Consider the following 72,089-nt stretch of genomic DNA (forward strand, 5'->3'; position numbering starts at 1 on the left):
TTGGAGGGTTTTTTCCATTTTTCAGAACATTGAATGTTGAAATTGATAGTGTAATTAAAAACCAGAACTCGCTAAACAAAAATCAAGCCTTCTTACAGCTATGTAAATGGGGAAAATAAAAACATTTGGTTCTTTGAAGAAGGGAAGGAAAAAACAAAATCTCAAAAGGGAAAAAAATTGAACATTCTTTAAGGCTTAAAAGAGTCTATCAGTGTATGAAGTGTTAATGGTAATGCTCGATTACAGAAAAGTATACAAATTAGCTCAGCAGCAGAGTGATAAAAACAAGTACCACCTAGGAGAGGTAGCTACCCCAATGATGACAATGATGATTTATTCCTTGACTTACAGGGAAAATAACTGCATCTCGTAGATAGTGCTGGCAAAATGGTTTATACCATGTCACAGACAAACTTTACATCTTTAAATGTATTATAAGAATAAATACATAAAATGTAACATCAATCATATCATAAACTGTCTACATGAAATTAACCATTAAAACAATGTTGAAAACTTGTCACTTCCATTATATAATACTGAGACTTTTATGTATGACACCATTGAATGTTTCGAAGAAATATTCCTTGCAAGATGTTCCAGGAATTTGTCAGCAAACAAGAACACTCCGGGTTACCTGTATTTCGCTTCCATATTCTGCCTTATTGTTTATTTATTGTTACAACTACAGAGAAATTTTAAAGAGAGAATCCCACTGTCAAACCAAGCAGTATCTACAGGACACATGCTCGATAACTACAGAGTGAATTTTTAATCCTGCTTCTTAGGCTGGGAACAGAGGGGATCAAACAGTGAGGATTCAGTAATTCCACAGTGTTTCTTTTTGTGTTATAGCCTTGAAGCTAAAGTTAACATGCTCTTCAAACTCCCTACTTCTTTCAGACAAAAAATTATTTTGAATTTAAATGCTAATTCCCAAAGTCATGTTACCATCTATTTTTCAAATGTAACGTTGTAGTAGTGAATATAATTTAAAATTATTAATAGTTTCTATGGTTTGAGGTTTTAATATATGCACATACAATATTGAACTGTTCTTTTTAAAGATATGCAAATATTGTACTAAAAAGTTTTCTTTAATTTAGTCTTACACACCATCTCTATGGTAGTGCTGGTTCCTTCTTTGAATAACCACATTTAACCTCCTTAGAAAAATTCCCCCATACACAAACAAGGAGTGATCTGTGCACTATGTGTGTGTAGGGTAAGCATCAGGGCTGCTATGCTAAAGGCATACCCATCAAGTGTATGTGTGGTTGGTTTATGTAACTGTACCAGAGTTATGTGAGTATGCTGATGTCACAGAATAGTGGCCATGAATGTATTTTCACTTAAGCTATCAGATGGTAGAATAGGTGACTTTAATGGGCTGGATGATGGAATCACTGTGCCATGGACCATTGAAAACCTCGAGAGGCTTAACTAGGTGCCTCTCCAAATCCGAACGGCTGATAATACCATGATTGAGGATGGACTAAGGAGATGGACCAGGTGCTACTCCAGGGCTGACCTTGGGAAGATGGCATCTGAACCCCTAGAGACAGTTGGCTGGATGGCCCGAAGAAAGAGATGCAGGCAGGCACTGAGGTAACACTGAACCATGGATACAAACAGGACCTGCTGACTTAGAGATGAGCTCAATCAGGTGTGAACTAGACTGACTGAAGAGCAGTAGAGGACTGTCAGGTGCAGACTGGACTGGATGATGAACAGAAGAGCACTGGCAGGAGTGGACTGGACTTGCTAATGAATAGAAGTGTTGGCATTGCTGATAGACAGGCAAGGATACAGAGACACAAGCACTGGGAACTGAGAGCTAACAAGAGAGTTTTAGAAAACAAACTTACAACATTGCAATCTCATTAATTTTTTGGACTCTTGGCTTAATAGAACTAGTGTCATAGCTCAAGACCCTATACAGGCTCAGAGGCAATGTGATTAGGTGATTCTCCTCTACACACAAAAGCCTGCTTTCATCTAGGGAATATTCAGCATATAGTATAATTGCACAGAGCCATCACAAATTATGCACTTATGGCACCCTAATGCCAGTGTAATAATGCCTTGCATGTGGAGCTTCTATCTGTAAATATTCACTGTTATTGCTCAGATAATGATATTGTATAGTGGATCAACTAATTAGTGATGAGTTCGGGTTCACCATCTGTGGCTGGACTATTGAAAAAGTCCTGTTTGGGACATGAACTTGAATCTGGACACCAAACCCTATATAAGTCAATGGAGACTCAAACTTCATGTTAGGACGGCGGAACACGCTTAAAAAAATATAAATAAACGTGTTCGCCGCCCGGGGTCCACCGTGCGGCAGATGTGAAAACCCGCTGCTAAAAGGTAGAGCACTCCGGCGGTAATGTGCACAGGGTTTAACTACACCTAATGCACTAAAGCAGGCTCTGTTAAAATCACAGAGCTGCACTCATATGGCATACAATATCTGCTGAGCCTGTTCAAAGTCACAGACTACAGCGGAGCAAAACACGGTAATAACAGTCACAGGAGTAGCCTTAAACGTCAGGACTACTCCGTCTAGACCTACCGTGATATAGCTCTGCTGCAACCGCAGCGCGGCGTAAACTGAGCCGCCAGAAAAGCACCGAAAGCACGCTGGCGCTATGCAGGGCGCAGGCTGCTGCAACTGGAGAGGCTTGTGTGCGCTGGCGCTAGCGCTGCTGGAGCTGACTCCCACACACTCACACAAACGTAATATCAGAGGGTAGGGGTTTCATAATGAGTCAGTCACCAGTCCAAGCATCCGTCACCATACACACAGCAGCAGTATGAAAATACTAGCGCATGGCATAGCGGCCATGCGCACTTTTTATAGCGTACGAGACCTGCCGGAAATCTCCAGAGCCCCGAGCATAACCAACCAAATCAGGAGCAGGACCTGAGCACCTGACTCCTGAACTCCAATGAGAGCTAGTCCCGTGAGCATGCTCAGAAGCAGGGAAAAAGGACAGCTTCAGGAGACAAATGTGAGAATCTGGGTTGCTGCATAAGCATAGAATGACCCAGATTCCTAACATTACCCCCCCTCCTAGGGCCCCCTCCTCCCTGAACCCTCCGATCCACCAGCCTGTGCCTGACAGCAGCACAGGTCTCAGACTCGTCAAAAAGCGAGCCTGATCTCCCGGTAGGTGAAACCGAAAACCGGGAGATGCGGACAGTATCGGGGGAGGCCAGGTCGCCAGGTCTCAAGAGGGACACCCGGGAGACAATGGGAGCGGGAGTTTTAGGAGAAGGCCGCCGTGTATCGGCGGGTGTAGCCACTCTCCGTTCGGGAAGACTATCCCGAGCACATAGGGTGCATGCCCGAATAAATTTTTTTACATCCCGAGCCCTGTGCGGCCACCAATACGAGCCGGCCAGTGATTTCGTGGTCTGCATATAGCCACGATGGCCGTCCGCATTGGGTGCGTGTGCCCACGCGAGAACTTTAGGCCGCTGGCGAGGAGGGACAAAAGTCTCGCCTATAGATTCGCAATCAGACCATTGCGGGGCGCTGTCTTCCTGAGAAGCAGCAGGCAGATGGTGACAACCGCATATGGTCTCCTGTGCCGGACATGTCTCCAAAATGGCGCGAGACACCTCCATGGGCTCGGGGGGTAGAACCTCTGGCTCGGGCTGATCCAAAGGCTCAAAAAATTTGGGAGCCGGAGTACCTCTATGCTTGGTGTGAGCACGCTCCAAACCAGGCTCCGAAAAACGGAGGTCAATACGGGAGGAGATGGATATTAGCTCCTCCAGAGTGGTGGGGATCTCTCTAGTGGAGAGAGCATCCTTTACGTGCTCAGCTAGACCTCTCCAAAAGACTGGGATGAGTGCCTTGTCAGACCACTCTAACTCAGACACCAGTGTCCGAAAACGGACGGCGTATTGACTCACTGAGAGTGATCCCTGAGACAAGGCAAGTAATTGGAGTGAGGTATCGTGGGTAACCCGCGGACCAAGAAACACCTGCTTGATAGCGGTAAGCAGATTAGCCGCGGTCCAAACATCCGGGTCACCACACTCCCAAAGTGGCGTTGCCCATTCCAACGCCTTGCCCGACAGTAGGGATATAATAAAGGCCACCTTGGCCCGTTCTGTAGGGAATTGCGCAGCCAGCAGCTCCAGATGGATTGAGCACTGGCTGATAAAACCCCTACAGGAGGCGCCATCCCCAGAATATTTCTCAGGTAACGGGAGGCGGGTAACTGTCGGCGCAAGGGCGGACATGGACATACGTCCCACTGCGTCCGTAAGTGCCTGGACAGCAGCATCCGTGGCCTGCGAAGCTGCGAGGGCCCTCTCAAGGGTGGTCAAGCGAGCCTCGAGCTGTCGCACGCATTGCACGAGTTGCTGCTGATCTGCCATTTAGCCAGACCCTGGCGCTAGTATTATGTTAGGACAGCGGAACATGCTTAAAAAAATATAAATAAACGTGTTCGCCGCCCGGGGTCCACCGTGCGGCAGATGTGAAAACCCGCTGCTAAAAGGCAGAGCACTCCGGCGGTAATGTGCACAGGGTTTAACTACACCTAATGCACTAAAGCAGGCTCTGTTAAAATCACAGAGCTGCACTCATATGGCATACAATATCTGCTGAGCCTGTTCAAAGTCACAGACTACAGCGGAGCAAAACACGGTAATAACAGTCACAGGAGTAGCCTTAAACGTCAGGACTACTCCGTCTAGACCTACCGTGATATAGCTCAGCTGCAACCGCAGCACGGCGTAAACTGAGCCACCAGAAAAGCACCGAAAGCACGCTGGCGCTATGCAGGGCGCAGGCTGCTGCAACTGGAGAGGCTTGTGCGTGCTGGCGCTAGCGCTGCTGGAGCTGACTCCCACACACTCACACAAACGTAATATCAGAGGGTAGGGGTTTCATATTGAGTCAGTCACCAGTCCAAGCATCCGTCACCATACACACAGCAGCAGTATGAAAATACTAGCGCATGGCATAGCGGCCATGCGCACTTTTTATAGCGTACGGGACCTGCCGGAAATCTCCAGAGCCCCGAGCATAACCAACCAAATCAGGAGCAGGACCTGAGCACCTGACTCCTGAACTCCAATGAGAGCTAGTCCCGTGAGCATGCTCAGAAGCAGGGAAAAAGGACAGCTTCAGGAGACAAATGTGAGAATCTGGGTTGCTGCATAAGCATAGAATGACCCAGATTCCTAACACTTCAGTCGCGTAAAATCGTTGTAAAATGGTCAGAGTAAGGGATAGAGGGCTACATAAGTAAGAAAAATGTGGATGGGGAAATGACTTAAAGGGGTTCTGCTACCATAGCAATCATGGTAAAATAGGAAGTAAATAAATAACATTAAAGGGAATCTGTCACCCTATTTTTTGCCTATCAGCTATCGGCACCGACATCAGGGGATTATCTACTGCATTCTGTAATGCTGTAAATAAGCCCCTGATGTAACCTGAAAGATAAGAAAAAAAGAGTTAGATTATACTCATCCTGGTGTCCCGTCCGGCGCCTCCCATCTAACGGTGATGTCCTCAACAGGGCAGAGCAGTGCGCCTGCGCAGGAGCCATGACAGGCTGCAAAGAAGAAGATGTCACCGTTAGAAGAAGGGAGGCGCCGGACCGCAACACCCATCTGACCAAGTCCGGACCGCCCCTGGAAGTCACTTAGAGCGGTATAACACAGCGCTTACTGCATGACCAGAAGAGCTGTGTTATACCGCTCTAAGGGACTTCCGCCCACTTATATATAAAAACCTGAGCAATATATCTAGACAACACCCCCCCTGAAGAAGCAACTAAGTGAAATGCGCGTTGGGGTCTCTCTGCCCACACTGTAGCCCGGTTGGTTTCCAATATATATGCACTGTTTGACATAATCACTATTATGGCCAGCATATATGTTGTTTTGAACTGCTGAGTCACTGTATTTTATCTGTAAACTTTGCTGCTAGTTTGCATATCTCTAGATATATTTTTCGGCAGGTCCGTTTTTTTGGTTCTCCTTTATTGCACTATTACACTTCATATTCGTTATTTAATCTTTTTTGAGAGATATTTGCTTACTTACAAGTGTGTATATATATACAGTTGTGGCCAAAAGTATTGACACCCCTGCAATTCTGTCAGATAATACTCAGTTTCTTCCTGAAAATGATTGCAAACACAAATTCTTTGGTATTATTATCTTCATTTAATTTGTCTTAAATGAAAAAAACACAAAAGAGAATGAAGCAAAAAGCAAAACATTGATCATTTCACACAAAACTCCAAAAATGGGCCAGACAAAAGTATTGGCACCCTCAGCCTAATACTTGGTTGCACACCTTTAGCCAAAATAACTGCGACCAACCGCTTCCGGTAACCATCAATGAGTTTCTTACAATGCTCTGCTGGAATTTTAGACAAAGGTCCCTGATATTTGAAGGGTGCCTTCTCCAAACTGCCATTTTTAGATCTCTCCACAGGTGTTCTATGGGATTCAGGTCTGGACTCATTGCTGGCCACCTTAGAAGTCCCAGTGCTTTCTCTCCAACCATTTTCTAGTGCTTTTTGAAGTGTGTTTTGGGTCTTTGTCCTGCTGGAAGACCCATGACCTCTGAGGGAGACCCAGCTTTCTCACACTGGGCCCTACATTATGCTGCACAATTTGTTGGTAGTTTTCAGACTTCATAATGCCATGCACACGGTCAAGCAATCCAGTGCCAGAGGCAGCAAAGCAACCCCAAAACATCAGGGAACCTCCGCCATGTTTGACTGTAGGGACCCGTTTTTTTCTTTGAATGCCTCTTTTTTTCTCCTGTAAACTCTATGCTGATGCCTTTGCCCAAAAAGCTCTACTTTTTTCTCATCTGACCAGAGAACAGTCTTCCAAAACGTTTTAGGCTTTTTCAGGTAAGTTTTGTCAAACTCCAGCCTGGCTTTTTTATGTCTCGGGGTAAGAAGTGGGGTCTTCCTGGGTCTCCTACCATACAGTCCCTTTTCATTTAGACACCGACGGATAGTACAGGTTGACACTGTTGTAACCTCAGACTGCAGGGCAGCTTGAACTTGTTTGGATGTTAGTCGAGGTTCTTTATCCAACATCAGCACAATCTTGCATTGAAATCTCTTGTCAATTTTTCTTTTCCGTCCACATCTAGGGAGGTTAGCCACAGTGCCATGGGCTTTAAACTTCTTGATGACACTGCGCACGGTAGACACAGGAGCATTCAGGTCTTTGGAGATGGACTTGTAGCCTTGAGATTGCTCATGCTTCCTCAAAATTTGGTTTCTCAAGTCCTCAGACAGTTCTTTGGTCTTCTTCCTTTTCTCCATGCTCAATGTGGTACACACAAGGACACAGGACAAAGGTTGAGTCAACTTTAATCCATGTCAACTGGCTGTAAGTGTGATTTAGTTATTGCCAACACCTGTTAGGTGCCACAAGTAAGTTACAGGTGCTGTTAATTACACAAATTAGAGAAGCATCACATGATTTTTCGAACAGTGTCAATACTTTTGTCCACCCTCTTTTTTTTTTTTTTGTGGAATTATATCCAATTTGGCTTTACGACAATTCTTTTTGTGTTTTTTCATTTAAGACAAATTAAATGAAGATAATAATACCAAAGAATTTGTGTTTGCAATCATTTTCAGGAAGAAACTGAGTATTATCTGACAGAATTGCAGGGGTGTCAATACTTTTGGCCACAACTGTATATATATATATATATACACACATATATACTTTATGTAGGTCCTTTTTGACCACATTCACTACTCATACACATATATTTAAATATATCACTGTCCCCGATGGGGCTCACAATCTAAATTGTCTGTGATAGCCCACTTGTTGGACTGTGCTACACCATGTGATCTGATTACTGCATGGAATTATAAGGAAGCCTATGGGCCTGTGCCTGATGCAATCAACCCGCTCACTAAGCGTTTAGCATGTGTAAAATGGTACCTGACTTTTTTATTTTTGATTATTTTCATGAATGAAAGTGCTGATTGCTTGATTTTACTAATTCAATGCACCACTGATCAGTTGATTCATTTTCAATATTAACCACAGTAAACCATGTAGCTAATGTTATGAACATTGTTGCAAATCTTGAGAACATTTCTAGTTCTGCTTGATTTTCCAGCCGTCCAGGACCTTCGTGACATGAGTCAGCATGTGATACCGCCGACTCCGCTGGTTATTGGTTACGGCAGGGACCAGAATACTGTTAGCAGACACCGGGAGCACGCTAGATTCCCCACCTCTGCGTTCAGGCTGGAGGTGCACTAACAAGTGGCTGTCACCGGCCGGGTCAACCCTTGTATTATACAAAATATATATTTTTTTGGCTCACACGCTGTTGGTTACAGCGCCTATCTTCTATCATCATACCGCTTATAGAAGGAGAACCTCCACTGCAGCATCGTTACAGGTACTACTACTTTTTTACCATTAAGCCTGTTGTATGACTATTGGATTTTAACATTGTGCTTCTTAATCATTACCCACTGAATGACTATTAGATTGGAACACTACGATTAGCGCTCTGAGGATCTGAAAAAACTTTTATGTAGTTTTTATTCTCATTTATGTGGGACAGAAAATCAGTCCATATGGATTTTTAAACTATTGTTTATGCATCTACCCCATTTTTTCATAGAAATATTTTTTGCGCATGCTTTTCATACTGTGATTTACTTTATTTTTTGACACTCCGTGACAAGTGTCTATGTGATTGCTTTGCACATAAGTGCCACTGTAATTTACTTAGTTTAATTCTCAGATTCCCACGGTTTGTATGGCAGAGTCATTTACCATCTCCAGAGTCACCAGTCATCATTCTCTGGAGTATAACGTAAGCTCTTATGGTTATCAGTGATGGATTTCTCTCTCGCAGTCGTTAAGTGTAAGCTTTTATGGTCAGTAAGGTCTTATCTCTCTCTTACCTGTAAAGTGTACAAAGTGTATGTTCTTATTGTCTTTAGGATCCTTTGGCTTTCTCCTGTTAAGTGTAACTATTAAGGTGAGCGGAGTTCTCTCTCTCTCTCTCTAAACTCATCCAAGTGTTGTTTACAAGCAACTACAAGCTATACAGATTTTAGATTTGTGCAAATGTATCAATTAATTTATCATTCATATTTTGGGGAGAAGAAAATTCATTAGAAGTTGGCAAATTCAAATTTCAAAATATCTGCTCATCACTAATACGAAGCCAAAAAATATTTGAAAGATAGTACTATGTTTGAATATATTAATGCAGTGACAAGGTCAACTTGAAATTTCATCATTAAAGTTACATGAGCATAACAAAATTTAAACTAGTAAAACATAAATTATGTAATGTAAAATTAAACAGGTTAGATTGACAGCTTTTCTTTTCAGAGACTTTTACTGTCTTACAATATCATCAATTAGGAATGTGAGGAAAGATGTGTAACAAAGTATTAAAGTCTGTCAACTTGACAAGTTATTCACAGGAACTTAGTGCTGATGTTACAGATACATGGTGTAACAGAGATATTGCAGGTGATATAGAAGAATAAAAAGAGAATGTTTTTGTCACAATTATGTTTTACACACATAAGAGAACTTACCAGAGTCACTCATCCAAAACCTATTTCAAACCAATAATGACCATTCACCATAAAAGTATGGTGCTTAGTTCTGGGCTTTAAGACTATTGTGAGTTTACTAAGTGGGATCAAAACTTTTGAAATTTAACAGGAGGTGGTCAAATGTCTGGCTATCAGATGAACCCAGGGTAGTAGACAGAAGCTGTTTTATTTTTCCATATACCTAGCGCTTAATGAACACTTTGTAGTGTACTGAAGTATTAGTACAGTAAAACCTGTCAATCAAATAATTGGCCGTTTCTTTTGGCATTGCAGAGCTGTTAGTTCCTGGCAGGCAAGATCAGCTCTCCCAATGACTTGTGTAAAACCAGTGGGCTCTTTTCCCATGGAATTATTTTTCCTTGGAAATATGGATTCTCTATTTATAGTTAAGAAGAGAATATCATTAACCCCTTAACAACCGCCGACACGCCTTTTAACGGCGGTAATTAAGGTACTTAAACCACAGCGCCATGAATTCACGGTGCTGTGGAGTAAGTAAATAGCGCCCCCCAGTGTCGGATTTTCTCCAGGGTCTCGGCTGCAGGGGGTAGCCGAGACCCCAGAGAACATGAATCGGGTTGGTTTTTACAGACCCCGCTTTTGCAATCGCCGTTATTAACCCTATAACGGCGATTGCAAAAAAAAGCTGCAATTTTGCATTTAGTTTCTCTTTCCTCTGATGTGATCGCACATCAGAGGAGAGAGAAAGAGGGTCCCTGATCCCCTCCGGTACCTCTCCGTGGTCCAGGGTCCCCTCCCGATGGTCCTGCGTCCCGCCGACGTCCTCTGGTGGGCGCCGCCATCTTGGATCTGGGGAAAATGGCGGGCGCATGCACAGTGCGCCCGCCGGGAATCTGCAGGCTCCGGCTGGCAGATTACATTCATTCATTTTTATCACTATGATAATCCATCATAGGGATCAAAATAAAAAAATAGTGAATAACTCCTCGTTTATCACCCCCTTAGGCTAGTTTCACACTTGCTTTTTTTTGCAGCGCGTTTTTCCCGCAAAAAAACGCATTGAAAAAACGCATACATAAGCATACAACTGCTGCGTTTTTTTCAAGCATTTTTATGAGCATGCATGAAAAAAACGCAGCGTTTTTATGCGTTTGTATGCGTTTTTAGTGCGTTTTTACCGCGTTTGCGTTTTTTTCCAACATTTTTAGGTGGCCCCTCACACTACCCAAACCATGACTTTACTAACCCTAACCCTGACCCTAACCCTAACCCTAACCCTGACCCTAACCCTAACCCTAACCCTGACCCTAACCCTTAACCAAATCATACTTAACCCTAACCCAAACCCTAAACCCTAACTAACCCTAACCCTAACCCTGACCCTAACCCTAACCCTAACCCTGACTCTAACCCTAACCCTAACCCTAACCCTAACCCTGACCCTAACCCTAACCCTAACCCTGACCCTAACCCTTAACAAAACCATACTTAACCCTAACCCTGACCCTAACCCTAACCCTAACCCTAACCCTGACCCTAACCCTAACCCTGACCCTAACCCTTAACAAAACCATACTTAACCCTAACCCTGACCCTAACCCTAACCCTAACCCTAACCCTGACCCTAACCCTTAACCAAACCATACTTAACCCTAATCCTGACCCTAACCCTGACCCTAACCCTAACCCTAACCCTAACCCTGACCCTAACCCTAACCCTAACCCTGACCCTAACCCTTAACAAAACCATACTTAACCCTAATCCTGACCCTAACCCTGACCCTAACCCTTAACCAAACCATACTTAACCCTAACCCTGACCCAAACCCCAACCCTAACCCTGACCCTGACCATAACCCTAACCCTAAACCCCCTTAACTAACCCTAACTCTAACCAAAACCCCTAAATTCCATGGTTAAAAAAAAAACCGCATATGCAAAAAAACGCATACATGAGCATGCCAGTGCGCACATATGCGCATCCATAGGCTATAATGGCCATTTTTAGCGCAAAACATGCGCATATGTGCGCATGCGCTTTTTTGCAGGGCCAAAAAATGCAACATGCTGCGTCTGGAAAATACCAACGCACACCCCAAAAAAACGCAGCGCATGAAAATCGCATACATGCGCTTACCAGCGCGCAGGTATGCGCACCCATGTTAAATATAGGGGAAAAAACGCATGCGCAGGTATGCGTTTTTTTCCAGCGCTAAAAAACGCAAATGTGAAACCAGCCTTAGTTAGGCAAACATAATGAAATAAAGAAAATATATTTTTTTTCATTTTTCCGCTAGGGCTAGGGTTAGGGTTAGGGTTAGGGCCAATTAGGATTAGGGATTAGGGTTAAGGCTGGGATTAGGGTTAGGGGTGTGTTGGGGTTAGGGTTGGAGCAATAATTGAGGGGTTTCCACTATTTATCAACATTGAGGGTCTAAAAATTGGGGGCTAAAAAATCACTTTTTCGATAATAAAAAAGACTTTATTTTCACGGCTCTAAGTTATAAACTTCTGTGAAGCACTTGGGGATTCAAAGTGCTCACCACACATCTAGAAAAGCTCCTTGGGGGGTCTAGTTTCCAAAATGGGGTCACTTGTCGGGGGTTTTCACTGTTTAGGTGCATCAGGGGCTCTGCAAACGCAACATGACGCCCACAGACCATTCCATCAAAGTCTGCATTCCAAAATGGCACTCCTTCCCTTCCGAGCTCCCCCATTAGCCCAAACAGTGGTTCCCCCCCACATATGAGGTATCAGCGTACTCAGGACAAATAGCACAACAACATTCGTGGTCCAATTTCTCCTGTTGCCCTTAGAAAAGTAAAAAATATAGGGCTAAAAAACCATTTTGAGGAAAAAAAATGATTTTTTATTTTCACGGGTCTGCATTATAAACTTCTGTGAAGCACATGTAGATAAGCTCCTTGGGGGATCCAGTTTCCAAAATGGGGTCACTTGTGGGGGGGTTTCCACTGTTTAGGTACATCAGGGGCTCTGCAAGCGCAATATGATGCCCGCAGACCATTCCATCAAAGTCTGCATTCCAAAATGGCACTCCTTCCCTTCCGAGCTCTCCCATGCACCCAAACAGTGGTCCCCTCCACTTATGGGGTATCAGCGTACTCAGGTCAAATTGGACAACAACTTTTGTGGTCGAATTTCTCCTGTTACCCTTAGGAAAATAAAAAATAGCGGGATAAAAAAATAATTTTTGAGGAAAAAAATGATTTTTAATTTTCACGGCTTTACGTTTATAAACTTCTGTGAAGCACTTTGGGGGTTCAAAGTGCTCACCACATATCTAGATAAGCTCCTTTGGGGGTCTAGTTCCCAAAATGAGATCACTTGTGGGGGGTTTATACTGTTTAGTCACATGAGGGGCTCTGCAAACGCAATATGACACCCGCAGACCATTCCATCCAATTCTGCATTCCAAAATGGCACTCCTTCCCTTCCAAGCTCTCCCATGCACCCAAACAGTGGTTCCCCCCACATATGGAGTATCAGCGTACTCAGGACAAATTGCACAAAAACTCTTGTGGTCCAATTTCTCCTGTTAGCCTTGTGAAAATAAAAAATAGCAGGCTAAAAAATAATTTTTGAGTAAAAAAAATTATTTTAATTTTCATGGCTCTACGTTATAAACTTCTGTGAAGCACTTGAAGGTTCAAAATGCTCACCATACATCTAGATAAGTTCTTTAAGGGGTCTAGTTTCCAAAATAGGGTCTCTTGTTGGGGGTTTCCACTGTTTAGGAACATCAGGGGCTCTCCAAACGCAACATGGCATCCGATCTCAATTCCAGCCAATTCTGCGTTGAAAAAATCAATCGGGCTCCTTCCCTTGCGAGATCTGCCATGCGCTGAAAAAAGTGGTTTACCCCTACATATGAGGTATCAGCATATTCAGGAGAAATTGCACAACAAATTTTGTGGTTCAATTTCTGTCTTAACATTTGTGGAAATAAAAAAAATTGGTTCTGAATTAAATTTTTTGCAAAAAAAAGTTAAATGTTAACTTTTTCCTTCCACATTGCTTTAGTTCCTGTGAAGCACGTAAAATGTTAATAAACTTCTTGAATGTGGCTTTAAGCACCTTGAGGGGTCTAGTTTTTAGAACGGTGTCACTTTTGGGTATTTTCTGTCATGTACATCCCTCAAAATGACATTAAATATGATGTGGTCCCTAAAAAAATGGTTTTGTAAAAATGAGAAATCGCTAATGAACCCTCTTGCCAGATTCTCTCTGATATATTGTGACATGGCCTCTGTTTCCAGGAGAGACAGGGGGTACACTCACCCCCAGGGAGGCTCAACACCAGGCAAGAGGTCAATAGGACAGTCATATTGACGATGAGGTGGAAGAGTCTCTGCCGCTTTCTTGGAGAACATGTCTGCGTACTGCTGATAGTGCTTAGGGAGTGTGGAATGGTCTGTGGGGACCTCAGTGGAGGCAACCTGTACGCATTCCCTCAGACATCTACCCTCACAAGACTTACTCCACCCTAGAATTATCCCAGAGAACCACTCTATATGAGGAGAGTGGCAACACAACCAGGGAACCCCTAAGAGAACCTGATCGATATACTCAAGCATAATAAGGAGAGATAATGTCTCGTGGTGGAACTGAGACAATGAGACCCTTAGTGGAGCAGTTTGATGGATGATCTGTGAGGGTAGTGTAGAGCCGTTCACCACTCTGATGGTAACAGGATGAGGTAGCAAAACCAAGGGGATTGCGTGCCGTTGAGTAAAGGCTGAGGACATAAAATTACCCTCCGCTCCGGAGTACAAGCAAACCTTTACCACCAGAGTGAAGGGACCAAACTCTAGCATCCCCTTGAGGACAGCTTGGAGGAGAAAGTTCCGGAGTCTAGCAGACATCCTCCAATTACCACTAGACACAGGCATTTCCTGACCGCTGTGGGCACCTGTTAGCCAGGTGACCAGGCTGTCGACATTGGAAACAGACTAGGGGGTGCGCACTGAGCAGGACTTGGAGCCTGTGCGAGACACCTACATGGCCTAAGGAGGCTCGAACTCCTGATCGGAGGGTTCCAGAAGTTTAGAGAAGGATGGGGCAAACCTAAACTAAACCTTGGTTTGGACTGGGAGCGCGCCAACTCTCGCTCCATGAAACGGAGGTCAATGCGGGTGGAGATGGTGATGAGCTCCTCCAGAGTAACAGGAACCTCCCTGGTGGCCAGAGCGTCCTTGACATGTTCTGCCAAACCTCTCCAGAACACTGGTATAAGCACCTTGTCTGGCCATTCCAGCTCGGAGGCCAGTGTCCGGAACCGGACGGCATAATGGCTGACTGTGGAGGGACCCTGCGCCAATGTCAACAAACGGAGAACTGTATCGTGTGTGACCTGTGGCCCCAGAAAGACCTGTTTTAGGGAGACCAGAAACTGGGAGGCTCTCTGAACCACAGGGTCACCATGATCCTACAGTGGAGTGACCCACCCCACAGCCATGCCTGACAGGAGGGAGATAATGAATCCCACCTTAGCCCGCTCTGAGGGGAATCGTGTAGCCAGCAGCTCAAGCTGAATAGAGCACCGGCTCACGAAACCCCTACAGCAGGCACTATCTCCCGAGAATTTTTCGGACAGTGGGAGACGGGACAACATCGGGGCAGGGATGGACATGGAGGCGCATGTGACTGCCTCTGCGGCTGCCTGAACAGCAACTGCAGTAACATCTGCAGCTGAGGTTGACCGCTCAAGAGCTGCCAACCTGCCTTCCAGCTGCTGGATATATCTCTGTAGACACTGATGGTCCGTCATTGCTAGCCAGACCCTGGCGTTATTGTTAGGGTTGGTGGATCGCACCAAATATGAATTATGAAAAGGTGCGATCACAACCCGGGGTCCACCGTGCAGAGATGCTATACTGCTGCTATACAACAACAGACAGCGAGTAGTAAAATGCTTGCTTGACACCGGCGGGTAACCACTGACCCGATGTGATAGGAAATGGGCTCTGCTACTGCACAGAGTCCACAGAAACCAATGCCAAAGCCTGTTAAATCTCACAGGCTACAGCTAGAGGAGCGCTAGCGTGAGGTCACAGGACACTGCTTCTGATACACGAGAAGCGTGCCCCTCTAGACCCACTAGCGCCTGGAATCGCTACTGCGGAGCCAGGGAAAATTCCCCCTGGAACGCTGTGCCCTGCTAAATATCACAGGGTGCAGCAAGCATTAGCCTACCACTCTGACCGTGTACCACATCTGCACTTGCGGTCGCCACTAACCAGCCTGAGCTTAGTGCTGGAAAGCAGACTGTGCACGGCGCCATATAGATGGACGCTGCAACATATGCGGTACTGTGATGCCTGTGCTGACTGGTGCCCACTGGCCCTGACGGATGAGTGAGCTGAGTGCACTGAGGCGCTAGGCAGTACCAGTACAAAGTGCTGGCTCTAACCTCTAAACCCTACTAACATGTTAATCAAAGGGAAGGGGTTTCATAATGAGTCATTCAATTGTCTCATACAACCATCATCACACACACCACTATAAACATAAAAACTAATGTCTATCATAGTGCATGGTGGGGCAGCCATGCGAGACTTTTATAGCCACGGCCTTCCGGGACCTTCCTGATGATCCAATCAGAGCAGAAGCAGGACCTGAGCATGTCACCTCCGATCTCCAATGAGAGATCATCCCACAGGCATGCTCAGTGGACCGAATGGAGGACTTAGTCCCTGGAGTTGTTCACTGCTGACCAGCATGTGTTGCTATAGCTGGACCAGAGGTTGCAGCAGCAACCAAACCCACAATGCTTGTCTGAGCAGAGCGCCGGGATCGACGAATCTGCTGAGCAGCCTCCTCTGCGGCCGTAGAGGAATGGGAGACTGCCAAAGGCAAGGCTTGGGATTCCTGCTGTGCAGCGACAGGAACCTAACATGTTTAGTGGCTGCAAAGGAGGCGCCAAAGCTGCAGTGCAGGACATCCAAATATAGCAAGGCAAGTACACAAATACTCGCAATGTAACGGGTAGTGTTGAGCATTCCGATACTGCAATATCGGGTATCGGCCGATATTCGCAGTATCGGAGTTCCGATACTGAGTTCCGATACTTTTAGGATATCGAATACCGGAATCGGAAGTTCCCATAATGCAATGAGCCAGTTTGATTTTATTCAGCCAATGAGGAATCCTAAGAAGTGTGGGCACATCCTGTTATGCATGTTAGGCATGTTAACTAATGGCATGGCTGTGATTGTCTGCTGAAATGATGTCATGATGCACTATAAAAGCCGCCGCCGCAGCCATTTGGGTTCACTCTGCTGTGAATTTACTTAGGGACAGGACGCTGCTGTTCTGACTCTGAGGGACAGTTTGAGCTAGTGATTTGCTTTATTGTGCTATACCCAGCAACCGTTGTGTGAGAAGCTTTCTTTTGCCTTGCAGCGCTGTTCATGGCTGTCTGTGAGGTCTCTGTGTGTGAGTGCAGCTCATGCTCTAGTGTGTTCTGCAGCCACCTCCGGTTGTAGTCCACTCAGCGTGCCTCACTGCCTCATACATTGTCCATTTTTGCATTAGTGCAGCTCATTTTCCTGATTTCTCCTATTAATGTGGTTCCATCTGTATCCAGTTAGATTGCTTGAAAACACTATATAGGAGTAAATAGAGGAGCTTTTCTGCAGCCTTGCAGCGCTGTTCACGGCTGTCTGTGAGGTCTCTGTGTGTGAGTGCAGCTCACACTGTAGTGTGTTCTGCAGCCACCTCCAGTTGTAGTCCGCTCAGTGTGCATCACTGCCTCATACATTGTCCTTTTTTGCATTAGTGCTGCTCATTTTTCCAGATTTCTCCTATTAGTGTGGTTCCATCCGTATCCAGCTAGATTGCTTGAAAACACTATATAGGAGTAGATAGAGGAGCTTTTCTGCAGCCTTGCAGCGCTGTTCACAGCTGTCTGCGAGGTCTCTTTGTGTGAGTGCAGCTCACGCTGTAGTGTGTTCTGCAGCCTCCTCTGGTTGTAGTCCGCTCAGCGTGCGTCACTGTCTCATACATTGTCCTTTTTTGCATTAGTGCAGCTCATTTTTCCTGATTTCTCCTATTAGTGTGGTTCCATCCGTATCCAGCTAGATTGCTTGAAAAAACTATATAGGAGTAGACAGAGGAGCTTTTCTTCAGTCTTGCAGCGCTGATCACGGCTGTCTGCGAGGTCTCTGTGTGTGAGTGCAGCTCACGCTATAGTGTATTCTGCAGCCACCTCCGGTTGTAGTCCACTCAGCGTGCCTCACTGCCTTATACAATGTCCTTTTTTGCATTAGTGCAGCTCATTTTTCCTGATTTCTCTTATTATTGTGGTTCCATCCGTATCCAGCTAGATTGCTTGAAAACAATATATAGGAGTAGATAGAGGAGCTTTTCTGTAGCCTTGCAGCGCTGTTCACGGCTGTCTGCGAGGTCTCTGTGTGTGAGTGCAGCTCACGCTGTAGTGTGTTCTGCAGCCACCTCCAGTTGTAGTCCGCTCAGCGTACGTCACTGCCTCATACATTGTCCTTTTTTGCATTAGTGCTGCTCATTTTTCTAGATTTCTCCTATTAGTGTGGTTCCATCCGTATCCAGCTAGAATATTTGTAAACACTATTTAGGAGTAGATAGAGGAGCATTTCTGCTGGCTTGTGCCCTGCAGCCCCAGCCAGATTAGTATTAGCCTATTTTTTGGAGCCTCATCTATTGCATTGTAGGTTACCTTCCTGCATTGTAATAGCTACAAAAAGTTTGTGATACTTTCGGTTTTACATCTTTGGGCACATCCAGTGTCTTTTTGTGAAAAAAAAAGTTAATAAAGTTCACCAAACACTCCATTTTACAGTTGTGTAGGCTACATTAGCTGATATTAAGTCTAGTCCACACTTTATAAAATTAGTGTTTCTTATATCTGTTAGCAGCTGTTCAGGAATAAGCACACTAAGCCCTTAGTACTTTTCTGCCTATCTTTATCAGTCTACCAAGATGAAGAAGGCAGGGAGTAAGGCACGTGGTCGTGGGCGTGGAGTTTCTGCAGGGAGAGGACATGGGGATTCTGTGCCTGCTGCGGGCATCAGTGACTCAACATCCCCCCAGTTTTCCCAGGGAACAGTCCTTTATGCGCAGCTTTGTAGGAGCTCGCCGTACCCCACTGCTGCGGGACGAACAAATTGAAGCCGTTGTCGGGTGGATGGTAGCTAATGCATCGACTTCAATTAGTTCCAGATCCTCTCAGGTCCAGAGCACTGAAGAGCACCCATCTGTCTCTTCACCACCTGCCAAACTGCCCAGGCAGTCAGAGAGCCCTGGACAGGAACCATCTCTACTTCTGTTCTCTGAATCTGTTGGCTTGGAAAGAGGGAGCCAGCCAAGCAGCATTTGAGAATTTGAAGAAGAGGGAGTATGCAGTGATGCTCAACAGCTTTGTCTCTCTGAATCTGAAGAGGCGGGTGGGCAAGTGCCTATGGTCAGCACACCTCAGTACGCATCTGATGATGAGACTCAGGTGCCACTTACTGGTGCGTACTGTGCTGGCGAGACTACCCAGTAGAAGCAGTCATTTGAAGAGGGTAGTGTAGATGATGAGGTCCTTGACCCATCATGGCGTGAGGTACAGGAAGGTGGTGGGAGCAGCTCTGAGGAAGAGATTCCCCGAACGGCCAAAAAAGGAGGGAGAGAGAGGGGGCAGACTCGGTTGCCTGTAGCCTCCACTTCGGCACCCATTAGGAGCATGCCTCTTCCAAAACCCAAAACGGGCGCTCCCAAGACTTGCAGTGCCTGGTCCTTTTTTGACACAGTTGCAGATGACATTTGCTTTGTCAAATGCAAGCTATGTAATCAGAAAGTCAAAAGAGGGAAAACTGTCAGCAACCTCAATACCACAAATATGTGGAAACATGTGCGGACCAAGCACGTGGTGGAGTTACAAAGACACACTGAAGACGTAGGCCATCCTACAGCACCACCTACCACCTCTTCAGCTCGTGTTGTAGCCTCTACCTCCAGCTCACACACAGCTGGTTCGGCTTCCTCACAGGATCACCATGGAGGAACCTCTGGCACTGTTGTACAGAGACCCAGTGTCATTCCACCCACAGCACCACGTTCCCTGTCATCTTCACACTCCCAGGCCACTCTACAGCCATCGGTAGCACAGGCATGGGAGAAAAGGCAGCCATACTCGGCAAACCATCCCAGAGCACAGGCTCTGAATGCTGGCATTGCAAAACTACTGTCCCTTGAAATGCTCTCATTCAGGCTGGTGGAGACTGACACCTTCCGTAACTTCATGACATTGGCATTCCCACAATACAATGTGCCCAGCATCTTTTATTTCAGCAGGCAAGCCGTCCCTGCCCTGCAAAAGCATGTGAAGGGAAAAATTAAACATGCGCTGCTAAATGCCATCAATAGCAAGGTCCACCTGACCACCAATGCGTGAACCAGTAACCATGGACAGGGACGATATCTTTCCCTCACTGCCCATTGGGTAAATGTTGTGGAGCCGGATACAGATCTTGAGAGTTGCACTGCACGTGTTCTGCCAACTCCAAGGATTGCAGGAATCCAGACTGTACACATTGATTCCTCCTAATACTCCAGTTCCTCTGAATCAGCGCTGCAGGAGCCGTCACAGTCTACCTCCACATGGACCCATGAACGCTTACCTGTAATGACCGATATGAGCACAGCCGTGGCCAAACGTCAACAGTCCATATTGAATTTAATTTCTTTGGGGAATCAAAGCCACACAACGCAGGAGCTCTGGAATGCCATCAAGCAGGAGAGCGACGTGTGGTTTGTGCCAGCGAATCTCCAGCCAGGCATGGTAGTGTGTGACAATGGCCGAAATCTGGTTGCAGCTCTGGGCCTAGGCAACCTCACTCACATCCCATGTCTGGCACATGTGCTCAACTTGGTCATGCAGAGTTTTTTGAGGGACTATCCAGATCTTGATACACTGCTGCTGCAACTTTTTTTTTCATGTGTACCTTCTGCTGCCTATCTGAGTTCCAGTACCATTAGCTGGTTCTTTGGAAGTCAATCTTGAATATGTCCCCCTGGGTTCCAGTAACGTCAGCTTTTTCCAGGCAGAGCCTTTGGCTTAGGTGCCTCCTTCTCGGTATCCAAGTTCTACCAATGTCTGCTGGTCCTTGGTAGTGTTTTCTGGCACAGGTACCTCCTGCTTAGTAACCGGGTTCCAGTACCATCAGCTGGTCCTCGGTAGTTCCATTGGCTCTTTTACCTTCTGCTACCCATCCAGGCTCCAGTACAGTCAGCTGGTTCTCAGCAGTTCCTCAGCCTTCTTGTACCTTCTGCTACATTTCCAAGTTCAAGCTTTTTGAAATGGTTTTTGGTAATCATTCTGGATCTCCCTGACGACGACCCTAAAGACGACGACCCTGAAGACCACCCCGAAGAAGACGACGACCCCGAAAACGACGACCCTGGAGACGACGACCCTGAAGACCACCCCGAAGAAGACAACGACCCCGAAAATGACGACCCTGGAGACGACGACACTGAAGACCACTCCAAAGAAGACGACAACCCTGAAGACCACCCCGAAGAAGACTAAGAAGATGACCCTGAAGAAGATGACTAAAAGGACAAAGAACAAGAAGACAACCACCAAGATACAGAAGAACAAGAGACAGAAGACCAAGAAGCAGAAGAACAAGAAGCTGCAGAACAAAAAGCAGAATAACATTAAGCATAAGACTAAAAATCAGAGCAAAAGATATTATCTAAATTATAAGCAGAAGAAGACTAAGCAGTGTTTGGGGGTGAGTCCGTTCCTCCTCGTAGTGCTCCTGGAAAATACCTCCTGCTGCAGGCAAAACTGAACGCGGACAAATCCTGCTGTAAATCTTTTGAGACAGGCAAAATGGAAGGTGTAATCTTCAAACTTTTATACATAACAACTACAGGAATGCCTGTCACAAATAAGAATATGATGAAGAAGAAGAATAGGAAGAAGATGAAGAAGTAGAATATGAAGAAGAATAACAGTTGAATAAGAAGAATGTGAAGAATGTAAAAAAAAGAATAATAGGAAGAAGGTGAAGAAGAAGAAGATGAATAAGGTGAAGAAGAAGTTGATGAAAAAGATGCTGCTGCTGAGGATGATGAAGGAGAAAGTGTGGGAGAAGTATAAAAGAAGGTGAAGAGCATTGAAGTAGTGAAACATAAATATCTGACAAAATATAAAAAAGTTTAACATAGTCAATATCTTTGTAACTCCGAACGTCTTAAAAAAAATTAATTCCTACTATTCTATTTGATTGGGCTAAACCTCCATGCCTTTAATGTCTCCTCCATCTCCCCCAATACATTCTACATTATTCTTAGTTTTTTTCCTTCACGTAGAATTAACCTACAAGGAAAGTTAGGGTTTATTTTCATTCCGATATTTGTGTCCCATTGACTTGCATTGGTTTCCTGTATCGGAATCGGCGATATCCGATATTTTTGGGGTATCGGTCCGATCCAATCCGATCCGATATTTCCCGATATCGGAAGGTATCGCTCAACACTAGTAACGGGTAACAAAATAAATCTTGCCAAATCAGACAAGGTGATTTTCTGGATTTGTTTTCTCATTCTGACTCTAATAGTTGTGGTCTACCTATGATGTCAATTACAGGCCTCTCTCATCTTTTTAAGTGAGAGAACTTACACAATTGGTGGCTGACTAAATACTTTTTTCCCACTGTAGTGTGACAGCTAATATGGGGACCATTACATAGTGTGGCAGCTAATGTGGGGACTGTTATAGTGTGCCAGCTAATGTGGGGGCCATTATATAGCGTGAACGCTAATGTGGGGGCCATTATATAGTGTGGCAGCTAATTAGCGGGCCATAAAATAGTGTGGCAACTAATGTGGGGGTCCTTATAAAGTGTAGTATGTGATGCATTGACCCCTGTTACAGCTAGGGGGTGCTGTATGGGCTCCCCAGGACATGTACGCAGGCGATTCTTTTATTGTGATGGGGAAACAGTGAGAGTCTAGGTTGTAAATGGCCGATATGTATCACAAGGGTGGGTGGCCCTGTGATGGAAGCCTGGGCATGTTTGATCAGCAGATATACTGTTGATGGTTGTTTGCTTTACGTTGAGAGGCTTCCAGGTGACTTGGAGAGATGGGTGGGTCCAGTCACCTACATACCCACCCAAGGGCGTGTGTCTGAAAATGTAAGATAAATCCTGTGGGTATGTGGCTGTGTGCAAAAGGACCTGAAGTGAGGTCATGACCATGTGATCCATACCACAAAAGTGGGTGTGGTTACGTACCATATAATGTGACTGAGGTCTTGTCACAGGGGGAGAGTGCATAGACCTGATTGGTTCATGTGGAAGGTCCAGGAAGGCCTACATGTTGGAAGGTGTGCTACCTCCCTGTAGAGCGCGTGGTAGGCTTTGGACCTGGTGGCCGGTGTTTTGGGAGATCCTAGGAATAGCATTGGATCCCTGAAAAGCACCCGGACAGGCCATGTGTGTTTGCAGAGTCTCTGAAGGCACTGTATTTGGGGGAGCTACCTTCCATCTGAGGATCTGGACTGTCGGTAGTGCACTTGACCAATGGATGGTGATCCCAGTTTGACAGCTTCCCCAGGAACCAGGACTGACAGAAGTTCAGTCTGTGGAGCAGGAGCTCCTGTAAGGTAACTCCACAGACTGTTGGTGCTTGGGATGTTCTGTGGATGTTACTGAACTGTTCAGCATGTGGTCTCTCACGGCAACTGGACGAAGTGAGAAGTCTGGTGTGTGTAGAGTCTGCAAAATAATGTCGTGCATTATGAAGGGCTCTGGACTATGAGTTAGGTGTGTGATGTGCAATATGGCCTATAGTGTGGTTTATGCTGAGTAAAAATAAGCCGTTTGGACTGTTTTATGTGAAAAACCCGTGCCAGACCATGTTAATCCGCTGCCAAGTGAGTGTCCCCCAACACAAACTGTAAGCGCTGTCTTACATATGGTGCTAGACTGCAGGAAACGGTCCAGGAGGCATGTGTGAGGTGTCTGCTGTGGCTTGGTAGGATCAGGAAGCTTTTTTTCCAAGACAGTTTGTTGTGGCTCGGCGGGGTCATGAAGGTGACAAGCGTATGGCTGTGGCTCGGTAGGGTTACAAAGGTTGCCGTGGATCAGCGGGTCCACGAAGATGGCACAGCAGAAGCGTGCAGGGCCTTGAGGTGGCAGGTGCTACAGTTGCGATGCAGCAAGAGGTTCTGCAGCAGCAGAAACTGCAGTGACACCGGCAGCGGCTTGTGAGTCCAGAAAGACATAAGGGACTGTGTGAACTCGGACCTGAGACTGCCGTGGGGGAGTCCACGGAGTGTACCCCAGAGAGGAGTGGTGTCCCTAAACGGAGGTGTCCCAAAAAAAAGGGGGGCTGTGACCCAAAGACCCAAACGGCGATGGGTGTTCTAAAAGAGGTGGAGTCCCAAAACGGGGAGGTATCCCAAAGGGGAGTAGTTGTCCAAAAAGGGGTGCATTCCTTGGCAATGGTAGTTACCCAAAAGGGGTGGAGCATCCCGAAGTTAAAGGGGTGGTGCACACAGACTTTTGCCAGGGAAAAGTGTTCTATGTGTGTCCAGTCTGCTATATAAACTACCCACCCGGCAAGAGGCTATGCAGATGTGCCCTGCAGATGATCATGAAGAAAATGTGTGGACTGGTCGATCCTGAGAGCTCGGTGATTTTAGTGAGGGTGGCGCTTCAGGGATTTGTAATACCCAATAGGAAGGTCGGAGTCACTTGCGTTCATGGGAGCACTAAGGACTATCGAGTCACCAGGGTGATCCTTGAAACAGTCTGGGACAGTACAGGACAGGATGTCACTATAGTCCGAATTTATGTTGTCCGGTAATCATAGGCCAGGACTCTAAGCTGTTCTCAGACATGTGAATGAAGGGAATTCTGCTACAGCAGGAGAATGGAGGACTCATCCTGATGAAGCTGCGTACATAAAGGCAGTAACACATCTCAACATTGATGGGTCAGACGTCTGGGTGACCAGAGGGAAGGGTGCATCTGCCCAACTTACTGACCTGATGTGTACCACAGTGGGACTAATAGTGATGTGGTAATTGAAAAGAGTGGAGCTGACACACGAACAGAGAGAAACTTAAGGGTTCACCATACTGTGGGGTATGACACAGACTCCGGGGGTGACTGTGATGTGTTATTGCCATTAGCAACCACTAGGGCGGAGGACAATGTTTGACAGACCGAAGCTCGGACCCAGGGAAATAATATTTCTCCACAAGGTGAATACAGGATGATGCTGGTAGTCATACCAGAATGGGTGACCCTTGAGGATGGGGAAGCTCCGGGAGTGGGGTCCAAAAAAATGGGGACCACTGCTTACAGGTTGACCGATCGGGTGGGGGTGACTTCCATTCAGATGGTGATGACAGTGGAAAGGAGTGCAGTAAGACTGACTTAGGTCTAAATGACAAGTCTTCCTCCCATTGCCGGAGGGGTAAAGGCCGGAAAGGGGCTGAACAAACAGCTAAAATAGCAGGTGGAGAACAGTTCCCAGACAAAGTAGAAGGGCTGCAGGAGAAGATGTCCAATTTGATCCCTATCACCCGACAACAAGAGGGTCAAATTGACAAACTGACCTAGGAAATATGCACGTGGAAAGAGCGAGTTGACAGTTTCCGCCAGGTAGAAGCACACATACGAAACTTGGAGAGAGGGCGCGAAGAGATCTGTCAACAGCTGGTGAAGGAATATTTGAAGGTAGCGAGTATGGAAGCTGCCAACTCCGTGCAGTTGGAGCGGCTGTGCCACCTGGAGTCCGAGCTCGCGACATACAAAACTCGGTTTGGAGAGAAGGAAGCACAGGAGTTCCAGGACCTCGCTAAAAAGTTGTCTTGTGAGAAGCAAAAGTCAGCCGATTTTCAGGCTGAACTAAAGACAATTAAAGAGCTTATCAAACAAGAAAAGGCCCTGAAACAGATGGCTGAGCACAGAGTGGATGAGCTGGAGAAGGAAGTCTCTGAGTTCAGAGGTCGTCTGACAACGTGGCAGTGTGAATAAGGCCTAAAGAGAAGACATGGAAGTGCTCAGAGAAGCAGTAAGAGGTCTTCTGCAGGAGGAGAAGTTGATGCTTGAAGACTTACAGCAGCCATGCCTGAGTGATAACAAGGTGGAGCTGCCAATGCCCATCTTAGCAGGGGGTCTTCAAGAGCGCAAAACTCAGGAAGATTTTGAGCTAAGAGCTAAACAAGACAGTCACCCAGTCATGGCAGAGGTCTTGAAGGAAGTGTCCGAGGTAAACTGAGAGCCATCTGTCCATGAAGAGAGTGAGGCTTTGCTCTTCAAGTGTGTGATGGAGGTGCCCGAAGATATGTATTTTCTGGCCATAATCTAACTGGGTGTGTACATAGAAAGTCAGTGGACAGGGGCAATTGCTCTACTGCAAAGTTATTCATTATGGCATGGGAAAGAAGATGTCACCCCAAGAGAACCCATTAAAAGCATTTGCTTGGAAAATGACCTGGACATCAGTTTCCATTGGCACAACGTAAAAGTGAGAAGTGTAGTGATGACATATTACAATTTTTCATCAATATTTTTAACCTTTATCAAGGCAGGTTGCTGCATTGTGTAAGTGCATTAATTTTCTAATGTGTTGGTAAATACGGCTGCCTTTGTTTTTGCATTTAACAAAAAATTTTAAAAAAATATTGGCTAAAGCATTGCATGTCATATTGTACATGCTCAATCATTGCCTTTTGCTTCAGGGCAAGATATGATTAAAAAAATAGATGTACTATATAGTAATACATCCCAATTATCTTATGCCTGAAGTGTTAGCATCATCAGGCCTTTTAGAAGAAACAATGTTCACTTCTGATCACACTGTTCTATCAAGATATGCTTGACAGGCTTAGAGAAAACTATGGGTGTATCTTTATTGTTTTTTTTCTGCATTTTTTATTTTTAGAAGCTTGAAAAGAATATGCCAAGTGTAAACATAGCTTAAAACTTCCCAATAATAACCAAAGAATTAAATCAATTAGGCCGGGATCACACATGCGAGAAACTCGGATGAGTCTCGCATCTTAATAGCCGGCACTGCCGCTGGCACTTGGGAGCGTAACGTGCGGCTGCATAGAAATGAGATGTGAGACTCATCCGAGTTTCTCGCATGTGTGATCCTGGCCCTAAGGTCATAATTGTGATGTTCTTTTATCGAGTGTACACCTGGAAAACTTACGACATGCATGCTAAACATATTCATAGAGACAACACAAAGAAAAGGCATAAGCTAACATATGGCATTAACGTGAAAAGTCTACATATGATGAAAGTCTTGAACATGAAAGTCTCTTGTGTGTGGAATGCTACAGTGTGGCATCCACCAAAGTATTAAACAGGAGTATTTTTCCAGATATATAAAGTACATGGAGTGAAAAATAAGATGTGAACATTTCCTAATAATGCAAATTTGAGTTCACTGTGAATACGATTTTGGAGGGAAAAGAGAAGAAGTAATTATAGGCTTAGTTTTTATGGTTTCTACACGATAAAAGGTTATCGTTCACAGAAAACCCTTTTTTAACAGAAATTGTCCTAAAGTTCAAAGAAGGGACATCCAAGCACAAAGAGAACAAGTGTAAGCGATCTCGTCCTCCATTTGTTATGTTAGTATCTATTTAGGCATGGTTGTGCATAATTGTTATGTGCATGTTTTACTGACTGGTTATTTCTAAATCTCAAGTTTAACTTTTGGTTTTTAAAAATGAATAAGATACCATATATATATATATATATATATATATATATATATATATATATATATATACCTATGTAGTCTCTTCTAGGCATCACATCCAAAATTTCTGTTCATTTTGGTAATAAAGGCTTTGATAAGTTCTTCTTCACTTTTCCATGTAGTTATTACTAAAAAGATTTTCACAAAAATTCAAGGCAAGATATTTGCTATGTCCTGTTATTAGGGATTTGCTGTTGTGTTCACATAATATTCGGTAACTATTTCATATTAGACAATTTATTAGTACAGATTCTTTCTTCATTCAAAAAATAATAAACCCTTCAGTATTATTACACTGTGCTAGTATATTCTTTTACATTGCTTTTTTTTCCATTAGGGATTTAGAAGATATAATTTGGTGAGGATGATTCAGTACCTGATATGTTTGAGTGAGCAAAGTATAAAAAAGAACAATTTGCTGATTCTGAGAACGTGCTTCTGTGCAATCGAAAATCCTGATGTTTTAAAGATTAGGCAAAACTGGCAGAAAGAGGTGATGCAATACATTTCAGTTACAAAGATTTTCATTGAACACTGTGAATATATATATATATATATATATATATATATATATATATATATATACAGTGTATATGTGTACATATATATTTATATATATATATATATATATATATATATAAAAGCTTTGTATAATACATTGAAAAAACTGTGGCGAACTTTATATTATGTTATATAAGTTATTTATGTGTAGGCTATAAGGCTAAAGTTACTCACATTTTAGTTAGCGCTTGCCTCTGCATTTGTGTCAGAAAAAACAAAGAGCTATAATTATTGTACATTAAGGCTATGCATTTTTGTTTTCCAAATGTTTTATTTGAGTTTCAATAAATGGGGAGGATGGGGGAGGAAAGATGGGGAAAAAAAAGGGGGGGAGGGAAAAATGTAAAGGGAAAGAAGGAAAAAGGAAGGACAATAAAGTCCAAATATAAAGAAGACATAAAATGAAACAAGTTAATGCAGAAGCATATTATGCAGTGAATTTTTACAAAGGTAGGTATTTAAACATATAATATATTAATATATATGTTCCAAAGACCCAAACACAAGGGGCCTTAGGCAGGTGCACTCTGGGTGAAGACTTAAGAGATCAACTCCAGCCATCTAGACCATTTCCTAGAATATTTAGCAAATTGATCATGCACATTCGCAAATTTCAATTCAAAAGAATGATGAAGGCTAAGTTTGTCTATAATTTCATTACTTTGTGGGGGTTTTGGGTTTTTCCAAAGAAAGGCAATACTATGTTTGGAGACTAGTAAAATGTGCATAATCAATAGCCTGTTAGTAGGGTCAATTTTGTTTGCGTCCAGATAAAGAAGGGCCAGACGAGGAGACAAAATAAGTCGTGTTCCTAGGATAAAATCGATAAAGTTAGAAATCTTTCTCCAAAAGGGAACAATTTTGGGACATTGCCAAAATATATGCAAGATATTTCCTGGCCTTCCACAACCCCTCCAACAGAGCGGAGAATTGTCAGGGCTGATTCTATGAAGTCTAACGGGGGTATAATACCATCTCGTTAAAAGCTTGAAGTGGGTCTCTTGTAGTGATAAGGAAATGGAAGAGTCATACGAGAGGGTACATGCCTGTTCAAGGTCAGAAGGGTCAATTGTCGTGTGTAGAGTTGAGCGACTTTTGGTTTTTAAGGGTCGCGTTTCGTTTCGTGAAACCCGACTTTTCCAAAAGTCGGGTCGAGCAAGATCGTCCGATTATAGGGAAAAGTCGGGGTCGTCCCGAAACACGAAACCCAATGTAAGTCAATGGGGAATAAAAGTCGGCAGTGAGAGGAGGACAGGAAACACACCAACAGTGCCCATTTGAATGCCAAAAGCATCAATTCTTCTTACTTAAGCTTGTCAACCTTAATTAACTTCATAATACAAGTTACGCACTGAAAAATGGGGGTTATTTGGCTACAGACTGTGGGGGGGAGGGCTGGCTCCAGGTTTTCATGTGCCCTGGGCGAAAGAGCGCCCCTTTAACACATACCACAGCTCATCATGCTCCGATACGGCAGAGAAATAGCGGTATAGTACAATGAAAAATACCTCACTTTTTACATCTCATGACGAGGCCCATCTATTTCTCCATACAGAATCATTGGTCCCATATAATGTTTGAAACAGTATATGATGAGCTCCACATAATGCTACAGTATATGTTGGTCCCCATGGATGAAGCTCTACTGTCTTATGGGCCCAAATAATGCTCCAAACATAATGGGCCCCATTTCAAATGCTCTAGTGTATAATGGGCCCTGTAAATGCTGCTCCAGTGTCTGATGTCCACCTTTGGAATGTTCCAGTGTATGGTGGGCCCCATCTATCATTCTCAGACGGTGTTAGGCCCAGTATGGATTGCACGTGATTGCACAAAGGTTAGAAAGGGTACCGTATCCCCGGATAACATGTATGGATAGCGTACACATTCAAAATATATGTCTCAGGAGGCAGGCTCAGACGGTGTTAGGCCCAGTATGGATTGCATGTGATTGCACAAAGCTTAGAAAGGGTACCGTATCACCAGATAACATGTATGGATAGCGTACATATTCAAAATATATGTCTCAGGAGGCAGGCTCAGACGGTATTAGGCCCAGTATGGATTGCACGTGATTGCACAAAGGTTAGAAAGGGTACCGTATCCCCAGATAACATGTATGGATAGCGTACACATTCAAAATATATGTCTATACATCAGGAGGCAGGCTCAGACGGTGTTAGGCCCAGTATGGATTGCACGTGATTGCACAAAGGTTAGAAAGGGTACCGTATCCCCAGATAACATGTATGGATAGCGTACACATTCAAAATATATGTCTCAGGAGGCAGGCTCAGACGGTGCTAGGCCCAGTATGGATTGCACGTGATTGCACAAAGGTTAGAAAGGGTACCGTATCCCCAGATAACATGTATGGATAGCGTACACATTCAAAATATATGTCTCAGGAGGCAGGCTCAGACGGTGTTAGGCCCAGTATGGATTGCACGTGATTGCACAAAGGTTAGAAAGGGTACCGTATCCCCGGATAACATGTATGGATAGCGTACACATTCAAAATATATGTCTCAGGAGGCAGGCTCAGACGGTGTTAGGCCCAGTATGGATTGCACGTGATTGCACAAAGGTTAGAAAGGGTACCGTATCCCCGGATAACATGTATGGATAGCGTACACATTCAAAATATATGTCTATACATCAGGAGGCAGGCTCAGACGGTGTCAGGCACAGTATGGATTTGACGGCCCAGAATACACAGCGGAGGAGCAGGGAGAGGTAAAGATTGCAAATGCTGGGGCCCTGCCCAAGCAAGGGGGGCCCACTCGTGGGCGTCGGTACTGGCACTGGGCCCCTCATAGTACAGCGGTGTGTCTGACGGCGGGTGTGCACCACCACCGTCAGAGACACTTGATTGCACTATGAGGGACCCTGTGCCAGTGCCCGCGCCCAAGAGTCGGCCTACCCACCTGTCCAGGGCAACGGCACTTGCACGGTGTCGTGCGCTAGGTGGTGACCCCGGCCATGGGGAGGAGGCAGCACAGTTAGGGAGTTTTAGAAAGTGGCATATGTTGATGTTGGACATTCAGCTGATGCAAAAGGCGAAATAGGTGAAGTACCAGGAAGAGGTGGACCAAAGCAAGCCATTTTTCTGTCACCCTATGTGTCATCAGGGGAAGGTGGGACAAAATCCTTGGAAACCCATGCGTGGTTCATTTTAATGAAGGTTAGATCATCCACATTTTGGGTTGGCAGACGGGTCCTTTTTTCTGTCAGGATTGATCCAGCTGCACTGAAGACTCTTTCCGATAGCACACTTGCAGCTGGGCAAGCGAGCTCCTGTAAGGCATATTGGGCCAATTCAGGCCAGGTGTCCAGTTTAGCGGCCCAATAGTCAAAGGGGAATGACCTGTGTGGGAGAACATCGATATGGGAGGAAAAGTAGTTTGTAACCATAGTTGACAACTGCTGTCTCCTGTCACTTTCCATCGATGCGGTATTACCAGTTGTGTGAGCGGTATTTGAAAAATCAGTCCACAACATTGTCATGAAACCCCTGTCTCCAACGCCACTTCTGCTGTGTGCACCACGAACACCTCTGCCAAGCTGCCCCCGGCCCGTACGGCTCGTGTGAGAACCATCACCGCTGCTGTGTGCTGGGAATGCCTCAAGCAACCGATTTACCAGAGTTGCTTGTTTATTAGCCAATATTAGGCCAAGGTTCTCCTGTGGCATGATGTTTTGTAATTTGCCTTTATAGCGTGGATCCAGGATGCTGGCCAACCAGTAGTCGTCATCGTTCATCATTTTGGCAATGCGGGGGTCCCTTTTTAGGATCCGCAAGGCATAATCTGACATGTGGGCCAATGTTCCCGGTGTCAATGATGCACTGCGAGTGCTGGGTGGAGGAGCACTTTCTGGCAAATCCACATCCCTCCAGTCACGCACAAACCCTGTACCAGACCTTGCCACGCCAACATTTTCACTTGCCCCACGAGATGCATCCTCCTCCCCTAAGTAATCATCCCCATCATCATCCTCCTCCTCCTCTTCTTCCTCCACCTCGTCCAGGAGAGGTCCATGAGCAGACAATGGCTGAATGTCATCAAGGATTCCCTCCTCCTCTTCCTCCTCATCAACATTGGCTGCAGACGCCTGCTCCTTAAGGTGCATCAAAGTTTGCATGAGCAGACGCATAAGTGGGATGCTCATGCTTAGGATGGCGTCGTCTGCGCTTACCAGCCATGTGCATTCCTCAAAACACTGAAGGACTTTACAAAGGTCTTTCAGCTTCGACCACTGCACACCTGTCAACTCCATGTCTGCTCTCAAAGTGCCTGGCCGTGTATCCTCCCACAAATGCATTATGGCCTGCCTCTGCTCGCACAGCTGCTCCACCATGTGCAGGGTGGAGTTCCACCTTGTTGCAATGTCGATAATGAGGCGGTGGTTGGGAAGGTGGAGCAATCACTGCAGCTTCTACATACGAACGGAGTGTACAGGCGACCGGCGGATGTGCGCGCACAGTCTTCGCACCTTATGGAGCAGGGCTGTTAACTCTGGATAATTTTTGAGGAAGCACTGCACCACCAGGTTCAAGGTGTGAGCCAAGCAAGGTATGTGGCTGAGTTTTGAAAGGGCTATGGCTGCCACAAAATTACGGCCGTTATCACTAACTACCTTGCCTGCCTCAAGATGTACACTGCCCAGCCATGACTCAGTTTGTCGCTTCAAGTACTCGGCCAGCACCTCGGCGGTGTGTCTGTCGCCCAAACACATCATCTGCAACACAGCCTGCTGACGCTTTCCACTAGCTGCTCGATAGGGGGACACATCGTGTGCAACAGTGGCAGCTGCAGATGGAGTGCTCGTACGACTGCGCTCTGTGGACGAGCTTTCGCTTCTGGAGGAGGAGGAGGAGGAGGAGGGTAGAACGCCTACAGCCAACTGTTTCCTATACCGTGGGCTAGGCAGCACTGTCCCACCACCGCTGTCCCCTGTGGACCCTGCATCCACCACATTAACCCAGTGCGCAGTGATGGACACGTAACGGCCCTGGCCATGCCGACTGGACCATGCATCAGTTGTGAGGTGCACCTTTCCGCTCACTGACTGCTTGAGTGCATGGACAATGCGATCTTTCACATGATGGTGGAGGGCTGGGATGGCTTTGCGAGAGAAGAAGTGGCGACTGGGTAGGTCATAGCGTGGTACTGCATAGGCCATGAGTTCGCGGAAAGCTGTGCTTTCCACCAACCGAAAGGGCATCATCTCAAACGAGATTAGTTTGGCAATGTGGGCGTTCAAACCCAGTGTACACGGATGAGAGACTGAGTACTTTCTTGACCTACTCATAGTGTCTGGGAGGGTGAGCTGGACTTGAGAGCTGCACATGGTGGAAGTAGCGGTGGACAGGGCGGACTGAGAGAGGGTTGATGATGGTGATGGAGTTGGTGTTCTTTCTGATGGCCTAGAATCAGTCTTTCGTTGATATAACAGTGGGATTCCCTGACTGCTGTGGTCTTGCAACGACACCTCAACATTTGCTGCTGTGCTAACCGGTGGGCTTACAGTGGGGGAAACAATGTAGCGTTGCTGACTACCTTCGTTGTGATCAGTTGCATATGTGGCACTTGAGGTTTGGTGTTGTGTCCACGCTTGCAAGTGCATGCTGGTTAAATGTCTAAGCATGCAACTGGTATTCAAATTTTTCAGATTTTTCCCTTGGCTAAAGGTCTTTGCGCACTTCTTACAGATAACCTTGGCCTGATCATGAGGATTTTGTTCAAAAAAGTGCCACACTGCACTCTTCCTACTTTGGCAGACATTTTGCGGCCTAGCGCGCTGTGATCTTTTGACCCTCTGGACAAGCTGTCCAGCAACTCTTTTGATGTTTGGAACCTGTCTTTGGAGTGCTCCGGGCCTGCCAGATAACAGCTGTTGCGATGTCGATGTCTGCTGTGGATGCTCCTCATCTGAGCTATTGGAAGCAGCACCCTCTTCCCCCAATGGATGCCAATCTGGGTCAACAACTGGGTCATCCATCACCTCCTCTTCTATGTCATGTGCACCTTCCTCTGTGTCACCGTGTATGGTGGTATAGTGTGCGGGAAGGGGCACCTGAGTCTCATCAGGGTCAGAATCTGGCTCTGTACACTGCGAGGACAATGTAGTGCTCTGAGTGAACGTACCAGCAGAATCATCCATCAGCGGCTGTGCATCAGTGCACTCCATGTCAGATTCATCTTGGCCTGGGTAATTCACCATTTCACTTGATAATCCAGGCATGGTATGTGAAAACAGCTCCATGGAGTAATCAGTAGTATGGCCTGCGTCATCCTTCAATCTTGGTTGGGGTGAAGGACACAAGGAAAGGTGTGGTTCATGAACATGAGCCTCCAATGATGACTCAGTGCTTTTACTTTTTACAACTGAAGAAGAGGAGGCGATAGAGCTGGAGGCTGAGTCAGCAATGTAAACAAAACTTTTTCCTGATGCTCTGGCTTTAAAAGTGGTTTGCCAACTCCTAGAAAACTAAGCGTTCGAGGCCTTATGTAGCCAGACGATGACGCAGGGTCAGCACCTCCTGCATTCGGTCCTATTTTGCTCTTGCCACTACCATCAGATCCACCACCAACACCATCATTACCAGCTGCCAACCCCCTCCCAATTCCACGGCCTCTTCCACCAGCCTTCCTCATTTTTGGTAGAAATGTAGACAAAATCCAACAAACTATATAGTAATGTAAAACAAGGTACAAGGTGTCTATAGGACAGGGGAGATTTTGAATTTCTGCAGACACTTGTGGACACTGGACACTTTTGGATTGTGTGAGGCCCACTGATATCTGAGCGCTATGTGACAGGCTCGATGGCACAGCTGTGACCAAAGTGACTAGAGGATAAGGGAGATTTTGAATCTCTGCACACACTTTTGGACACTGGATGGACACTTTTGGATTGTGTGAGGCCCACTGATATCTGAGCGCTATGTGACAGGCTCGATGGCACAGCTGTGACCAAAGTGACTAGAGGATAAGGGAGATTTTAAATCTCTGCACACACTTTTGGACACTGGACACTTTTGGATTGTGTGAGGCCCACTGATATCTGAGCGCTATGTGACAGGCTCGATGGCACAGCTGTGACCAAAGTGACTAAAGGATAAGGGAGATTTTGAATCTCTGCACACACTTTTGGACACTGGACACTTTTGGATTGTGTGAGGCCCAATGAATATCTGAGCGCTATGTGACAGGCTCGATGGCACAGCTGTGACAAAAGTGACTAGAGGATAAGGGAGATTTTGAATCTCTGCACACACTTTTGGACACTGGACACTTTTGGATTGTGTGAGGCCCACTGATATCTGAGCGCTATGTGACAGGCTCGATGGCACAGCTGTGACCAAAGTGACTAGAGGATAAGGGAGATTTTGAATCTCTGCACACACTTTTGGACACTGGATGGACACTTTTGGATTGTGTGAGGCCCACTGATATCTGAGCGCTATGTGACAGGCTCGATGGCACAGCTGTGACCAAAGTGACTAGAGGATAAGGGAGATTTTGAATCTCTGCACACACTTTTGGACACTGGACACTTTTGGATTGTGTGAGGCCCAATGAATATCTGAGCGCTATGTGACAGGCTCGATGGCACAGCTGTGACAAAAGTGACTAGAGGATAAGGGAGATTGGATTGCTTTTAAAAAAGCAGTTTGCGGAGCAGTGGGTAAACAGCAATGCAGGAATGTCAGGAAGCCTTAGAAGGCAGCCCAACAACCAACACCACTGATACACCACTATATAGCCTCCCCTTGCACTGCACACACAGTGACTGGTGTGTTGTGCAGGCCAAATTGCTAGCAGCAGAAGCAGTTTTTTTGTCTTCTCAGCAGGACAAAAAAAAAAAATTGGGATTGCTTTTAAAAAAGCAGTTTGCGGAGCAGTGGGTAAACAGCAATGCAGGAATGTCAGGAAGCCTTAGAAGGCAGCCCAACAACCAACACCACTGATACACCACTATATAGCCTCCCCTTGCACTGCACACACAGTGACTGGTGTGTTGTGCAGGCCAAATCACTAGCAGCAGAAGCAGTTTTTTTGTCTTCTTCCCTGCCTAACGCTCTCCCTACAGAATCAGCAGCAACCTCTCCCTATACTAAGATCGGCAGAAGTAAGATGGCGGTCGGCATGCACGCCCTTTTATACCCCCTGTGACGCCCACCAAAGTAAGCCAATCACTTGCATGCCCTTCTGAAAGATGGTGGTGACCCGTGCCTATGTCATCACGTTGCCCACAGTGTCCGTGGATCCTGATTGGCTGAAAAAGAGCGCAAAACAAACTTTTGAAACGCGACTTTGGCGCGTAAGTCGCCGACCTCGTGGCCGACCTCATCCTAGGGTCGGGTTTCGTTTCATGAAACCCGACTTTGCCAAAAGTCGGCGACTTTTGAATTTTTTCGACTCGTTTCGCTCAACTCTAGTCGTGTGCAATTCGGTTTCCCATTTGACAATATTTTGAGTCTTTACCGCTTCAAAGCTATTGTTACACCATTTGTACGTGTATTCAAAACTCCAAAAATATTATGACCTATATTAATAATAATAATAATAATAATAATAAATTTTATTTTTATAGTGCCGACATATTCCGCAGCACTTTACATTTCAGAGGGGATTTGTACAGACAATAGACATTACAGCATAACAATAATCACATACAGTAGATTATAACAAATACCAAGAGGAAAGAGGGCCCTGCTCGCAAGCTTACAGTCTATGAGGAAAGAGGTAGACACGAAAGGTGGGTGGTAACAATTGCCCTGATTGTATGGACCAGCCATAATGTTAGGTGTGTGACAGTACGGACACAGAGGGCTAATGGATGCATAAAGCATATGGGAACATGATGCGGGAAATCTGGTTATGGTAAAACTTTTGGCTGTGCCACACAGGGATAGATTAGGTTAATGTGTTGAGGCGATAGGCCAGTCTGAATAAATGTGTTTTCAGGGCACGCTTAAAATTGTGGGGATTGGGGACTAATCGTATTGACCTGGGAAGTGCATTCCAAAGAATTGGCGCGGCACGTGTAAAGTCTTGGAGACGGGAGTGGGAGGTTCTGACTATTGAGGATGCTAACCTCAGGTCATCAGCAGAACGGAGGGCGCGGGTAGGGTGGTATACTGAAACAAGGGAGGAGATGTAGGGTGGTGCTGAGCCATGGAGGGCTTTGTGGGTGAGGGTTATAAGTTTATACTGAATTCTGGAGTGGATGGGTAGCCAGTGTAATGACTGGCACAAGGTAGAGGCATCGGTGTAACGATTGGTGAGGAATATGATCCTGGCTGCAGCATTCAAGACAGATTGGAGAGGGGAGAGTTTGGTAAGAGGGAGACCGATTAGAAGAGAGTTACAATAGTCGAGACGAGAATGAATAAGAGAAACAGTAAGAGTTTTTGCAGAGTCAAAAGTAAGAAAAGGTCGAATTCTAGAAATGTTTTTGAGGTGCAGATGACAAGAGCGAGCCAGTGATCGAATGTAGGGGGCAAAGGAAAGCTCGGAATCAATTATGACCCCAAGACAGCGGGCCTGTTGCTGGGGAGTAATAGTGGAACCACCCACAGAAATAGCAATGTCGGGTATAGGTACATTAGTAGAGGGAGGAAACACCAGGAGTTCAGTCTTCAACAGGTTCAGTTTCAGATATAGTTAGGACATGATATTAGACACAGCGTTTAGACAATCGCCGGTGTTTTCTAGAAAGGCTGGTGTGATGTCAGGAGAAGAAGCATATACAGTAATTGGGTGTCATCAGCATAGAGATGGTACTGGAAACCAAATCTACTGATTGTTTGACCAATAGGGGCAGTGTACAAGGAGAAGAGGAGGGGGCCTAGAACCGATCCTTGGGGGACCCCAACAGTAAGGGGAAGGTGAGAGGAGGAGGAACCGGCAAAAGATACAGTAAAGGAGCGGTCGGAGAGATAGGAGGAGAACCAGGAGAGAAGGGTGTCCTTGAGGCCAATGGAACGGAGCATAGTGAGGAGGAGCTGATGATCCACAGTGTTGAATGCTGCAGAGAGATCCAAGAGAATTAGCATGGAGTAATGACCATTTGATTTAGCTGTTAGCAGATCATTAGAGACTTTAGTGAGGGCAGTTTCAGTGGAGTGTAAAGAGCAGAAACCGGATTGGAGAGGGTCAAGAACAGAGTTTTCTGAGAGATAGCGGATAAGACGGGAGTGGACCAGGCGTTCCAGGAGTTTAGAGATATAGGGAAAATTAGAGACAGGTCTATAGTTAGCGGCACAGTTTTGGTCGAGGGATGTTTTTTAAGTAGTGGATGTATGATGGCATGCTTAAATGAGGAGGGAAAAATACCAGAAGAGAGAGAGAGGTTAAATATTTTAGTTAGGTGAGGGGTGACAACAGGGGAAAGGGACTGGAGGAGATGTGACGGAAATGGGTCACTGGTGCAAGTAGTTGGGCGAGGAGCCTGCTTACTTCTTCTTCTGTGACTGGTTCAAAATCAGAGAGTGAGCTAGATGCAGTGGGGGAGGGAGGACAGTGCATGGTATGAGGTGATTGGGAGATAATTTCCTGTCGAATCTGGTCAATTTTTTCTTTGAAGTAATTGGCCAGATCGTCAGCTCGGAGCTCCGTGGTTGGGGCCTGTACTCTTGGATTGAGTAGAGAATTAAAAGTGTCAAAGAGACGTTTCGGGTTATTGGACAGTGAGGTGATGAGGGTGTTGAAATAGGTTTGTTTGGAGAGGTGAAGGGCAGTGTTGTATGTTCTAAGCATAAACTTAAAATGGATGAAATCTTCGTGTAGATTGTATTTTTTCCACAGACGTTCGGCGCACCTGGAGCACCGCTGCAGGAAACGTGTTTGCACCGTGTGCCAGGGTTGTCGCCGTCTGCGTTGTGGTGTTCTATTTATAGGGGGTGCAAATTCATCCAGGGTACTTTGAAGTGTTTCATTGTAATGCTTCAATGCAGACTCAGGACATGAGAGGGAGGAGATAGGGGCCAATGAAGACTGTAAGTTCTTCATAAGTTTCTGGGTGTTAATGGCCTGTATGTTTCTATAAGTCTGGACAGTGGGGGTGACCTGAGCAGCCTGGCAGTTCTTGATAGAGAATGAAAGAAGATTGTGGTCAGAGAGCGGGAGAGGGGAGTTTGCAAAATCATCCACTGCACAAAGCCGAGAGAAGACCAAGTCGAGGGAGTTACCGTCTTCATGCGTTGGAGAATTAGTAAGCTGCGAAAGGCCAAATTAGGAGGTTAGAGATAAAAGGTGAGTAGCAGATGATGAGAGGGGAAGAGCAATGGGGATGTTGAAATCTCCCATGATGAGGGTAGGGATGTCACAGGAGAGAAAATGTGGAAGCCAAGTGGCAAAATGATCCAGGAACTGATGGGAGGGGCCGGGAGGACGATACACCCCCGCTACTCACATGGAGAAGGAGGTGTAGAGTCTGACGGCATGGACCTCAAAAGAAGGGAAGACAAGTGAGGGTACTTGAGGGATAACCTGAAAGGTACATTTTGGTGATAGGAGCAGACCAACGCCTCCACCTGCTCTATTGTCTGATCTTGGGGTATGAGAGAAGTGTAGCCCCCCGTATGAAAGAGCAGCAGCAGCGGTAGTGTCTGACTGCTGGATCCAGGTTTCAGTAAGAGCCAGGAGGTTAAGAGAATTAGAAAGGAAGAAGTCATGGATGAAGGAGAGTTTATTACACACTGATCGAGAATTCCAAAGTGCACAATTAAGAGAGACAGATGGCATGCAGGGAATATTAATAAGATTAGAGGGGTTTCTAAGTGTAGCAGTCGGGGGGTTTGACTTTCTATAACATGAGGGACCAGGGTTGGGAGCAATGTCTCCTGCGACTAGGAGAAGGAGGATAGAAAGAGTGAGCAGATGGTTAAGTGATTTGTGAGAGCGTCTCTGATGTTGAATGGTGGGACTGACTGGATCTGTGCAATTTAACAATGTGAAAAGAGCATGAGTGCTATACATAGGAGAGGAAAGGAGCGAGAGGCCGATATGGATGGAGTGTAGAGAGTTAATGCCAGGGCGGTGGATGTGTGTGAATGCAGAGGCCAGAATAAAAATTACACAAATGCATATGGTATATATTTGTTGTACTCCTAATGTACAGGGAGTAGATATATATATAAATGTCTTACCTGTCTCCTGCCCTGTCTAACTGCCATGTTATAACTGCCAGTAGTACTTTGATACATGTACTTAGATTACATATGCATAAATGCCACCCCTGCATAAATGCTCCCCTTAGCTAGGTCTGAATATATAGGAGGTTAAGGCTAAGATTTTTTTTTTTTTTTTGCTCTCTCTCTTCTCGTTAATCAATCAACCTAAATTGAGACACCAGGACCCAATAACGTGTTGTGGTCAAATAAACACATGTCCAGACATGGATCATAAAGCACTTTGAAAAGTTTCTTGACCTCACAACATAAGGGGACAAGCAGAGTAAGTTGAAAAAAAAGACTATATACCAGATATAAGCTTGCATAGTTGAAAACACATAGATAGCATTCAGGATTAACTGCTTGCTGACATTGAATGGAGACACAGGAGTGGATTCAGAGCAGAGATTGGAAAAGCTGGTTACCTGTATGAAGAGAATAGAGATGCGTGTCACAATCATCCATGTTATAACTGCCAGTAGTACTTTGATACATGTACTTTGATTACATGTGCATAAATGCCACAAATAAGGTTAACTGCTGGTTAAGAGATTCTCGGGTAGATAGTAAGGAACTCATGGATTATGTCTTTGAGGATAACATATTGTAAGAAAGCAGGGGTAATAGATTGAAATCTTTCCTTGAGTTTATTGTAAGGTGTACAAGTAATGCCATCGTATAGATCTTTAATTTAATAAGTCCAAGTTCAGACCAAATGGGGTCAATGGTCTGATTAGACGCTTGAAAGATAACTGATAGAGCCAGATTTTTTAATGTGACTTCTTTGTTAGAGCCTCTTTTTGGAACAGAAAATTTTCTCCAAGCTTCAGAAATAGCTTGAAAAATCGGATGAGAATTTGTAATTAATTTTTTATGAAGGAGTTGGTTCAGAATTAGTAGGTGAAGAGGTTTATAATTATTAAAGAACAGTTCTAGTTCATACCAAGCTAGTGTCGTATCATGAGGCCACCAGTATCAGCTTTGTTTGACTAAATTTGCAATGTAATAGGCCGTAATATTTGGGTAACCAGCTCCACCATAAGATTTATGGTTGTATAGAATATTTTTTGCTATTCTGGGTCTTCCATATAAAGGAGTTTAATGAGGCTTGAAGGTTTGTGAGAGAGGAAGTGGGTATTTTTAAAGGCAGTGAGCGAAGTAGGTATAGGATTTTTGGGAAAATATACGACTTGACCATCATGATTCTTCCCCACCAAGAAAGCCCACTATCTCTAGATGTACAGAATTCATTAAAAAGCTTTTTAGTAAGCAGCTCTAAGTTTATTTTTATTAGAGAGTTTACGTTTTTGACGAATTTTAGGCCTAGATATGTCAGCCCATCAGTGGCCCACCCCCAAGGTGAGAGGCCCTCAATTTCCTCTTGGTCTGATCATAGGTTAAAGCCAAGTATTTTGGATTTTGAGTTGTTTATTTTAAAATAAGAAATTTTAGCAAAAGTCTGGATTAAGGTTTGTAAGGCAGAGATAGAGTTGCTTGGATCTGGGAGGGTAAGAATAATATTGTCTGCATACAACGCCATTTTAAATCTCTGTGCAATGTTTTGATTCCCGAGATCTTTGTGCTGTTCCTGATTAGTTGGGCCAGAGGTTCAATAACTAATGCAAAAAGCAATGGTGACAATGGGCAACCCTGTCTGGTCCCATTAGCTATATTAAACGTAGAGGAAAGATGATTGTTGGAATAAACCCTCGCACCAGGGCCGGAGTACAAAGCCATAATACCCCTCGTGATCTGAGAAACCATTCCAAATTTTTTGAGAGTTTCTTCGAGGTATGACCAATAAAGGCGGTCGAACGCCTTCTCAGCATCAAGAGAGATAACAATGGCCCTGAGTTTGTTCGAGGAAATAAGATTAATTATGCTAATTAATCCAAAGAGCTGCATTTTTATAATATGCAGCATGTCACTTCTTGCAGCGTTTTTCAGCCTTTTTCACCCATGAAAAGCAAAAGGTAGTGCAAAAAATGCTGCAAAAAACGCAGATATCAGGTTTTGCTGCATTTTTATGCCAAAACCTGATGAAGTTAACTCAACTTACTTTTTTATACACTAGGCTTTATCAACATGCACAAGAGACAATTGTACCTTGAGAAAAATGCAGTAAAAAAACACACCAAAAATGCATAAAAAAGACACACAAAAATGCAGCAAGCACTCAGCAAAACCTGCTTTTTTGTCTTTTCTTCTTTACTGCCAAAAGAGCAGGTTTTGTATCAAACATGCAACATATGAAGATAGCCTAAAAAGCAGTCTATGAGGTACACTTTCCACCTATAGCTAGAGACCACTAATGGTAGGCATTTCGGCAGGGCACTTTTAGGTCATTCCGCTGTACAGCTTAAAAGCATGCAGTAGTTATTGTTATTGTTTGTGGCATCAAGGAAACAAAGTATACAGAATGCAGGCACAACAGCTGCTACGAAACCAAAAACAAATGGCCATGTAAAGAAGACATGTCACTTGCTAAAAAACTGAGTTAAACACCTTGTAGAAATCACAAGTCTACCATTCTGTTCAATTTTTTCATGCATTGCTCCATTGCTGAGATATACACATTTGTATCCTCTGGAGTGCAGTATGTGAAATCTCTGCTTGCAGTACAATTAGGCATCAGAGTCTTCTCTGGCAATATGAGCTTTCACCCCTCCCTTGCAGATGCTTCCAATATAGCTTGGAGCTGAACTAGCAGTCAATCAGTTTAACCATTTTCTGACATCGGACATAATATTCTGTCCATGTGCTCTGGGCCTATTTGACCAGGGACGGAAAATTACATTATCGCAATTGCCCACGCACACGGGGGGATGCGTACAGGCGATCTCCACCAGGTGTCAGCTGATTCTGACATCTGACACTCAGCACTAACTGCCTGAAGCAGTTACAGACCACTCCCTGCACTTTAACCCTCAAAATGCTGCAATTGAAAATGACTGCAGCATTCCTGAAGCCTTCAGAGGGCTGACAGCCCCTTTGCCTTTGGCTCTGAGACCCTGCAGTGTGATGCGGGGTCCAGATCGTTGCGATGGTGACCCGATGTCGGCATCTGGGTCATCAGACTTAGCAAACTTGCTGATCATGCTCAGTGCATGGTGAGCAAGTTTGTCTGTCAGTGCAGAGCTGACAGTTTTTGCAGCACAGGGATGCTGCTTCATTTCTATTCTGCAGAATCTTTCAGCCTGCAAAAAATGATTGTGCTACACTGTGACAAAGTAAAAAAGTTAGATAAAATAAAAAAAGGTTTAAATAATTGTAAGAATATTTTTTTAAAAATCAAAAATAATAAAAAAATCAAAAGATATTGTATCTCTCAATAAATATTTGAAAAAATAAACAAAAAAAGGGCTATCATACAACTCTATCAGCAGAAAAATAAAAAATTTATAGCTCTCACAATAATGCGATGCAAAAATAATTATTTTTTCTATAAAATAGTTTTTATTGTATAAAAGTGCCGAAACATAAAAAACAATATAAATGAGTTATCGTTGTAATCATACTGACCAAAAAAAACAATAAAAATTTTACCACACATGGAACGTCATAACCCCCCCAAAAAAAGAAATTCCCAAATTGCTGGTTTTTGTTCATTCTGCCTCACAATAATCAGAATACAGCGCAATCAAAAAAGTCATGTGCCCGAAAGTGGTGCTAATAAAAATGTAAACTCGTCCAGCAAAAAAAAAATATCTCACATGACTCTGTGAGCCAAAATATGGAAAAACTTTAGCTCTCAAAATGTGATGACGCAAAATCTGTTTTTAGTAATAATAAGCGTCTTTTAGTGTGTGACTGCAACCAAGCATAAAAACCCAATATAAATGTGGCATTGCTGTAATTGCACCGACCCAAAGAACAAAGTCACCTAATCACTTATAACTAGTGTTGAGCGATACCATCCGATATTGACAAATATCGGATCGGATTGGATCGGCCGATATCCAAAAAGTATCGAGTATCACCGATTCCGATCCCGAAAGTCCCATTCAAGTCAATGGGACCGAAATATCGGAATTAAAAAAACCCCTTTCTTTCCTTGTAGGTTAATTCTACATGAAGAAAAACAATTAAGAACAATGTAGAAAGTATTGGGGGAGGTGGTGGAGACATTAAAGTCATAGAGGTTTAGCCCAATCAAAAGGAATAGCAGGAATTATTTTTTTTTAAAGACGTTCGGAGTTACAAAGATATTGACTATGTTAACCTCTTTTATATTTTGTCAGATATGTATGTTTCACTACTTCCATGCTCTTCACCTTCTTTTTTACTTGTCCCACACTTTCTCCTTCATGATCATCAGCAGCAGCAGCATCTTTTTCATGAACTTCTTCTTCACCTTATTCATCTTCTTCTTCTTCACCTTCTTCTTATTATTCTTTTTTTTTACATTCTTCATATTCATCTTATTCAACTATTATTCTTCTTCATATTCTACTTCTTCATCTTCTTCCTATTCTTCTTCTTCATCATATTTTTATTTGTGACAGTCATTCCTGTAGTTGTTATCTATAAAAGATTGAAGATTACACCTTCCGTTCTGCCTGTCACAAAAGATTTACAACAGGATTTGTCCGCGTTCAGTTTGGCCTGCAGCAGCAGGCACTTTCCAGGGGCACCACAAGGAGGAACGGACTCACCCCCATACACTGCTTAGTCTTCTTCTGCTTATAATTTAGATAATATCAATTGCTCTGATTTTTAGTCTTATGCTTAATGTTCTTCTGCTTTTGGTTTTTCTGCTTCTTGGTCTTCTGTCTCTTGTTTTTGTTCTGCATCTTGGTGGTTGTCTTCATGTTCTTTGTCCTCTTGGTCATCTTCTTCAGGGTCAACTTTTTGGTCTTCTTCAGTGTGGTCTTCAGGGTCGTCGTCTTCAGGGTCGTCGTCAGGGAGATTCAGAGTGAGAACCAAAAACCAATTCCACAAGCTTGAACTTGGAAAAGTAGCAGAAGGTATAAGAAGGCTGAGGAACTGCTGAGAACCAGCTGACGGTACTGGAACCTGTATGGTTAGCAGAAGGAGCAAGAGCAAATGGAACAAGCGAGGACCAGCTGTCGGTGCTGGAACCTGGAGGGGCAGTATAAAGGACAAGAGCAAATGGCACAACCGTGGACCAGCTGACGGTGCTGGAACACGGTTACTAAGCAGGAGGTACCTGTGCTAGAAAGCACTACCAAAGACTAGCAGACGTTGCTGGAACTCAGATACCGAGAAGGAGGCACCTAGCCCAAAGGCACTGCTGAGAACCAGCTGACGGTGCTGGAACCCAGATGGGTAGCAGAAGCTGCAAGAGTAAATGGAACTAGCGAGGATCAGCTGACGGTGCTGGAACCCGGAGGGGCAGCAGAATGAACAAGAGCCAATGGCAAAACCGTGGACCAGCTGACAGTGCTGGAACCCGGTTACTAAGCAGGAGGTACCTGTGCTAGAAAGCACTACCAAGGACCAGCAGACGTTGCTGGAACTCGGATACCGAGAAGGAGGCACCTAGGCCAAAGGCACTGCCGAGAACCAGCTGACGGTGCTGGAACCCGGATGGGTAGCAGAAGCTGCAAGAGCAAATGGAACTAGCAAGAACCAGCTGACGGTGCTGGAACCCATAGTGGCAGCTGAAGAAACAAGAGCCAATGGCACAATCGTGGACAAGCTGACGGTGCTGGAACACGGTTACTAAGCAGGAGGTACCTGTGCTAAAAAGCACTACCAAGGACCAGCAGACATTGCTGGAACTTGGATACCGAGAAGGAGGCACCTCGGCCAAAGGCACTGCCGAGAACCAGCTGACGGTGCTGGAACCCGGATGGGTAGCAGAAGTTACCCATGATAAACAAAGTTCCAAGGTGGCGAGCCGGCTGCAGTTACCGAAACCCACAGTCCTACAGGGGGTGCTTGTCCTATTGGCACTACGGAACCAGCCTTTATTACCAGAACCCGCAGCCCACATAGGAAGCACCTAAACTTCAGGCACCATAGACTCGGCTAACCCGAACGCAACACGACAGGACAACGTATTGGTGGCAAAATGACGTTGACACTACCCGGAAACAGCAGGCGTGCTGAAACCAGGATGGGCAGGAGGGAGTACCTTTGACAAAGACACTTCTGAGCAGCAACTGGCGATGTTGGAGCCCAGGGTCAATCAGGGTGTAGGCTGAGGCCTAATTTCATCAAGTTTAATATCTGTTGCAGACTACTACTGATTTTAAACGTGCTCCAACTAGACCTCTGGCTCCACTCTGTCTCTAGTATTTCCCCTGGCCTCCAACCCCGCCAGTTGCTACTCAGAAGTGGCATCTGCACAATCAACACTTGTTCCTGTGTTACTGGGGTTCAATAATGTCTGCTGTTCCCCTGATGTGTGTCCGACAATGTCTCCTGCTCTGTCCACATTCCCACTACTAGTGGAAATGTGGACAGAGCAGGAGACATTGCCGGACACACATCAGGGGATAAGCTGACGTTACTGAACCCCAGTAACACAGGAACAAGTGTTGATTGTGCAGATGCCACTTCTGAGCAGCAACTGGCGGGGTTGGAGGCCAGGGGAAATACTAGAGACAGAGTGGAGCCAGAGGCCTAGTGGGAGCACATTTGAAATCAGTAGTAGTGTGAATGTGGAGGCAGCAGGAGATATTGCCATCCACACAGCAGGGGAGCAGCAGGCATTACTGAACCCCACTAACACTGGAGCATGTGTTTCTCTCTGTGCAGACGGCACTTCCGAGCAATAAATGGCTGTGTTGAAGCCCAGGATCAATCATGGAGCAGGCTGATTTTCTACTTGGAGCAAGTAGAAAATCGGATGTAGTTTGAATGTGGAGGCAGCAGGAGACTTTGCTGTCCACACAGCAGGGGAGCAGCTGACGTTACTGAACCCCACTAACACAGGAGCTAGTGTTTTTCTCTGTGCAGATGGCACTTCCAAGTGACAACTGGCTGTGTTGAAGCCCAGGATCAATCATTGAGCAGGCTGATTTTCTACTTGGAGCAAGTAGAAAATCGGATGTAGTTTGAATGTGGAGGCAGCAGGAGACTTTGTCGTCCACACAGCAGGGGAGCAGCTGACGTTACTGAACCCCACTAACACAGGAGCTAGTGTTTTTCTCTGTGCAGACGGCACTTCCAAGCGACAACTGGCTGTGTTGAAGCCCAGGATCAATCATGCAGCAGGCTAAGGCCTACTTGGAGCTAGTTCAAAATATGACCTAGTTTGAATGTGGAGGCAGCAGGAGACTTTGCCGTCCACACAGCAGGGGAGCAACTGACGTTACTGAACCCCACTAACACAGGAGCTAATGTTTTTCTCTGTGCGGACGGCACTTCCGAGCAACAACTGGCTGTGTTGAAGCCCAGGATCAATCATGGAGCAGGCTGATTTTCTACTTGGAGCAAGTAGAAAATCGGATGTAGTTTGAATGTGGAGGCAGCAGGAGACTTTGTCGTCCACACAGCAGGGGAGCAGCTGGCATTACTGAACCCCACTAACACAGGAGCTAGTGTTTTTCTCTGTGCGGACAGCACTTCCGAGCAACAACTGGCTGTGTTGAAGCCCAGGATCAATCATGCAGCAGGCTGAGGCCTACTTGGAGCTAGTTGAAAATATGATCTAGTTTGAATGTGGAGGCAGCAGGAGACTTTGCCGTCCACACAGCAGGGGAGCAGCTGGCGTTACTGAATCCCACTAACACAGGAGCTAGTGTTTTTTTCTGTGCGGACGGCAATTCCGAGCAACAACTGGCGATGTTGGAGCCCAGGGTAAATCAGTGTTTAGGCTGAGGCCTAATTTCATCAAATTTAATATCTGTTGTAGACTACTACTGATTTTAAACATGCTCCAACTAGGCCTCTGGCTCCACTCTGTCTCTAGTATTTCCCCTGGCCTTCAAACCCTGCCAGTTGCTGCTCAGAAGTGGCGTCTGCACAATCAACACTTGTTCCTGTGTTACTGGGTTTCAGTAACGTCAGCTGATCCCCTGAGGTTTGTCCGGCAATGTCTCCTGCTCAGTCCACATTCCCACTACAAGCAAGTTTGAAATCAGTAGTAGTGTGAATGTGGAGGCAGCAGAAGACATTGCCGTCCACACAGCAGGGTAGCAGCTGGCGTTACTGAACCCCACTAACACAGGAGCTAGTATTTTTCTCTGTGCAGACGGCACTTCTGAGCAACAACTGGCTGTGTTGAAGCCCAGGGATTACAGTTCAGGTGGTAGAAACATGAACACAACAGGAGACCTGGATACTGTTGCCAACCAATTATTTATTATGGAAGAGGACTGGCAAATTCTGGCGAGATCCAGGCCTTGTTCATTTTCAGAAAAGTAAGCCGGTCTACGTTATCGGAGGATAGTCGCGTGCGATGGTCTGTTAGTATACCACCTGCGGCAATAAAGACGCATTCCGATAATACACTGGCAGCAGGGCAAGCCAGCACCTCCAATGCATACTGGCTAAGCTCTGGCCATGTATCCAGCTTAGAGACCCAAAACTTGAAGGGGGAAGAGCCGTCTGGGAGTACACTGACAGGGCAAGACATGTAGTCTGTCAACATCTGACGGAAATGTTTCCTCCTGCTGAATGGAGCCATCTGTGATGGTGTAGACATTTGTGGCGGGCACACAAAACTTTGCCACATTTGGGCCATACTGGTCTTGCCTTGTGCTGAGGTGCTGCCTCTGCTCCCTCTTTGTGCAGAGCTTCCTCCACTGCCTGGACGCACAGAGCTGCTTAGTAAAGCACTAGCAGCACTGCTCTTGGGTGGAATGGAGAACATGATGGACTGCACCAGTGTGTCTTGGTACTCCTGCATTTTACGCTCCCGGTTCAATGGTGTTATGAGGCTTTGTAAGTTGTCCAGGTAGCGAGGATCTAGGAGGGTGTACACCCAAAAATCAGCCGTGTTGAGAATGTGTGCGATGCGGCGGTCGTTTCTCAGGCACTGCAGCATGAAATCAACCATGTGCTGCAGACTCCCAACTGGCCAAGAAACGCTGTCCCCTGCTTGAGGCGTTATCTCTGCCTGTTCTGCATCACCCCACCCTCGCTGTACATACTGAGAAGAGCATTGTGTACCTCTCTCCTCTGGAGAGATGTCTTCCTCCTCCATTGACTCCTCCTCATCCTCTTCACAAAGTGTCCCCTGCCTAGGCCTTTGTGAGGAACCACGTAGCGCAGACTGTCCAGAAGCAGATGGCATTTGTGACTCCTCATCCTCCACCTCTTCCCAAAGCCTCCTCCCTTAGTGCTTGCAGTGTTTTTTGAAGCAGGCAGATAAGGGTGACAGTCATGCTGACTAGTGCATCATCTGCACTCGCCATCCGCGTGGAATCATTGAAGGCACGCAAAATGAGGCAGATGTCCTTCATAGAGGCCCACTCAGTAGTGCTGCAGTGTGACCGGCGCACAGTGTGACTTGTTTGCGCCTGATGCAGCTGGTACTCCATTACTGCTGCCTGCTCCTCACACAACCGCTCCAACATATGTAACGCTGAATTCCACCTGGTGGGTAGGTCACATATGATGCGATGCTCCGGAAGTCATAATCGGCGCTGCAGAGCTGCAATGCACGATCTTGCCATGCTGGAACGCTGCAAGTGAGCGCACTCTATGCGGACCTTGTGCTGCAGTGCATCAAGATCCGGATAGTCCCTCAGAAAGCCCTGCATGACCAAGTTGAGCACATGTGCCAGGCATGGGATGTGAGTGAGGTTGCCTAGGCCCAGAGCTGCCACCAGATTTTGGCCATTGTCACACACGACCAAGCCTGGCTGGAGATTCGCTGGCAGAAACCACACGTCGCTCTCCTGCTTGATGGCATCCCAGAGCTCCTGCGCTGTGTGGCTTCGATTCCCCAAAGAAATTAATTTCAGTATGGCCTGTTGACGTTTGGCCACGGCTGTGCTCATATCGGTCGTAACAGGCTCCTGCAGCGCTGATTCTGAGGAACTGGAGTATGAGGAGGAGTCAACATGTACAGACTGGATTCCTTCAATCCTTGAAGTTGGCAGAACACGTACAGTGCCTCTCTCAAGTTCTGTACCCGGCTCCACAACATTGACCCAATGGGCAGTGAGTGAATGTTATCGTCCCTGTCCATGGGTACTGGTCCACGCATCGGTGGTCAGGTGGACCTTGCTACTGATGGCGTTTAGTAGCGCATGTTTAAATTTTCCCTCTACATGTTTTTGCAGGGCAGGGACGGCTTGCCTGCTGAAATAAAAGTGGCTGGGCACGGTGTATTGTGGGACTGCCAATGCCATGAAGTTCCGGAACGTGTCAGTCTCCACCAGCCTGAATGAGAGCATTTCAAGGGCCAGTAATTTGGCAATGCCAGCATTCAGAGCCTGTGCTCAGGGATGGTTTGCTGAGTATGGCCGCCTTTTCTCCCATGCCTGTGCTACCGATGGCTGTAGAGTGGCCTGAGAGTGTGATGATGAACGGTAACGTGGTGCTGTAGGTGGAATGTCACTGGGTCTCTGGACAAGAGTGCCAGAGGTTCTTCCATGGCGATTCTGTGAGGAAGCCGAACCAGCTGTGTGTGAGCTGGAGGAAGAAGCTACAATACGAGCTGAAGAGGTGGTAGGTGGTGCTGTAGGTTGGCCTACGTCTTCAGTGTGTCTCTGTAACTCCACCACGTGCTTGTTCCTCACATGTTTCCACATATTTGTGGTATTGAGGTTGCTGACATTTTTAGCTCTTTTGACTTTCTGATGACACAGCTTGCATTTGACAAAGCAAATGTCATCTGCAACTGTGTCAAAAAAGGACCACGCACTGCAAGTCTTGGGAGCGCCCGTTTTGGCTCTTGGAATAGGAATGCTCCTAACGGGTGCCGAAGTGGAGGCTACAGGCAACCAAGTCTGCCCCCTCCCTCTCCCTCCTGTTTTGGCCGTTCGGGGAATCTCTTCCTCAGAGCTGCTCCCACCACCTTCCTGTTCCTCTCGTCAAGGACCTCATCATCTACACTCCCCTCTTCAAACACCTGCTTCTCCTGGGTAGTTTCGTCAGCACTGTACGCACCAGAAAGTGGCACCTGAGTCTCGTCATCATCTGATGCGTACTGAGGTGTGCTGACCATAGGCACTGGCCCACCCGCCTCTTCAGATTCAGAGGGACAAAGCAGTTGCGCATCACTGCATACTCCCTCTTCTTCACATTCTTGAATGCTGCTTGACTGGCCTCCTCTTTCCAAGCCAACAGATTCAGAGAACAGAAGTAGAGACTGTGATGGCTCCTGTCCAGGGCTCTCTGACTGCCTGGGCAATTTGGCACGTGGTGAAGAGACAGATGGTTGCTCTTCAGGGCTCTGGCCCTGAGAGGACATGGAAGTCATTGAAGTCGATGCGTTAGCTGCCATCCATCCGACAACGGCTTCAATTTGTTCCTCCCGCAGCAGTGGGGTACGGCGAGGTCCTACAAAGCTGCGCATAAAGGATTGTTGCCTGGTAAAACTGGGGGATGCTGACTCACTGGTGCTCACAGCAGGCACAGAATCCCCACGTCCTCTCCCTGCAGAATCCCCAGGTCCTCTCCCTGCTGAAACTCCACGCCACGCCCACGTGCCTTACTCCCTGCCTTCTTCATCTTGGTAGACTGATAAAGATAGGCAGAAAAGTACATAGGGGGGCTAAGTGTGCTTATTCCTGAACAGCTGCTAACAGGTATAAGAAACACTAATTTTATAAAGTGTGTGGACTACACTTTAATATGAGCTAATGTGGCCAACACAACTGTCAAATGGAGTGTTTGGTGAACTTTATTTTCTTTTTCTTTTTTTTCAAAAAAACAAAAAGGATGTGACCAAAGATTTGAAAGTGATAGTATCACAAACTTTTTGGAGCTATTACTATGCAGGAAGGTAACCTACAATGCAAAAGATGAGGCTCCAAAAAATAGGGTAATACTAATCTGACTGCGGCTGAAGGGCACAAGCCAGAAAAAAGGCTCCTCTATCTACTGCTATATAGTGTTTGCAACCAACCAATTTAGATGGATACGGATGGATGCACACTGATAGGAGTATGAAAAATGAGCTGCAATAAAACAAAAATATGTATGAGGCAGTGACGCACGCTGAGCGGCCTACAACCAGACGTAGCTGTAGGACACACTACAGCGTGAGCTGCACTCACACACAGAGACCTCTCAGACAGCCGTGAACAGTGCAGATAAGTGGGCACTAGCACTGACAGGCTGCAGAAAGGCTCCGCTGTCTACTCCTATAGTGTTTGCAACCAATGTATATGGATACGGATGGATGCACACTAATAGGAGAATGAAAAATGAGCTGCAATGAAAGAAAAATATGTGTGAGGCAGTGATGCACGCTGAGTGGCCTACAACCAGACGTAGCTGCAGGGCACACTACAGTGTTATGAGCTCATTTTCTCCTTCACCTTTGATGTCCAATGAACTCCCTCTGCTGGTGAAAGGAGGTAGTAAAATTGATTTGGATGGGAAAAACCTGTCATCTGAACAGGTGGAGTGTGATTAGACATCCAGAATCTCTGAGTGGATATAAGGCCGCCAACGCCCTGCTCGATTGCTGGTGATCCTCTCTGCTCTGAGCTCTGGCCTCCAGTTTAGTTCTGTCTATAAAAGCTAAGCTTTTGCTCTGCTATTGTTCCATGAGATTTTGTCTGGTTTACTTAGTGTTTGTGTTCAGCCAGCCCTGGTTGGGACTGGCTGAACTCCATTTTTGTCTCTGATCAGTTGATCTCTTTGCTCTGTTTTCAGAATATACCTGAGTGCTGATATAGCGATTTTGAAGACTAGTGACTTCAGGGCCCGTTTCTATCAGACGTGTTGGATATTATTTTTGTCAGGGTTTTTGCGTGATTGCAGACAGCTGCTTTTCTGTCCTTTCCTATCTAGTTAGTGAGGGCCCCATCGTTTGCTCAGCCTGTCTTTCTGTCTGTGCTTGTGTTTTCATCTGTTTTCACCGTCAATACATGTTGGGGGCTGTCTATTGCTTTGGGGTCTGCTCTGGGGAAGTTTAGATTTCCCCTTTCTTTCTTTAGGTTTATTTAGTTCTCCGGCTGTGAACGAGGTGTCTAGGACCACCGTAGGAACACCCCACGGCTACTGTTAGTTGTTGTGAATAGGATCAGGGGTCTGCAATCCGCTAGCTACCAACCTCTCCGGTTTTTCGGACTTAGCTTGTATTTTTGTTTTTTCCTCCTCCGGTGACTCATTCATAACACTACAGCATGAGCTGCACTCACACAGAAAGACCTCTCAGACAGCCGTGAACAGTGCAGAAAACTGGGCACTAGCACTGAAAGGCTGCAGAGATGCTCCGCTGTCTACTCCTATAGTGTTTGCAACCAACCAATGTAGATGGATACGGATGGATGCACACTGATAGGAGAATGAAAAATGATCAGCAAAAAAAGAAAAATATGTATGAGGCAGTGACACACGCTGAGCGGCCTACAACCAGACGTATCTGCAGGACACACTACACAGCATGAGCTGCACTCACACAGACCTTGCAGACAGCTGTGAAAAGAAAGCTACAGTGGTTTATTATGTAGCCTGTGTAAAGCACAACATGATTTTGAAAATCGCTATCTCTAACTGTCCCTCAGAGTCTTGAAAAGCAGCCTGTCCCTAACTGAATTCACAGCAGAATGAACCCAAAATGGCGGCGGCGGCGGCTTTTATAGTGCATCATGACATCATTTCAGCAGCCAATCACAGCCATGCCATTACTTAACATGCCTACATGCCTAACAGGATGTGCCCACACTTCTGAGGATTGTCATTGGCTGTATCAAATCAAACTGGCTCATAGCATTATGGGAACTTCCGATTCCGGTATTCGATATGCTAAAAGTATCGGAACTCAGTATCGGAATTCCGATGCCGTGAATATCGGCCGATACCCGATACTTGCGGTATTGGAATGCTCAACACTACTTATAACGCATGAGGAACCGCATAAAAAATAAATAAAACCAATTCTTCACATGCTGTTTTCATTCTGCCTCCCAAAGATCGCAGTAAGGCTCGGTGTACATTTATCCTGCACTCTGCATTGAGCTCTTACAGTGGGATTTCCGTGTAAATCTCTGAAATATGTGATTGAGACAGAACCTCTGATGGAAGATTCCCTATAATGAGGACTGGAGGACTGTGGATGCCATGTGATGGAGGACTGTGGATGCCGTGTGATCTGTGATCTGGCAGTGGATGTCTTTTTAGGATTGCATAAAAGTGCGGTTGGCCACAGTTTGTGCACTTCTGATAAGAAGGACACTGCTGAACAAAGGCCAGAAGGAGTCCAGAGTAACTCTGCTGCCTCATTATAGTGAATGGATCCCTAGTGGGTTTCATCTGAATCATGTCACTAGGAGATTTAGATGGAAACCCCAAAGCAAGTACTCAGTGTAGAACACTATTTAAATGTAACCCCAAACATTATCTAAAATGTTCCTAATAAAAGCTTCAACTCAATCCACTAAAAAAGTAAGCCCTGACTCAGGTCCATCATCTGTTAATGGACATATAGGCGGCTTACACGTTACAGGCAGCACAAAGGCTGTGGAAAAGCAAAATGGCTCCTCACCTACCAAAAGAAATTCAGCAAATTCACCACTCCCAAATCCAAATGCACACCTCCCTTCTAAGCCTCACAGTGTGCCTAAACCACATAATGCATCCACATTTGGCATTTCTGAAGTGATAAGAGCCTGCCTAACTCACAAGTGCATGCTTCCTGAAGTATGGGCTCGGTATAACGTTCTGGTGACTGCAATTTACTAGTTACTTGCTACAGAATACTGGTCACTACAATGGCAGTATACAATTTTTACTTGGCAACATTCATTGCTGCTTGTTTCTGGAAAATACCAATGGAGTCAAAATCGTCAGTACACCTGTAGATAAATTGCCAAGGGGTATAGTTTCCCAAATGGGGTGACTTAAGGGGGATTCTTCTCTTCTAGCAATTAGAGCCTTTGTATATGGATTCGGCAAACTGTTCTCAGAAAATATGTGCACCTGGAGGCAAATATTGTTCCGTTCCTTCCCAGTCTCTCCGTATGGTTAATCAGTACTATACAGCCACATATAGGGTATTTCTACATTCAGCAGAAATTGTGGGACAAATTTTCATGCCATTTTTACCATTTTCCCAGCATGAAAATGTAACATTTGGGGCTAACACAATTTTGGTGGTAAAAATGTAAATTATTATTTTTTCACTGCTCAAGATGATCACTGCAACCCTAGATGAATTAATTGAGAGATTAAGTTTGTAAAATGGGGTAATTTATGGGTGTTCTGCTGTTCTGGCATCTCAAGGGCTCTGCTAACATGGCACCCTCAAACCAGTGCTGCAAAATATGCACTGTAATATGGTGCTACTGCCCTTCTGAGCTTTGCACTGTGCCTCAAAAGTAGTTTTCAACCACATATGGGATATCAGTGAACTCAGGAGAAATTGCACAACAAATTTTTGGGTCCATTTTCTCCTGTTACCCTTGTGAAAATACAACATTTTGGCTAAAAACATTTTTGTGGCGAAAATGAGTTTTCTTTATTTTCACGGTTCAACGTTAAATACTTCTGTGAAACACCAGGAGTTTCAAGATGCTCAATACACATCTAGATAAATTCCCTGAGGGGTCTAGTTTCCAAAATGGTGTCACTTGTGGGGGATTTCCACAATTTAGTCACATCAGGGGCTCTCCAAATGGCGTCTGCCAATTATTCCATCAAATTTTACATTCAAAAAGTCAAATGGCACTCCTTCCCTTCTGAGCCATGTTGTGTGCGCAAACAGTGGTTTTTCCCTCACATATTGGGTATTGACATGCTCAGGATAAATTGCACAATAAACTTTATGGTGCAATTCCTCTAGTTAATCTTATGTAATTAAAAAAATTGGGTCTAAAGGATTTTATTTTTTTTAAAGTTATGTGTTTATTTCTTCCTTCCACATTCCATAAATTCCTATGAAACACCTGAAGGATTAGTATAACCTATGAATGTGGTTTTGAGTACCTTGGTCTACACAGTTTTTAGAATGGTGTCACTTTTTGGTATTTTCTGTCATTTAGGACCCCCAAAGTCACTAAAAATGTGATGTGGTCTCTAAAAAAAAGGTTTTGTAAATTTTGGTGAAAAAATGAGACATTTCTGGTCAACTTTTAACTATTATAACTTCCTAATAAAAAAAATCTAGGTTTCAAAAATTGTGCTGATGTAAATTAGACATATGAGACTTGATATTTATTAACTATTTTGTGTGACATGACACTCTGATTTAAGGGCATAAAAATTAAAAGTTTGAAAATTGTAAAATTTTTAGAATTTTCACCAAATTTTCAATTTTTTCCACAAATAACCGAAAGCCACATCAAAAAAATGTTATGACTATCATGAAGTACAATATTTCACAAAAAAAACATTCAGAATCAGTGGAATCCATTGAAGCGTTTCAGAGCTATGACCTCATAATATGACAATGGTCAGAATTGAAAAAATTGGCCTGACCGGGAAAGTGAAAAGCTTCTGGGTGCAGGGGTTAAATGATAACAATTTTTTTATTTCTTTTAATTGCAAATTTGTAACGAGGTGCTGAGGTAAAGAAAATGACATTTTTCTATTTAAATGCTGTTGTCAGAGAATGACAACGGCATTTAAATTATTAAACAGTAACAAATCGATACAGCTCTGATTGCTTATGTTACAGCAAGATGCTGGCAGTGAATCACAGTCGGCACGTACTATTAAGTAATATGTTGGTAAAGGGTTAAAGATGTTTCAAGTGCCTTCTTAAGGAAACTGTCTTCTCCTGGACAACCTATTTTGAATACTCCATTAGGCAACAAAAAGTAAAAAAAAAAGCATATGTATCATCCTGGACTTGGTGCCACAGCTTTACATTTAGGGTTGGGTTTCCCAGTCATCTTGTGCCATTTGCCTTTGCCACATGAGTGGTGCAGTCCATCAAATGGCACTAATTGGCTACAGACTTCAAAGTTTTGTTAAAGTTAACTGTTGCTTTCGTGAAACTGTGACTGGTGCAGCCCTCTAAACCGCACAAAATATTGCAATCAATTTATATACAGTGCAAAAACAGTAAAATAAAACTATACATATTTGCATAACTACTTTCTTACAGCCATAACTTTATCTCTAAATATAAAACAACATATAGTCGTAATTGCTATTTTTTCTCTATTCTTCCAAACTAATGACTAAAAGTTAATCAATGAGTTGAAAAAAATCAGTGATGCTCAGAAGCGCTCACATTCAGCAAATAGAAGCGCTGCATGAGTGTGCACAGAGAGGTGTGGAGCTCTATAGACTTTTTATTGAGCCTGCACTCTTTCCGCAAAGTCATGCAACTCGGTGTAGTGCTCATTATTTTGAACAATTTGGAGAAATGTCTCAAGACACGGACCTATTCACTTGCAGAATGCATAAGGGGGTATGACATTGTTTTTTCATACATTATAATCAACCTCTGGAAAGTGATATATCTATTTATGATCCAAGTTGTTTTTGAAATCCTCTCTTGATTCTAATTTTGGCATGGTTGCAAGACCACCCATTGAGAGCAATTATTTATGCATTTATTTGACTACAACAAAAATCAATATGATTATAATGTATCAATAAACCATAATTTTCAGTCCATCCCCTCCACTGTACTCTGAGGACTTTATTAGAACCAAAGACTATGAATAGAGTGACACCATACTTGGATGAGTAGTATTCCATTCCAAATTCTCGTAATTGTGGTCACTTTATGAGAGGATCAAATGACGGATGACCAACTGGGTATCTTATTACTGATAATTTTATTACAATTTTTACATAGAATCAAGCTATTTTATTAAACATTATTATCCTACATCTGTAAATTCTACTGTACTGTAGGGGACCTTACATATAGAGGCATTATTTGGCCATTTTCTCAGATGGCATGTGTTGTTCCTGTTAGGGACAACGGAACGCACTTAATATTAAATAATAGAAAGTGCGTTCGCTGCCCGGGGTCCACCGTGCAGTAGGTGTTAAAACCGCTGCTAGACAATGGCAGATGCGCTATATGGCAGCATAATGCGCACAGGTTCAACGTCACCCGATGTGCGCAGAGAGGACTCTGTTAACTCACAGAGGCACTGTAACATAAACACCGAGCCTATTAGACTCACAGGTCTCAGCGAAATTGCACGCACGGTATCAGGTCACAGGACACGGGTCCAAGACAGGGGACGGTGTCCGTCTAGACCTACCGTGCGCTTGGCGTCGCTACTGCAGATGCCGGTAAATGCTGCTGAATGCAACGCGGCAGCAAACACAGCCGCTAAGCGATAGTGCCATGAGAGACGTGACACCACAGGACGCTAGTGTAGAGGTGCGGTGTGCACAGTGGCCTAAGGTTTGCCACTGACTAGTGCTGACTCTTTCTATAGTTCCCTATCCACATGCGTAATATCAGAGGGAGGGGAATCTCATCACCATTCACACATCTAGCAAGAAGAGTCTATACTAGCGCATGGCCGAGTGGCCATGCGGGCCTTTTATAGCTGTGCACTGCCGGGACCTTCCAGATCTCTGAGATGAACCAATCAGATCTGGAGAAGGACCTGAGCATATGACTCCTGACCTCCAATGGGAGATCGTTTCATGAGCATGCTCAGTGGAGTGGCAGAGGGACTTAGCCACAAGAATGGCTTTCTGCAGAGCAGCATGTGAGGCTCTGGATTCCTGTTGAGTCGCTGCAGGAATCCGACGCCTAACAGTTCCGGCTTGAATACACAGTCCAGGTTTTAGAACACATTTGCAATGTAGAAGAAAGAAAAAGATACTTAGTAGCCACAGAATATATTAACATTTTACAACATCGTACAGAGTAGGTAACACTTCTGAATGATTAACATTGTTAATTACTAATATGCTTTTCAAATGATAGATTAAAGTCATCCTCCACTAAAATATATGTATCCATATATGATGATAACAGTTATAACAGCTATTATCAGGAGCATTTTTAATGACTGAAATCTATAATTGGATAACTTAGTTAAAAGCAAGAGCTATGATTAATGGCCGTTAATGCCACTAACCATCATCTATATGTAAATGCTATTGACATTTCGCTAATGGTCTATATCTACCGAATAAAATTATTACCTTACTGTGAAGAAATAAGAGATAATTGTTGTCTCTATTACCAATATGTGACTCATGTAGTTTCATGTAGTGTAATTAATTATGTACAGGGTGGGCCATTTATATGGATACACCTAAATAAAATTGGAATGGTTGGTGATATCAACTTCCTGTTTGTGGCACATTAGTATATGGGAGGGGGGAAACTTTTCAAGATGGGTGGTGACCATGACAGCCATTTAGAAGTCGGCCATTTTGGATCCAACTTTATTTTTTCTAAGGGAAGAGAGTCATGTGACACATCAAACTTACTGAGAATTTGACAAGAAAAACAATTGTGTGCTTGGTTTTAACATAACTTTACTCTTTCATGAGTTATTTACAAGTTTATGACCACTTATAAAATGTGTTCAAAGCGCTGCCCATTGTGCAGGATTGTCAATGCAACCCTCTTCTCCCACTCTTGACACACTAATAGCAACACCGCAAAATAAATGCTTGTCTAATGGGGTCAGATTCCTTGTAGGAATGCTCAGACCTGACACCATAATGTGGTTGTGCACCATTTGCTGGAAAAACTCAGGGAACAAGCCATTTTCATTGCATAAAGAGGGCAACACATCATCATGTAGCAATTTCAGATATCCAATGGCATTGAGGTTTCCATTGATGAAGAATGGCCCCACTATCTTTATACCCCATATAACACACCATATCATCAATTATGGGTGTTAGATCCAAGCATTCCTACATGAAGTTTCCTGGAAAGTGAATTGGTCATCGTGGGCCAGTTGAATGGCCACCAAGGTCTCCCAATCTGACCCCCTTAGACTTTAATCTTTGGGGTCATCTGAAGGCAATGGTCTATGCTGTGAAGATATGAGATGTGCAGCATCTGAAACAACGGATACTGGAAGCCTATGCTAGCATTTCTTCTGCGGTGTTGCTATCAGTGTGTCAAGAGTGGAAGAAGAGGGTTGCGTTGACAATCCAACACACTGGGCAATACTTTGAACACATTTTATAATTGGTCATAAACTTGTAAATAACATATGAAAGAACATAGATACGTTAAAACCAAGCACACCATTGTTTTTCTTGTGAAATTCTCAATAAGCTTGATGTGTCACATGACACTCTTCCCATTGAAAAAATAAAGTTGTATCCAAAATGGCCAACTTCAAAATGGCCACCATGGTCACCATCCATCTTGAAAAGTTTCCCCCCTCCCATATACTAATGTGCCACAAACAGGAAGTTGATATTACCAACCATTCCCATTTTATTTAGGTGTATCCTTATAAATGGCCCACCCTGTACATTTTTAGTCATGTTATGTGGTGCGCAAAGCATTAATTCCAAAGCATTAATCCCTGAAGAATGCTTACTGCTCTTTTGGACTTTGAGAACATACCTTTTTTTCATTTTTTGCTCTCTACATATTTTCACCCATAACAGCAATAATACTGTTAATTTTAACATTTCACGTTTTTTGCTGCTGACCATCAGGCATAAATACAGCAAGTTGTATCTTCATTCTGCCCGTCAGTGCAATTATACATATCCTTTTAAGGGCTCATTCTTTTTTGGGGGCAGCTTGTATTTTTGAATATCACCAATGTGGGGCACTCATAATGTATATTCATATTTTAAATGTAAAGGTATAGATAGTAAATTCAAAATTCATTTATTTATCATTTGCCTACCCTACCTTGCATTCAGATTAGTGTTGTATATGTTTATTTGCATGCTACAGCAACCAGTTAACAACCCTTGACTGGGGTGCAACCATGGGCTGATGATTGAAGCATTTTCACCCCTTCAAATCCCTTAGTGGCTGTAGTCACTATTGATCGTGGCATCTAAAAGGTTAGGTGATTAAGATTTAAGCTAAAACAAATAGACTACTGAGTCTATCACATTTCAGTGCCATACATGTACAGTAATTTGAGATACAGAACTTTATGTACATATATCTTTTATATACTCTAAATGAGGACCATAGCAGGAAGGGGTTGAAAAAACCTATTGTTATTAAGGGGCCCTTTTGATGCAGAACTCCACTGACCCATTCAGGTATGAAGTTCACCTGATTTCTAAAGATGCTGAGTGAAACCTTTATAGACAAAACTTATTCTACAGATGGGTAATTGAATGTGATTTATTTGAATTTCAAGGACAGGTACATATCTTGAACCTTTTTTCCAGTCCCTCAAACCATTCTTGAGCAATTTTGGAGCGTGACAAGAGTTATTATCCTGAGAAATAGAACATCTACCATTGCCATGAAGGGATATACTTGGCTTGCAACATTGTTTATATGGATTTTGTCAATAATCCATTCACAAGAGTTCTGGGAGTAGAGGTTTCCACACAGGACATTATCCAGAGCATCAGATCCATAGCTCATCTTTGTGCCATTTCTTACACATGTAAGCAGGGCATAGGCACCTGGATATTACATATGACTGGGGAATTTCTTTTTGCAATATTATGGAAAAAAATTGCTTTAAACAATTATCATTTTCATTTTCTTGATAGCAACTTCCTGTGTTCCTCAGCATGAGAGACTAGATGAATAGCGATTTAGTTGTACCTCTTCCAAACTTATTACTCTTTCACAACAATATCTAATATTCATATGTATATGCAACATACACAGAGTATTTAATTAAAATGGGAGAGAAATTCTTGAATGGAAATCATATATATGTATTTCCTCTCCTTTTGCTTTACTTTGAAGAATGACCTTTCAAAGATCTTTGCTTAGTCTAATTTTCTTTGTATGAGGGATGAATACCTGATTCGTTTGCTTCTTTCTACAAGGAAAATCAGTATTCAAGTGATAGTCCACAAACTTCTATTTCCCCACAGAATTTAAGACACATGATAATATACTTTATCCAAACGAGAAAATTAGCAATCTTGTATTATTTATCAATAAAAAGAGTTATACTTATTTTGTGGTTTAAAAAATTAGATTGTGTTAAACTGGATTGAGTACATTTAACTAATACATTTAAAAAAAAATAGAAAAGTGTTTAGAATTTTTTTTAAGAATAACATTAAAAAATTATACGTACCATTTTTTCTATTAGTAATATTATCCTTCTTCCTTATTGGTACCTGAAAATCAGATATGACTTTGTGGCTACATTTGGTGAGGTGAGGCAACATCTGTCTTGTAACAACTAGTGATGAGCGAGCGTGCTCGGTTAAGATGTTATCTGAGTACGCTCATGTGCTAATACAGGGTGGGCCATTTATATGGGTACACCTGGGTGGCTCATGTACATGGATACACCAAAATAAAATGGGAATATCAACTTCCTGTTTGTGGCACATTAGTATGTGGGAGGGGGAAAACTTTTCAAGATGGGTGGTGACCATGGCGGACATTTTGAAGTCTGCCATTTTGGATGCAACTTTATAAATGGCTCACCCAGGTGTATTCATAAAAATGGCCCACCCTGTAGTGTTATATATGGTTACCAGTACCACATGGTAAATGCACGACATTGTGTATTGCAACGACTCATATTCGTATATGATAAAAGGAGGACTTAGAATTGGCTAAAAGAATATTAAAGTTTATTGAGTCCAAAAGAAAAGATATCTCACAAAATATATCAATACAAAATTATAAGTACAATTGTGATGTAATGCCGAGGTAAAATGTGTTAATGAAGGAACAGATTGCCTATTCATACTCTAAGTCCTCCTTATAACTCATGTGCTAATAGAGTATCTTTGGCAGGCTTGACTACTATGTTCGAATCAACATGGCTGCATGTCTCACAGCTATTAAACAGCCTCAACACATGCGGGGATTGTCTAATAAACAGAGGTATAAGTAATTAGTCTTTGAACACTTAAGTTTCTTAGTAGAGATAATCGAGTCTATTTGATTTAAATCAAATTTGAGTCAAATTTTATGAAATTTGCAGGTAGTGAATTTGAAAAATTTGCAATTCAATTTGAGCAAATCAAAGAAAAAAATGCCCACCATCTTTTTCCAAATTTCAGAAGATTGCAATAGTTGCAAAAAGCAGACGTGACCCAAGGTTGACAATGTGGACTGTTTCATAATGCAAGTGCTACCACATTACATGTTAAAGCCTAGACAGACCATTGGAACTATCACTGCCTGTATAAAAGTCTAGGCAGGAAAAGTAGCAGCCAATTTAGAGAGCTATCCTGCATCAGACACTTGTCGGCTGTCTTCCTGCAAACAACAACTCAGAATTGTCTTTAGCAATAAAGCACACACCTTCCTGAATTTAATTGTGAAACATTTTCTTCACAAATATACCCATTTAGGAAAGGTGATATCTATGGCAATGAAAGTGTCAGCTAATTTCAAACAATCTTATGTGGCAATGCACTAACTAAATTTTGACATTGAATTCCACTTGAATTCCACATAATATATGTTGGAAAATCCAAAGAAACAAAAAGTAATTTCAGCTCCTGATAAAATCTTTAAAAGCTTTATTTCATGAAACGTTATTGAAATTTAGATACAAGAAAAATAGGTGCAAAAGGAATGCATTTCAAACGTGTAGCAAGGTTCTTTGTCAGAATGCTACAGCATTTGCATGAGCAGCATAAAGTGGTGATGGGATAGATCATGCAGAAGGCATGGGTTACTTTGAGATCCGTCACTGGCTACTAAATTTGTCAGTAGTGACAATTGTGGAATCCTCATTCCCCTCATAATCTTCATGGAAAAATAGTCTCTGAAATATATGGGGTATGGACAGCAACTTGCCAACTTGCACTGGTTCATCACTGCCCTGTGCATATTCAGAAACCACAAGGTTAATGTTACATTCTGCAGGATTTAGAGGAGGAGAAAAAGGAAGATTAGAAGGAGCAGCAGCGGAAAATGTATGTAATAGCGGACATAGACTTGGCTCAAACAGTGAACAGGGCTGACAGTGAGAGTAAAAATTATGATCGCCATGACAACCAACCGCCGTAATGAGATAGCGAATATTGTAATAAACCTCTAAAGTGGCCAAAATGTATATTAGTTTTATAAAAATAAAAAAAATAACAATGAAGAGAAGGAGGCTATTTGGAAATACAATAAAATATCATCTTTATTTATTACAAAATCGACATGATTAAAAACATTGTAAAAATGGAGAAGAAATGTAGAATAAAATGTAGGGCAATTATTAAAAAAAACTGTGCTAAAGAGACGTCATGTATCTCAGAAAAAATAAAATTGATTTGTTGGTACTCATAGGTTGCAGTAGAAGATCCATAACTATTGAATTGGAGGTGTATAGGATTTTATGCATTGAATCGAATGAGTATTGTCAAATAGACTCATGTCATTATTATTTTTTTCTTTCTATTTTTCACATTTTCCTATTCATCTCCTTTTGGTTTTTGAAGATCCATGGATTATTCAATTATGGCGGCTCCATATTTTTAATGATTGTCCTACATTTTTCTTCACAATATCCTTCAATGGATAGGTATGGACTTATTATTGCCAAGTATGTTGAATAATATCCAATATTTCATTGTAGTTGTTGCGTGTGTTCAAGGAGTATTCTATTCTTTGCTGCATATTTCCATATAGGATTCTTCTTGAATGGTTTGCACCAGCAACTCTATCCTCCACTTATCATATTGCAGAAGTGTGTGTCTTGATTGATGGACCAGCATTACAATGGCAATGCTTTCACATGATGTGTTCGCTCGGCATCACCACCTCTGACTCGATTGGAGGGAGGTATGGCCAAGTGACATCAAAGGCCGAGCTTGGTGATGTCAGAATAGAGAGAATACCAGTAAGACAATGTGATGAATGTAAAGTCCACGTTTATTAAATACCTTCATGACCCAGCCTATTTTGATGTTAATTACCTGGCCATTTTTTGCAATTCTGACCAGTGTCCCTTTATGAGGTATATTCTGTATCTCTATCAGAGTATAGAGTTGCTTTATGAGGTAATAACTCAGGAACGCTTCAACGGATCCTAGCGATTCTGAGACTGTTTTTTCATGACTTATTGGGCTTCATGTTAGTGGTAAATTTAGGTCGATATTTTTTGCATTTATTTATAAAAAAAATTGGAAATTTGGCAAAAATTTTGCAATTTTCAAATTTTTAATTTTTTTTCTGTTAAACCAGAGAGTTAAAGTATGTGGCACTATATAGTTAATAAATAACATTTCCCACATGTCTACATCAGCACAATTTGGGAAACAAAATTTTTTTTGTTAGGAAGTTATAACGATTAAAAGTTGACCAGCGATTTCTCATTTTTGCAACAAAATTTACAAAACCTTTTTTAGTAACCACCTCACATTTGAAGTCACTTTGAGGGGTCTATATGGCAGAAAATACCCAAAAGTAACATCATTGTAAAAACTGCACCCCTCAAGCTACTCAAAACTACATTCAAGAAGAATATTAACCCTTCAGGTGCTTCACAGGAACTAAAGCAACGTGGAAGCAAGAAATGGACATTTTAATTTTTCCAACACAAATGTTCTTTTAGCATCAATTTTTTCATTTTCACATGGGCAACAGGATAAAATGGATCCTAAAATTTGTTGGGCAATTTCGCCAGAGTTCACCAATATCTCATATGTAGTCATAAACCACTGTTTGGGTGCATGGCAGGGCTCGGAAGGGAAGGACTTTTTGAATCGAAAATTAGTTCCAATTGTTAGCGGATACCATGTCGCGTATGGAGAGCCACTGTGTGCCTAAACATTGGAGATGCTCCACAAGTGACCCCATTTTAGAAACTAGACCCCCCAAGGAACGTAACTAGATGCATAGTGAGCACTTTGAACCCCCAGGTGCTTCACAAATTCATCTGTAAATTTGAAAAAGTACTTTTTTTCACAATAATTTTCTTTTAGCATCAATTTTTTCATTTTCACATAGGCAACAGGATAAAATGGATCCTAAAATTTGTTGAACAATTTCTCCTGAGTACGTTGATAACTTTTATGTGGTCATAAACCACTGTTTGGATGCACGGCAGGCTTCGGAAGGAAAGAAGCACCATTTGACTTTTTGAATGGAAAATTAGCTCCAATCGTTAGCGGACACCATGTTGCATATGGAGAGCCCATGTGTGCCTAAGCATTGGAGCTCCCCCACAATTGACCCTGCAAGAAACTTATCTGGATGTGTTGTGAGAACTTTGAAGCCCTAAGGGTTTCAATAAAGTTTATAGCGCAGAGCCGTGGAAATAAAAAATAATTTTATTTCCACAAAAATGATTTCTAAGCCCGCAATTTTTTATTTTCACTAGGGTAACAGGAAAAATTGCACCCCAAACTTTGTTGTTCAATTTGTCCTGAGTACCCTAGTACCCGAAATGTTGGGGGAACCAATGTTTGGCCACACGTTGGGGCTCGAAAGGGAAGTAGTGCTGTTTTGGAATGCAGACTTTGATGGAATGGTCTGCGGGAGTCATGTTGCGTTAGCAGAGCCCTTGATGTGTCTAAACAGTAGAAACCCCCCACAAATGACACCATTTTGGAAAAAAGACCCCCCAAGGAGCTTATCTAGATGTGTGTTGAGGACTTTGAACCCCTAAGTGCTTCACAGAAGTTTATAATGCAGAGATATGAAAATAAAAAATCATTTTTTTTCCACAAAATTGATTTTTAGCCCACAATGTTCTATTTTTACAAGGGTAACAGGAGTACCCTAGTACCCCAAATGTTGGGGGAACCACTGTTTGGTCACATGTTGGAGCTCGGAAGGGAGGAAGCACCTATTTGACTTTTTGAACGGTAAATTGGCTGGAATCAATGGTGGTGCCATGTCGGGTTTGGAGATCCCCTGATGTGCCTAAACAGTGGAAACCCCTCAATGCTAGCTTAAACCCTAACTCCAACACACCCCTAACCCTAATCCCAGGGAAGTAGTGCTGGTTTGGAATGCAGACTTTGATGGAATGGTCTTCAGGCGTCATGCTGCGTTTGCAGAGCCCCTGATGAGCCTAAACAGTAGAACTCCCCACATTTTGGAAACTAGACCCCAAGGAGCTTATATAGATGTGCGGCAAGCACTTTGAATGCCTAAGTGGTTAACAGAAGTTCATAACAAAGAGCCCCCCATTTTTGTTTTCCCAAGGGTGACAGGAGAAATTAGACCCCCAAAGTTGTTGTGCAATATTTCCTGAGTATGCTGATGCCCCATATGTTGGGGTAAACCACTGTGGGCACACGTCAGGGCTCGGAAGGTAAATTGGCTGGAATCAATGGCGGCGTCATGTCGCGTTTGGAGAGCCCATGATGTGCCTAAACAGTGGAAACCCCTCAATTCTAACTCCAGCACTAATTCCAACACACCCCTAACCCTAATCCCAACTTTAACCATAACCCAAACCAAAACCATAACACTAAACACAACCCTAACCCTAATCCCAACCCTAACCATAACCCAAACCACAAGCCTATCCCTATTCCCAATCCTAACCTCAACACACCCCTAACTATAATCCTAACCCTTATCCCAACCCTAACCCTAATTCCAACCACAACCCTAATTCCAACCCTAACCCTAATTCCAAACCTAACCTTAATTCTAACCCTAACCCTAATTCCAACCCTAACCCTAATGGAAAAATGAAAATAAATACTTTTTTTATTATATTATTTTTTCCTATATAAGGGGGTGATAAAGGGGGGTATTTTCTATTTTTTAATTTGGATCACTGTGATATGGTCTAGCACAGTAATCAAAATGTACCTGGAATGAATTAATGGAACCTGCCCAATGCAGGCCGGCAGATCTTGGCGGGTGCACTGCACATGCGCCCAAACTTTTTTAGCTGTAGGAAGATAGTGGTGCCCATGGGGAAGGCCTGGAGATGGAGGCACATCGGGAGCAACACAGAGAGGTACCGGGGGGAGTGGATGGAATCGGATGGTGGGGGGAGCGGAGGGCAGAAGAGAGGAGCAGAGGGCAGGACGGAGGGGAGGAAATACTGATGGCAGCAAATCACGGTCGTCAGTCGGTGGGGGCAGCAGATCATGGTCTCCAGCCATGGCAGATGATATTGCAGCATCGGCCATGGCTGAATTGTAATATTTCACCAAGTTTCATTGGTAAAATATTACAATTGCTCTGATTGGCTGATTCACTTTCAATAGCCAATCAGAGCACTTGTAGCCATGGGGGGGGCAAAGCCATCCTCCCTGGGGTCAAGTACAAGTCCTCCTGGACCTGCGGGTCAGGTGACATTTCACTGACCTTGGTCACCCAACCCACAAGAACGTGATCTCACCATGACACCACATAGGCATCACAGGAAGGATTGGCACCGACTTTCATGATGCCTATGTGGCATCACATCACAGGTCAGGAAGGGGTTAATTCACTTTAAACTCATGGGTCTGTTCACAGTGTCCAGCATCTTGAATATTAAACCTACATGTTTCAGCTGTTACCAGCCTTACTCATGGTTATAGTATCCTTGTGCCAGGGTCACAAATATATACAAAACATTTAAAACCAGATATCTGACTTAGGCTACTTTCACACATCAGGTTTTCGGCGTCAGGCGCGTCCGGCGTCGTGCCGGAACGCCGGATCCGGCAAATGTTTAGTAAAACCGGATGTGACGGATCCGGTTTTCTGCCGGATCCGTCTTTTTCTTGACAGACAAAACCGGATCCGTCTCATCCGGTTCATCCGTTTTTCTATCCGTTTTTCGACGGATTACGCCGGATCCGGTTTTTAAAATTGACCCTTGTGGCCTTCCGAACGGGATTGGCTACTGGAAAACTATATATAGAGTGTTCCTACAGCCCTTCTTTGACAGGTTGTCGAGGAGAAAGTGCAGGTTGGAGAGAAGAGCAAGTTACTGGCGAAGATGGATGTCATTGGAAATATTTTGAAGAATTTGGCGGATTTTATAGCGGAGGCGAATCGTTTGAGGGTGATTGTTCTGGAGAAGGAGAAAGCGAGACAGCAGCACATCAGGCATCGTAGACGACGTTTGTGGATCCACCCCATCACAGCCAAGAGAATGACGCGTGGGGTCTATTCTACACTCTGCATGGACCTTCGACGAAACCCGGATAAATTTTTTGGATATGTTCGGATGAAAATGGAGAATTTTGATTACTTGGTGGAGCGCATTGCACACCTCATAAGAAAAGCAGACACCTATTGCCGCTTCTCTGTTTCACCCGCAGAGCGTCTGATGGTGACTTTAAGGTAAGCCACATTTATTGGATATGCTCGCATCAGAGCACACTTTCACTGCAATCTTGTTGGTGGTAGTTTGTATCTCCAAGTGTTATAGCTGAGTTTTGGTATGTAATGCTGTGATTTTAAACTAATTGATTGTTTTTTAATTCCCCACAGATTTCTTGCAACTGGAGAATCCCTTTTGTCACTGCATTTCCAGTACAGACTCGGGATTTCCACCATATCAGGAATAGTGAAGTACACATGCCGTGCACTGTGGGACTCCTTAGCTGAAGAGTTTTTACCAGAGCCCACAACAGAGAGGTGGATTGAAATTGCTGACAAGTTTCAACAGATATGTCAGTTTCCCAACTGCTTGGGCGCTGTGGACGGGAAACATATCCGCATTGTAAAGCCAGCCGGATCGGGATCGGAATATTTCAATTACAAGAAATATTTTTCAATTGTCCTCATGGCCATCGCTGATGCGGAATACAAATTTATTGCTGTGGATATTGGGGCCTATGGCCGCTCCAATGACTCTCAAGTTTTCAAACTGTCTGCCATGGGGCGTAAACTGTATGGAAACACCTTCCAGTTCCCACCCCCTAGACCGCTGCCGCAAACATCTGGTCCACCTATGCCATTTGTCTGTGTAGGGGATGAAGCCTTCCAGCTGTCAGAACACCTTTTGAAACCATACTCTAGCAGAGGATTGACAAGACCAAAACGCATTTTTAATTACCGCCTCACAAGAGCAAGAAGAATGGTTGAATGTACCTTTGGTATTCTGACAGCCAAATGGCGGGTCCTATTGACTGCGATCAATCTCAAGACAGAAACTGTTGACGAGGTGATCAAAGCTTGCGTGGTACTCCACAATTTTGTTATCTGCAAGGAACCCATTTCCATTGAGGACACCTCTGAAGAAACCACCTTGCAAGATTACCATGACATTACCACTAGAAGTTCTGTGACGGTTTCAGTAATGAGGGACAATTTTGCACTATACTTTATGTCACCTCAAGGCAGAGTACACTGGCAGGATGACAGAGTGTGAAAGATTTGTGCCCTTACCAAACTTGTGTACCTTCTGTACCAACAGTATATACCTTTGCCAACCAAAGTTGGCTATCTTGTCATGGTCTCTATTTTTAGCTTTAGGCCACAGGTGTGTACCTGGTTGTGTTTTATGCAAAGTATTTCACCTTTTAACAAAAGTTGTGTACATTGTTATGAAATCACCAACAATAAACACAACTTTTTAGGTGAAATACTTTGCTTCAAACACAACCAGGAACACAACTGTGGCAAAAAGCTAAAATTTACCCACAGTTATATACCTGGTTTTGAATACCTTTTTACCTTTTAAATACCCTTTATTTAACCTTTTTTTTAAACATATTTCGCCGCAGAAAGAAATGACAGACAACCAGTGTAAACAATAATTTAACTTTTATTTAAAATATTTTTTTGTTTGTAAACTGTTTTTAAAGTTAAAAAAACTTTTTTAATAAAGGTTTGAAAAAAACATGGGCATTTTTATTACAAAACACATCATAAATCTGTGTAGTGTGGGGTGGAAATACTGCTGGAGGGGCTGCGGGACACTTCGACACTGGGAGTGTGGAGAGAGGATTGGGATCGTGGTGGGGAAGGAACAGTTAGAGGTGATGGTGTGGAAAAAGCTACAGAATGGGTGGACATGTGGGAGGCAGAAGAGGTGGTGGGCGGTGGAGTGGAGGGTTGGGCAGGGACTGTAGGAGCAGATGATGTTGATGGTAAGTTGTATGGGGAAGGAGTTTGGTACGGGGAAGGAGTTTGATACGGGGCAGGTTGCTGGAAGTGGGGAGATGACTGGTACTGGGGAGGTTGCTGGTACTGGGGAGGTTGCTGGTATGTAATAGGAGGGGGAGGATGGAAAGTGGCTGGAGAGGGTGCAGATGTAATAGGAGGGGGAGGATGGAAAGTGGCTGGAGGGGGTGCAGATGTAATAGGAGGGGGAGGATGGAAAGTGGCTGGAGGGGGTGCAGGTGGAGGAACTACAGTGGTGGGAGGTGGAGGTTGGGAGGTAACCTGCTGTAGAGCACCATGGCACGAATGCATTACATGCATCTGCTGGGTAGGAGATAGTGTTGCCATGCGCTCCACAACAGACATGAAAAAGGTGTGGTTTGGTGAAGAACTTGCTTCTGAATGCATGGTTTGCAGAAGTGTCTTCACCTCCAGAATGCTGGAGTTGATCTGCTGAAAGCCTGCGGAGATTTGCTCTGACAAGACTTTTAGACAGTTCTGGAAAGATGCATTCAGATGCAAGAACTCTGGCGCATAAGTCTTTTCCTGACCCCTCTGCCGCTGCCGCCCAGTACCCGCAGGTGTACTAGAGGTGGCAGGGGCAGAAGGGTGGGGTAAAGGGAAAGCGATCTCCTCACCAGCAGCTTCATGTAATGTAGGCGGCCACGATGCTCCTGTGCTGGTGGATGGGACAGATGGGTCGAATGTGTGGGAAGGCTGGGAAGGTGCAGATGTACCGGGGCGGTCGAAGTGTCCCTCGGTGCCGGTCTCCTCAGGGATCGCCTCAGAAGGGTCCAATCGTGCAGGCTCCCGAGTGCTGCTCACCGTGCTGTGGAATAAAGAGAAAAAAAAACAATTAAAATAGTGA

The sequence above is a fragment of the Dendrobates tinctorius genome, unplaced genomic scaffold (genome assembly GCF_039654945.1).
Source record: "Dendrobates tinctorius isolate UK_male_01 unplaced genomic scaffold, ASM3965494v1 ptg000040l, whole genome shotgun sequence".
NCBI lineage: Eukaryota > Metazoa > Chordata > Amphibia > Anura > Dendrobatidae > Dendrobates > Dendrobates tinctorius.